This window comes from Merops nubicus, unplaced genomic scaffold, assembly GCF_000691845.1.
Source record: "Merops nubicus isolate BGI_N331 unplaced genomic scaffold, ASM69184v1 scaffold656, whole genome shotgun sequence".
Lineage (NCBI taxonomy): Eukaryota > Metazoa > Chordata > Aves > Coraciiformes > Meropidae > Merops > Merops nubicus.
Window position 1 is genome coordinate 1 of NW_008616710.1, and position 56,518 is coordinate 56,518.

The following is a 56,518-nucleotide window of genomic DNA, read 5'->3' on the forward strand; positions in this document are numbered from 1 at the left end:
CCACCCCCGGGGCCACCCCCTCCAGCAGCGGGAGAGGAACCTCAAGGTGTCAGCCTGGGCTTCGTCTGGTGCCAGGTAACGAGCCCACACCCCATCCCCCAGCCTTGCCCCTGGGCTCCTCACTGCAAAGTTCTTCCTTCCCCCCCATCCCCAGCTCAGCCCTGACCTTCACCAACCATCTGTAGCATCTCCAGGGGGGCACTGGCTGGAGTGAGAGCTACTGCCGACCTCTGCTGCTCTCCCACCCAGCTCCCCTGCTCCCTGCTGGCGATGCCGTGGAGCCCTGGACTAGCCAGGTGGTCCCTGGACTAGCCAGTTGGTCCTTCTCTTTGGCAAACCCCGGGTGACAACGCTCAGAGCTCAGTGGCAGAGGGACAGCAGCTGCCAGGCTGGGTCCCCGGCAGGGACAGGGATTGCACGGGGTTAAACGGATCCGTGCGACTGCTGGTGACTAAATTGGAGGAGGAGATGAAAAGCTTCCTTGCCATTGACTCTTTAGATCTACCTAATGACCCTCTTAAAGCTGTCGGGAACCTCCAGCCTCTGTTTCCTCAGCTGGAGAGCAGGTAGGATGTTAGGTAGCTCCATCAGCAGCAGGTTCAGATGGAAATCCTTGGCTTGTCTCCTCTGCAACTTCCCATTATTCCTTTTTTGTTTCTTCTTTTTTTTTTTTCTCATTTTTAGATCTCCACTATGGACAATGAGTCGGTTTAGAGGTCAGAACTAGCTGAAAACTAACCTGAGGCATTAGAATCATAGAATCATTTTGGTTGGAAGAGACCTTTCAGATCATCAAGCATCCCCCAGCAGTGCCAGGTCCCCACTGCCCCGTGTCCCTCACCCCACATCTCCACGGCTTGGAAACCCCTCCAGGGGTGGGGACTCCACCACTGCCCTGGGCAGCCTGGCACAGCCCTGGGCAACACTTTTGGGGAAGATCTTTTTCCTGATGTCCAACTTAAACCCTTGGGGGTGCAACTCGAAGCCATTTCTTCTTGTCCTATCCCTTGTTCCTTGGGGGAATAGACAGACAGCTCACCCACTCCCCAAAAAACAATTAAAAAAAATTAAAAAGCAGGTAGATTTTCAGCCAGCTCCCAGATCCAGCTCAGCCTGTGGACACATGGTGGTGAACACAGCACCAAGCACCAGGTGCCACGTCCCCTGGCAGCTCATCCTTCCATTCACCCACCCACAAAGCTGCAGCCCAGAGCAGAGTGGTCTTCTACACCCTCCCAAAGACCTTGGTGGTAGAAACTGAGCTTCAGGCAGTGCACCACGTTCTCTTTCAAAGGAATGAAAGGTTTGGAGCCTGGCTGGGTTTGCTGTCGAGGAGAAGGTGGCACCTTTGCAGCACCACCAGGTTGTGGAGGCTGCAGGGAGAGGAACATCTCATTTCACCCCTCTGCCCTAGTGAGAACCACATTGCTCCAGTTATACATCCACATCTGCTCTGGTTTCCCCTCTGCTGCTTTTCTTCTGAGGGCAGGCAAGGTCTAGCTTCAGGTGGAAGGTTGGGCTGGCTCCAAGAGGTTTGTGTTGAGCCTGATTTTTGATGTTAGGCTACGTCAGTCTGCTTTGGAATGAACTTCAGGGCAGTTTCCAATGCACCATCAGGAAGAGTTTAATATCTGGCTTTTGGTATGTCCATCGTGGCCGAAATGACTGGAGCTTCTGGCAATCTGGCCACGACTCTCTTAAGAACAGGCATTGCTGGAGTTTTTTCTGGCCAAACAACACCAGAAAACAATCCACCAGCTAGAGGCATCAATTACAGAGGCAAAAAGGGCCTGGCCAAATTCCTCTAAATGTTCTTGACTGTTGGGACAGCCCAGCCCTGTCTGAAATTCAAGCCTGGCTCCATCCTTACCACCTTCCCTGCCCCAGGAAGGGGCTCGTCAGCCTATAGATTTTGAATAAAAGCCAGTGGTTTCAGCCCAGCTCAAATAGCAGCACTCTCAGCTCTGCTGGGAGCCCCACAGCAGGATGAAGAGGGGACAGTTGTTTATCAAACTCTCTCATTTTATTTTTGCCTACCCAGTGTTAGAAGCTGCTTGAATATCAGCCCCTCTCCAAGAGACATCCGTGCTTCTTCTTCTTCTGGCAGCGTTTGGCTCAGAGTCCATTAGGACAATTTGCTCATCAGCACCATTTTGCCCTTGTTTTTTCAAGAAAAAAAGGTCTCCATCCTCACAGCTCCACTTCCCAGGGCCACCACACAAGGAGAACACACTGAAAATAGGACAAGTAGTATTAAAAAAACACCTTTTGATAACGGCCAGACATCTAAAGCTTTTTCTATTTTATTTTATTTTTGGGTGGTCTTATTTATTAGACATCTGGCTGGGTGTGTCTGGCTAGCTAAGCAGAAAAAGGTGAAATTATCCACCCAAGTCCAGAATTTGCCCCATTTCTGCCCAAAAATTAGTGCTAGAATAGATAGAGCTTGTCGTTCAGCATGAAAATCATTGTCATTTGATGTCTGTGAAAACACAGGGCTGAAAATATAAACTGTTGCTGTGCTTCCAAATATAAAACTGGGGAAGGAAAATCACAGGCTGAGGGGATGTGAAAGGGACGTGACTGAATCTTTAAGAGGTGGAAAGTGCTGGGTAAGGTATTTGTAAATGATTTGATACAGAAGAAACATTATCTGAGGAAACCTTAGAAAGCGATTAGAATAATGCAATCTTCAGTCTTTGCTTCTGGGCTTTTCAAAAGGGAAAACCAGATGTTGCAGTGATAAAAATGGTGGAAAACTTTCATTTTTTCATTGAAAAAAAATATTTCCCTTTTTCAACCCCAAATTTCACTCGTCTTCTTTGCAAATAAACCCCCAAATCAGCCTTTCTGTCCCATCTTCAGTGATTTTTTTTCCTTTCAAAAAGCAATCTTTAAAAGATGTCCTTTGCCAGGGGCTCTTCCCCGTTGCTCCAGTGAGGAGAAGCTGCCCTGGTTTGGCCAGGATGGGGTTAATGGGCACAAGGGGACACAGGGGGACAAACAACCCATCAGCCAATGGCATAGTTGGTAGGTCATGCCCTCTATGTAAGGGGAGGGGCTCCTCCCATCCTATTTTCAGCGGGTGGCGTTGGGTGGTGGCTGGAGCAGGGAACGCTGCGTCTCTGGTAAGAGCTTTATTATCACTTCCTGCAGATATCATTTCACTGGCAGTGTTCTTGCTGTTTCTCCTCTCTGTTGCTTTATCAAGCTGCCCTTTTCTCAACCCTTTTTGTTTTCCCTTCCTCCCAATTCTCCTCTAACACGTGGCAGGGGATGGGGAGAGCAGTGGGCAGGGGTTGCTGGATTTTAGCCCCCAGTTGGGGCTAGACCATGACAAAAGCACTCTCTGCTGCAGAAACAGGACTCTTTGCATTTAACTGCACTCCTCAGGGCTGTATTTTTAGGAGGGTGCTTGTGTGGAATTCTGCATCTTATTAGCAGGAGCTGTTTCTATTGGATGAGGGCAGGGGGATTGGTGCTGAGCTGGGGGGAGCTGGCTGAGCCTGCTGCTCCAGCCAGATGGAGTTCACACCCACTACAATTATGTTTGCAACACATGATTCTCTCAAGGTGCCTGTGGCTGTTTCAAAGAGTAGGATGGTTTCAGGAAAGCAGGCTCAGAAGAAAGCAGGACCAACCCTCAGCACCTTCACCGTGGACATTGGCCTTCAGGAAACATAAAATCAAAGGCCAGTCTGTGTGTTTTTCCTCACAGGCTGGAGGAAAGTGTAGAGATGTGGAAAGTGGCTGTGGAAAAGCTGGTGCTGGTGGATTCCTGGCAGCCAAGTTCACTCTCATCACACAACACAGAACCATAGAACAGCCCAGGTTGCAAAAGACCTCCAGAGATCATCTGGTCCAACTTTTTTTTGGTGGAAAAGGGAGCCTAGATGGGATTATTTAGCACCCTCTCTAGTTGTGCCTTGGAAGCCTCCAGTGCTGGGCATCCACCACATCCCTGGGGGGGTTGTTCCCAATGAGTGTTTCTCTAGGTGATATCCACACCATGTAGAGTTTCAAGGATTGTGAGGAGCTTTATTTATCATGCCACAGATCTGACATCCTTAACAGACACCCTGGTCCAGCCACCAACCATCCTGAGAGGATGGGAGCAACCCTGAATGCTCTCCCATGGGATTTGGAGAACTCCAGTTTCTCTGGTTGCCAGTCACCAAATTCTGGATCATGGTTCAGAACCAAGCTCTGAATCTGGAATACCACCACCCTTGCCAGAACACAACCAGGCTGCAGAAAACCTTGATCAATAACTAGTCCTAAAAGCTGCTGAAGGAAACACGGGAACGTTTCCTGCTTCCATGGGCATCAGCAGCACAACTGGGACTGCCCACAGTGATCTTCTGAATCATGTATTTCTGCCATTGATTTGCAGAGTATCTACTGCCACAGCAGCTATTAACCTTCAGCTACAGTAGGAATAACTGAAATGCCATTCTGGGTTTTCTTTATAACAGCCAGTATGATTTGTTCTAGGAAAAAAACCCCCATAAATATATATTTAAAGAACCAGCCCCATCAGATTTCCACCTATCGTGCGAAGATACTGCTTGGACACCTCAAATCTTTCTTCATCAATCCTTAGTTAGGAAAACCAAAGTTTCCAGGGACCTTGGGGATTTAGAGTATTTAGGGAGCAGGAAAATGATGTGTTAATTAATTGTGGGCTGATGAGAATGTTGTCAGGACAGATGTTCTGCCAGTCACACATGCATTGCAAGAGCTTCGAGTGAGATCTCACTTCCCTAGGAAGGATGAAACCTGGGAGGAAGAATGTGTACAAAGGTGAGAAGGGCTCCACGAGAGGAAGAGCAGGATGGAATCTGTACATGCATCTGCAATCTGGTCTGCAGAGGTGCTGAGGACCTGCAACTTCTCCATCCCTCTCCTCCACTCTTAGATTTATAAACATATTTATGATGCTGCACACTGAGAGAAGTCCCATAAATCTGAGTAAAAAGCTTCTTCTTGATGTGACCTGGGAACTATCCTTCTTTACAACCTCCATTTGGGCTGCGTTTGTCTTGCCTGGGCCACAATTAGCATAATTAACTCGGGCATCATTGTGATGTGTCAGCTGCCATGGGGGTGATTGCAGCTGGAAAAGCCAAGAGCAACCCCCCAGCTGCTGCTCATGGGTGCATGGTGCCACTATAAAGAGCCTGAAGCCTCCTGGAGGACTTGTCTTGCTCCTCAGCATGATCTATCAGGGCAACAGAGAGGCTGGAAAGTGGTGTGGAGAGATGGGAACTAAGATGTTTCAAGCATCACTTATCCATTGCCATGACCCAACACACCCAGGATCTAAAGCCAACTTTGTGAGCATCAAAAGGCCTTTGCCTAGTGATGCCAAAGGAATTAAATCTCTCTCTCGTGGTGTTCTTTGCCTGTGCCACCCCTGATCATTCTTGCCTTTGGGTTTTCTAATGGTTTGTTCTGCTAGACCCTAATTTGGGACTGAAATTTGGCTTTGGAGAAGGAGCAGGCACTGAAGGCTGGCTGGTGGTGCAGTTTGGCTGTCCTGTCACTAGAGTGAGACATGCTCACAAGCATCCTGGGCTCCTCTTCTGGGAGGTGCTGAGCAGGCCCCTGGGGTGCTGGGTGCTGGTGCTGGCACCGAGTGGGCACCGTGCCCCCTGGTGGACGTGGCATCCTCAGCAGGCTGAGCCTCAGGAGCTCCAAGTTGCTCCATTCTACTGCAAACTCTTTTTTTTCTGGGTTTTGTTTCATAATTGCCACGGAATAGCTACAGTGGGAGAGGGGGTGGGAGGGAGGGACCCTAAAAATCCTCTATCAGGATAACGATTGCTGATTTCTGGGCATGTGGGTCTCTGATCTGGAGCCCAGCAGAGTCCACCAGCCTCTTTCTGTTGACTTCCAAAAGACTTTGAGTCAGAGCATCACACACATAGAGCAAGACCAAGCAGCACCACAGGCATTGCAGAGATTGCTCAGGGAGGCAGGGAGGAGAGAAAACTTCTCCCTGAAGGGTAAAAAGACAGCAGCAGTCCTGAAATAAAACGACTCATTAAAGAAACTGCCCTCTCATCCCCCCCTGTGACATGCCCACCTGAAGACTCGTGATTTATGACAACGTATTTCAGAGCATCAGGTAAGGATGGAGTGTGTGAGGGGTTTTTTTTTTCCCCTCTTCTTTCTTTTTCTCAGGGCAGAGTGTGCTGCCCTGCCAGCCAGTGGCCTGTGCAGGTCCAGAAGGAGGGAGCGAGCTGCTAAAAGGTAGTGATTGCAGCACTGATCTCTTGCAGGCTCTGCAGTGTGAGGAGGTGGTTCTGAATCACAATGAACTTAATTGAACAAGAAATGGCATTGATTTTTCCTTTCCAGCCCTCCCCACTGCTCAAGGCAACAACGTGCTGAACCCTCCGCTCATGCCAAGCAGCACAACTGCACACAGGCACTCAAAGGGAGATTTTGGGACGTTTTTGTCCTATACTTAGCATGTCTTTCTTTTTAAATAGGGTAAAAACAAAGCTCTCCAGGCGTTGAGTTTGTCAGCGGGGAAAAGCATTGCTGTGCAGCAGGAGTTTCAGGAGCATAAAGAAGCAGGTTATGGGAGAAACCATCGCTTACTTCATACTCCCCTGGCCTGGAAATGATATTGTTCCTGAGTCTGGTTGAAAGAACCAGGCTGGCACACTTGCCAAGCTGCTGAAGGGCTCCTAAAAGGGGGAAAAAAAAATAAATGACAAAAGTATCTGGGAAATTCTCTAGCAAATTCATGCTAGCAGTGCCCAGACCTCAGCTCTGGTGTCATAACTGGCTTCCCTACAATGCACAGCTTGTGGGGGATTCTTCAGCTGAGCTTGCCAGGATGGCTCAGGGAAATTGGGGTGCATGGCACCAGGTAGAGCAGTGGATGCCATATATATCACCATAAGATCAGCTTCTACCCTTAATAGATGTCTTCCCCCAGTAGCAGGTACTGGGCATCACATCATTTTGATCTTGCATTGCCAGCAAGAACCTTCCTCTTCACCATGTGCCTGCAGAATTCTTTTTTCTAAAAAAAATCAGCCTTTATTCACCCTCCTGGAGAGGAGAGTGTATCCTCACAGGCAGCAGGGCCATGAACAGACCCACCACTCTTTCATCTCTTGTGGCTTTTCCAGTGTATGCTCTGGTTTGGCTCTCATCAAATGTAGGAAGCAGTGAAGCTCATGGTCAGGTCTTTGGAATGGAGGTTGCAGAAAACTCCCATTCAAGAAATGCAGATTTCCTTGTCCACATCATATTCTGGGTTTGATGGCATCCATGAGGCAGAAAAAGCTCTCATATCATTCTACAGCCCCCATCCTTCCTGAAGCTCTGATGGAAGAGATATCCCATAATCAATGAATCAGTGAAGGGCTGCAGGGCAGCAATAGGGAACCCAACACTGGGGGAATGCAATGAGTGCCTGCTCCACTTTGGAAGCCTTGGAGTAGGGCAGATGTTCCTGGAGGCAGGAGTACATCACAGGGTGACTGAGCCACGAATGTGGGGCAGGCAAGGGAGCCAAGAGTTTCTCCTGCCTGCCTCCTGCCACTTGATATTCCCATCACTTTCTGAGGAGTGCTTAAATGGACAGGGAGCCTCTCTCAGGTTTCATGGAAGTCCTGCCATTGACTTCAATAAGAGCAGAATCAGACTCTTCTAGAATCAATATAACTCACAAAAGCCCTGAATGTTCTACAAGGACTAAGGCAGCGTGTTGTGGTGCTATATGACACACATAATGAAGTTATTGGCATCCAAGCACTCTGACTAATGGGGGGAAAAATGCACCCAGGAGTTGCTGTTACCAAAAGCAGGGGTTGAGCTGAAATGAAACTCAAGGAAATGGCAACTTTTGGGGTTGGCATCCTTCTGACCTCCTTGGGCAAACCTTCAACACCCCTCTCCTGCTAATTGTCCATGCTTTGCAAAGTCACCTCTGAGCTCGGCAGGGAAAACCATGGATTCCACCTCCACCAAGGAACAAGAAGCTGGTTTTGACACTGAAAGGGCACAGGTTATATTCCTGAACTTCTGAGAAAGGAAAGCCCCTAACCAGCTGAGCAGGCTGAAGATGCCAGCCAGGACCAGAGGCACCAGGGCAACACCAACAAAGTACTGGGAAGTACTGGGTGGGACTGAGCTCCTCCTCTCTTGAAGACAAAAGCAGAGCCATTTGCCACAGCTCACACCAGTGGTTGTGGCTGGGTGTGTCTTTTGTCAGCAAGACCTTCAGGCCAGGAGGTGAAGGATACTGCAGGTCCTCCAGCCTAGTCCCACGGTTAATGCCCTTGTTGCCCAGTGATGAAAAGGGGAAAACATAAGAAAAAACTTCTCTGAGAGTGCCCAAACCTGCCCAGAGAGGTTGTGGAGTCTCCTTCTCTGGAGAGATTCCAAACCCCCCTGGATGTAGGGTTTCTGAGCAACCTGCTCTTGATGATCCTGCTTTAGCCAGGGTGGTGGTGATGGTTGGATGAGATGATCTCCAGAGGCCCATGCTGGGATTCTGTGAAGCTGCTGAGAGACTGGAGGTTGGATGTAGATATCTGGGGAACGTCTTGCATCAGTCAGCACTGAGGGTGTTGGAGGATAGAGCCACTGTGTGCATCCCAAAAATGAACCAGCTCTTAAATCTACGACAGCTGTATTGGGTTTGGATTCTGCCAGTCTTCAAAAGAAGGTCCCAAAAGAGGAAAAATACAAGTATCAGGAAAAAAAAAAAAGCAATTCTAGCAGTCTGATAGCCTTTAAATACACACAGTGAGATGATGAGGTAGAGAGCTTAAACCCCAAAGTATTTCTCCTATCAAGAAGCCTCCAGTGATTCCTCTGTGAAGCTTATGCCTATTTTTACATGCTAAGCCTCATTTTCCCAACTTTCTGCAAAAAAAATGCAGCCTTCTCCTCCCAATTCTTCCATTACTTTCTCGGGGTGGAGGAAGATTTTTGTGTGTGTGAAGTTTGAGGTTAATCTGACAAGGAGTCTTCGAGGTATGAGCCTGAGAATTGAGAGCAGGGTTTCCTGTGGGGACAGGGGTTTTCAGGGGGTTTAAAAGTTTCATTTTAAAGCATCCTGTCTCCAGCCTGAGGTATGAGAGGACAATGTTTAATCTGAAGAATTCTGCAGTGTGATGGTTCTAACACAACCTAAGCTCTTCTTTAACCACCTTTACAAGCAAAGCAGGCTGGGAAACCTTCCTCTGTCTGTGCTAGGATTTTAGGAATGAACAGAAAACCTTAGGCACACGAGGGGAAGCTGTGGAAACAGCTTCAGAACTCCTAGAAGATCCCTATTTATTTCTTTCTAGTTGGTTACTAGTTAAAAAGGCTGCAAGATATGGCTGCTTTTTGTAGGTGTGGTGGTGCAGCCTGTGTCAGATGCAGCCAGGACCTCTGCTGAAGGGACTATGGAGGAAATTATAGACTGGAATCATGCTAGTTGGAAGAGACCTTCAAGATTGAGTCCAGCCATTCCCCCAGCACTGCCAGGTCACCACTAAACCATGTTCCTCAGCACCCCATCTGCACAACTTGTTTCTCCAAGGTTGGGGACTCCACCACTGCCCTGGGTAGGCTGTTCCAGTGCCATTGTCTCATCTCTGCAGGTGATGAAGGAAACTCCTTCCCATCAAACCTGTGAGGAAGAGGAGATGCACCTTCTGCACCTTGGGATGTGGCTGAGAAGGGGAGTTGAGCTTCTCTGCTCCTTTAGACACATCCATGTGCATGCTGGAGTTCCTACTTCAAGAAGATGATTTAATTCTATAATATACATAACAAATCACACAGTTTATCACTTATATTATCTAAATAATTTAGTTATAAACTTCACTGAGTGCTGTAGCTGTGGATGCAGGCACAGTGCTGGGCAGGAGACCACTTGGCACTACTATTATCAGCATCACATTGTGGCTTGTTTCATCTTGGTGCCTCCCTGGGTGACCAGAGCTCCAGTGGGATTGGGGTTTGACATTGAAATTTGGGCTCACAAGCTCTGTGGCAGGAGGTTTGCAGGTGCTGCCCAAGCAGAGAAGTCCCAGATGAAATGAAAACCTTTCCTTGCTGTTCACCTGTTGTCTAACTGGCAACTTCCAAAAGTGACCAATTGATTAGTCCAGATTTTGTTTGGTGTGTGTGGGGGTTGTTTGTTTGCTCTTAAGATCTTGAAAGAAGAATTTCTTTAGATTTATCACTTCTGTGATAACTCATCACCTGTCTGATCATACTCATCAAGCCACACCACTGCCACCAGGGTGCTAAATTGCTTTTTCTCATTGCTCACCCTGGTAGGTAGGAAAGAGGGAAATGATGTTTCTGGTTTTCTCCTCTTTGACTTGTATTTTTAAAACTTTTTCCCACTCAAATTTACTTTACAATAGTGTGTTTTGCTTCCTTACCCCCTTTCTCTCCTGTGTTTTTCTTCTAGCACTTAGGATATTTTCTTCCTTTCCATTTCTTATTTTCTTATTGCTTCTGTTCATAGACATCTACTTAAATCCACTTCATAAAGTGAATTTTCACCAGCCACAGTGTCCAGTCTGCATTTTGGGGGGTGGTCCAGCTTGTTTCAACTGCTTCTTAAAGGTGGAGCTGAAACTGCTCAACTAAACCCCATGTGACTTCCAGGCCAAGAGATTCCCACCTCCCATCAACCACACCAATACTTTAAAAAGGAGTAGGCTTGAAAATTGGGGCAGTTTGGCATAAATTGTGGAAATTTATGATTGATTTGTTTTTTAACACTGGTTTTTAAGGAGCCATCTTCAGCTTCCCTCACTGTATGATGCTTCTTTACTTCATAATAAGTCAAAGAACATAATGAGCTCCACAAAGTGCTTCAGGGTGGAGGTATCATAGATGCAAAGTTCCCATAGATGCAAAGATTTAGAAGACAGCAGTGTAACAAACCTCAAAAACAGTTTGATAAACTCAAGAAAATTCTGAGAGAATGATGGCCCTTGCCACAAGAGACCCAAAAAAACCCTCCTCAACCCAACAAACCCAACCCAAACATCTCTCCTGTGTATCCTGTTCCAGGTCCTTGGTTGCAGAGGATTGCTAGGCACAAAACTATTACCCTGAAATTGCATCCTGAGAAAGTGGCTGAACTTGGAAAGCTGGAGAGAAGAATTCCACCATGGAGCTGCAGAAGTGGTAGGAGACCTAAAATTGTTCATTATTCTTTCAGGTCTGGGGAAAATCAGGCAGAAGTCAAGAATTTATTTTGGAATGCATGCTGGATATTTCAAACCCTAAGTGGTATTTGCACCAGCTGAATTGTTCACATGCTGGGTTTTTTTTCTTGAAGGGAAGAGAATTGTTTAAAGTCGTGGCAGATGGGGGTGAATTTTTCCTTATTTGAAGGGAGATTTAAATGAACATGGTCAAAGTAATCTGGTAAACATAGGGGAAAGCTATCAGGAGATAAAAAAGTAATATTTGCAGGGAAGATCATAAAAGAAGAAGCTACTCCAGGCTGAATGATGCCTTTTGATGCACATGTGTTGATAAAGGAGTGTCTTGGGCTAAAGAAGGGATCAGGTTTGCACCTCGTGTAAAGGTTTGGGTTTACTGCTGCAATATTAAACAATCAACTTTGATTCAAGGTTTTATAGCCAGCGATTGTTGGATTAACAGCCACCATGAAAGAACTTTTCAGCTTCTTATTAAAGATGCAGAGAGGGAGGGGAAGGTGGTTAAAGCACTTGAAATACAAGGCTATAAATTTTATTGTATCAACATCTTTTTTCCTATTCCCTCACCAATTAGAGGGGAAAAATTATGTTGGTGATTTTAGGGGTGGTCTTGCAGTGCTTTGGGAGAGAGGAATAATTTGGGATCCTTCCTAATCTGGGGAAGTGGCTCATTATTCTGATTACTCTTTAAAAGAGACAACATGCACACCACATACAAAGTGAGGAAAACCAGAGTAAATCCCATCACAGAGGGGACAGTCCCATTATTAAAGTATTATTCTTTAACATATACAAGTTTTAGTATCTTGTTCAAATTTTAGTTATTTGATTGAAATGATCTTCCATATGGAATTTGATTTCATTGCAGGGGGAAAAAAATATACACTTTAAAATCAATTATTAATTGATCAGATAGAAAAAAATATTAAGAATTGCCAACTCATAATTTCTTTTTAAGTTTAATTTTTATTATCCTAGACCTCAGGATTCTTATGGGCCAGAGAAGTGATATTGAGGTTTGTTTATTTTTTAAATGGTTTACATCTAAAAAAAAAGAAAAGTGAATAAATTAATGAAGATTTTTCCTATTTATTTTCACTGATTTTATTTCCATTTTATAATATCAACACAGAAAATGTTTCAAGCCCTGTGATGTCTCCCATGATCATTTTCAGTGTGCTTGTTTTAAAAGATTAGGTAGGTACAAGCTGGTCAGAAAGAAATTTGGCTGGTCACTGGAAAAACAACACTAATCATCATAAGATAATCTATTCTTTTACCCCTATTTATTCTCTCAGAATTAGTTCTAGAGCTCAGAGCTGTTCTATGGCCAAAGTTCTCTTGGCTTTAAGCAACAAAATCAATGACCCCAATTTATGATTGATCCATCTGATTAATGAAAGGTGTGATACAAGAGCAGACTGTGATACTCAAGGATTTTCTTTCAGTCCTAAGAAGATGTAAAATAAATGGGAGTGTTCTTTTTTTGTCCAATTTCCACCAATAATTATAATCTTCAAATCCCACTTTAGTGCATTTTGTCTCCACTGATTTTTTTTTATTTTTAAAACATTGTCACAGATCAGACTCAAGTGAACTTTAATTGCTTTGAGAACTGGCTTCTTCATGAGCTTGCACCCACACAGAGCTTCACTGGGGACAGGGTTAGACACAGCCACACATTAAAGCCCAGGCTAAAACCAAAGGCAAAGCATTTTAAGAGGACTTATGCCACTTAAGATGACTTATGCCACTGCAGCTTCCCCTCTTCAGTGATAAAGTTCTTCTTTTCTGCACATAATCTTGATGTCTGCCCTCCACGACCTGAATTCATCCTCTTTCTACATAACTGAATGCACACAAGCTGCCTGTGAAACACAACCTTGAAGGAGCTGCCATTTCCAACTCAAAAATTCCCCTCCAAAAAAAATGTAAAGCAGTTTAATTACTGAATCTTGGTGCAATTCAGCTTCGTTGAGAAATGAAGTCTAGTTCTCTTCCCACGGGCGTGACTCCTTGTTCCCTCAAGGAGTGTGGTAATGTCTTTCTGTGGTCCTCAGGCTTGATTAGAAATCAATTTTCTTTATCCTAATTCTATGTAAAATCCTGCTGTGTGCTAGCTGCAGCCACCCCTTTGAGCCCAAACAGCTCCTTGTGTTGACTCTTCTTAGGTAAACTTTACCTCATAAGCATTGTGTCATTACTCAATGTGATCAAAAGCTATTCTAAGGGGTCTGTATAATTAAAGTCATTAATTTAACTAATTGCCTTTTTTTTTAATAAGGAAAACAGCTATACAGAATAAAGCAGTGCTCTTGTCTTAATTTTCTATCTTATTTCTATAAAAATTCAGCCTTCCACACGTGGACCTTTCTCTCAGTGAGAAATAAATAGAATATATAGAATATACAGATTAAAGACATTGAACAGGTCCTAGAAATTCTTCAGGACAGATAATGAAGGGCTGGGTCTGTTTTTCTACCAAAATAATTTGCCCAATACACTTAAATCACTGCTTTGGGTCTAAAAAGCTGGTGGATTTGCTTTACTAGGTCTGTGCTAGATTGTGGTCCTTTCAGATTATCACACATAGTCTCATACACAAATATTTGGGATTTTGACACTTGACAGGAGGGAATAACAGAGGTGGAATTGTTTTATGAAGGAAAAACATTCACTTGGCTTTCATTATTCCCCCTACCTGTTGCCCCAAATGGCTCAAATCCAAATGTTTTGACACCGAACCCCATGACTGTAAAATTCAGTGTATTTTTGAGCTGTTCAGGAACAGGATATTCCTCACAGACTGCAAACTGGCACATTTTTCTTGAAGCCAGTTGTGCTGTGTTGACTTCACACTAAATGAATAGCTGGTGCATTGTAGTCCAAGTCTTCATCCAATTCTCATTAAAATTAAAGTACACTCTTACCAGCTTCCTAGAGAGTTCAATCAGACTCAGGGAAACAATGGACAAAACTCTAATTTCTGTGATTTTTTTTGTTTAATATCATACCCAAGAAAACTATTTATGCAAAAGTCCTGGGCTTAAAATAACAACCAGATCTGGTGACTTCAAACAACCTTAATTCCCCCACCTTGATGGGCCCAGAACCAATGCAAAGAACTCTATAAAATATTTAAATATTAGGTTTGAGGCCACTAATACTCCATGGCATTCCTCAGCTCCAACCAGCTGACCAGAGGGAAAAATTTAGTGGTCCTGGTGTCTGACAGGATAAGAAAACTCTTCAAAAAATTGGTCCTTTCCTCTCCTCAACAAGCCACAAGGGATGAAAGGAACGTGCTGCATGATTCTAGTTCAGTGAGAAGAGGGGAAAAAGAAATGTGACCATGAGTCATGTTGTCCAAAGCACCAGAATTCAATAAATAAATCCATTTTCTTTCCTTTTATTTGTTTTTTTGTTGTGCTGGCCAACCTTTTATCTGCTAAGGTCTACATGAGATGTGTGTCTCCACGAGTGCCACCCTCCAGAGGCAAGAGAGCAGAAGACGACCAGGAACTCATGGGCAACCTCTTTCTCTTGTGGATTAGGTCTCAGGCTCTTTTTCTCAGAGCTTCTAACCCAGTAAACCAGGGGAATGACAGGCAGTGCACTTATAAAGCTGTTCTCCTCCAGGGCTCACCCTTCCCAGACTCTCTCTCAAGTCCTTGGACTGCTCGCTTGCAGATTTACAGTGCCCTCAATCAGTCCTACAAATAAAACCAAGGAAGAGGAGTTGCTGGTTAAGAGGAGGCTCAGAATTAGAAACCCTGGCACAGAGAGACCAGCAAAACCTTGGCAACCCTGCTAATAAACCTCTGACCTGACAGGCTCCACGAGCTGGGGAGCTCTTGCAGCTTTTCAGCAAGGATTGATTCTCATGTCAACGTGGAAGGATTCTTGGGGATGTTATTTTTAGATTAATGTTGTTTTTAGGGAGCTAGAGTGAAAATGGAACCTGAGGAAGAGGGGAGGGATGGGACATGAGTAGTTCTAAATGCTTCTTTCTCTCCTGTGCTCCCTAATCTGGGTTACAACGTGGGGATGGTGCCTTGCAACACCTCTCCTCTCCCAGCAAGACCTCAGGGACCACAGCGTGGCAGCTGGGTGCTGACCAAAAGTCCTGAGGGAGGTCCCAAAAGGGTCCCAACCCCAGGACCCTGCTGTCTCAGAAGGGGATGGGAGATAGCATGTGGTTGTTGGCAGGCAGGGAACAGTGAACTGAGTGTGCAACCTGCTCTAGGTGACCCTGGGGAGCAGCAGAAGCCAGCAGGACCTTGCTCTTGATCAATGTGATTTCCACAGGGGGCAAGCAGCACATGATGCTACCTGGCCAGACACTGGCAGAGTCCTCTTCAGAACCTTCTCCACTCTGCACCAGGGCTAGGAACACCTATGCTACTGCCTGCCTCTGAGGTGCCAACTCCATCCCTGCTGAGGGTTTTCCCTTCTCTGCCCCCTCTCTTCTCTCATGGCAGAATCTCCTGTCCCTGCCTCACCAATCTCACTGGATTCAGCAGCTTCCCTCACTGAAATCCTCTTTCTATGAGAAAAAAAAATACCAATTCTCTTTCAGATCCTTCATTGTCTGTGGCAGGAGGAGTAGCAGCTCTTGAGAAGAACCATTTACCTGGCAGCATCCCTTTAAACCCATGACTCATCATCACAAGTGCATTTCTGACTCTCTTCCCATTCATGTCTCCAGGACCAATAGCTCAGTTCATGAAAATTTTAGGCAGCTGCTTTTCTGGTGTTACAAACTCTGTGGTAGTGAGGATGGCTTTGCTGTGAATGAAGAGTGCTGGGGAAGAAGTCCCTGCACTTTCTCCAGCTCCTCACCAGAACTGGTGAGATTCAACATCTGAAGTGGAGCAGTGATGGAGGAGCTGCTGCTTCACAAGCTTCCCAACCATAGCCTCAGAAACCAAACCACCTGGATTTCTGGGCTCTGCCTTAGAGAGGAAATCTGAACTGAGGTGCAGGTTAGTTAAAACACAAGGTCTCCTCTTACATTATTCCACTGATTATTGTAATTATGCCCTTTCAGGACTTTTTTTCAGCTACACTATATCCAATTATAGCTGCTTTAAATACCTTTGCACTGTTCCTCATGTGGTGCTGGAGAAAGGAGGTAGGAGATGTATTCTATTTAGCATCCTGCCCTTCCAGTAAAAGCTTTTTATGGCTCAGAGGGTTGGCATTATTAACATTCTTTGTTTCACTGATGAAACTATCTTTCTGAGCACCATGCCAAGCCTGTACTTATCTGTGTCCCTGCAGTGTCCAGTTCTAAGGGATGAGACGTAGGCTCTCCATACTCTTGGTCCATTTTTTTTTGTGGTGGAATTTATACATTGAATTTCCATGCACTTCACCTGCAACAGAGCAGGTGAAAACGTGGCAGCACTGAAGGTCCAAGCAGCAGTGAAGTTGGCTTTGGTGGGAAAAGGATTTCTCCTGGAGGATCTCCTTGTGTTGAGCAGTGTTGCTTAGAGGAGCTAAACCTCCTGGGCTCCCTGTGCAAGGGAGCAGCTTTCCCACTCTGGATTTCTCTCCTCCTGGCTTCTTTTCCTCCTCTACAGCTTTACACTTTTGTTTTGTTTTGTTGGCTTATTGTTTTGGATTTTTTGCTTGCCCAATCTTGGAGACAAACTGCATCTAGGCTTTGATTTGCCTGGCTATGTATCCCCCTTTCCTCCATGCAGAGGGTAAGTGCAATGCTGATGTGGGGCTTAATTCCACCACCTTCAATGGATTTAAACAATGCATTGACCACTTTTTTTTGTGGGAAATGACCTCAGATTGGGACAACCTCCCCCGAGGCCATTCTCAGATGGAAGCCACACTGTTCTCTGTTCTAGAAACTGCTTTTCCACACCAAAGGATTTCTTTTCTTTCTCTTTTCCTTTCCTGCCCCCATCCAGCAGGCAAGGAGCAGAGTCATTATCAGAGCTGTCAAGCTTTCCTCCTAGGAGGCTTTGTCTCTTCAGGATACTCCTGGCATGACAAACACAGTTCACATGCATGTGATCACATCATCTGTAGACATCACCAAGTGCTCTCATGCTTTGCTGAGCTAGAACCAGGTGCATTTGTACAGCTGAAGCAACAAGAGGCCCTAGGAGTGTCACCTCTCCTCTGCTTGAGCACCTACAAGCTGATTCTGGGTGCTGCAAATTGCTCTCCCTTGCTCTGATCCATCATCCCCCTTAGAATGAGACCCTCTGCCCTGATTCTGCCAGTCTCTGGCAGCTCTGCCAGTCTCTCTGTATCAGCCCCATCAGCTTTGCTGCCCCTGAGCAGCTGCCTGGCCAGGCAGAGCTCCCACCACAGCACAGTTGGAGGTATTGATGGTTAAGGGGTAAAGCACCTCTACTGTGTTGGCAGCCTGCTGGGTCAAGCCACTTGGTTTAAAAAGGAAAAGAAAGGGGAAGAGATTATTCCTATTATTTTTTTTTTCCCCAGTTCTCCCTGTGTGCTTTCAAATAGTGAAGGTCAAAGCTGAATGTCAGCATTTCCTGTGTGCATTATCAAGTGTCAGCAGGGAAGGGGACCCCAGGGGAGAGTCTGTTGATGCCCCATGCACCCTGCTGGTCCCACAGCTCAGCTCTCAGCAGTGCTAGATGATGTTATGAATTCCCCCAGGCTTCAAACTGCATTTGGGAGTATCAGCCTCACGGTCTGTGGTGTTATGAGTTAATATCTCCTGGTCTCTGAGTCACTGTTGATGGGTGTTCAGATGTTTGGAGCCTCAGCCTCTGGCATGTGTGAATGTTTTCCAGCAACCTTAATGAGCTTTGCAACCAATTGTTGTGGACTGGAGCACACCCAGAGCCAAGCAGAGCAAAGTGGAGCAAGGCAGGATGCTGCCATAATCCAGGCATCCCAACAGCCCAATTCTGACCTGCTGACCACAGCCCTTCTAGAGTCAAACACTTCAAATTACCTGTACTTTGGCTTTGTTTTGTGTCAAAATCATAGAATGGTTTGGGTTGGAAGGGACCTTAGAGATCATCTAGTTCCAAACCTGCTGCCATGGGCAGGGACACCTCCCACTGGACCAGGATGCTCCAAGCTCCATCCAACCTGGTCTTGAACCCCTCCAAGGATGCAGCACCCCCAGCTTCCCTGGGCAACCTGGGCCAGGGTCTCACCATCCTCAGAGTGAAGAATTTCTCCCTTACATCTCAAGAAGATCTCCCCTTTTGCAGTTTGAAGCCATTAACCATTGCCCTATCACTACAAGCCCTTGCAAGAAGCCCCTCCCCAGCTTTCTTGTAGCTCCCCCTTCAGATACTGGCAGGCTGGTGGAAATACATGTAAAATACTCATTTCTAGACCAAACCAGAAAAAACAAAGTCCTACAAAATCTATTTTTGTAATATGTCTGGAAAACACTGACTTGAGTTAGGACTTCCTACATCACACTGACAGAAAATTTCAGTAAATCAGGAGGGGAGATATGATGCTAAAATGTTCTCAATTTCCAGAATAAGTATTTTTTAACAAGAAAATGACCAGAATCATGAGAAATTTTGATGTCTGTGCTGACACAGACCTACTAGACTCTGGAGTTGCTCCTCTTATAGTAGATCCTGGATGTAAATCATGTTGCAAGACTCATTAGTGTTCCTGCTGCTTGGTTGCTAGCTGAGACACCCGTTCTGATTTCAGGGATTTTTGACACTTAGCAACAAACTAAGATTTGTGAGCAGGTGGCTGAGCCAAAATAGTAGCAGAGTTAACAGTTTGATGAAATAATAACAAGGAATTGCTGGTCAGAATATGGTTTCTTTCTTGATTTATTAAAACAGCCTTGGGAAAAAAAAAAAAATAACCCAAGAAAAAATCCTCTCCTTTGTGAAGGCTCCACTCCCACGAGCCACCTGCTCCAAACCCACCCTGCTCCAGGTGTGTTCTTTGCAGGCATGGAGCAGTTCCCACGCCCAGACTGTCCAACCAGCAGATCCATTCACCTAGGCTGGCCAAAACCATCAGACTATGGGTCTTGTTTGCCCAGGAGATCTTTAACAGCTCAGTTCTAGGTACTTCCAGCAGCTTCTTGCAGCTGCAGCTTGAAAGCCTCTCTCCTTTCCAGAGCCTGAAGAACTGGAAGGTGCCTCAGCTGGGCTGTAGGACAGTCTGTCCCAGCTCTGCTGTGGCATTTCCCTGTCCCTCACCCTCACTCAGGCTATATAGCAATGCTGATACATCTAGAGGCATAAAATCATAGAATGGTTTGGGTTGGAAGGGACCTTTCGAGGTCATCTAGGGCACCCCCCCTGCAATGAGCAGGGACATCTGCAGCTAGAGCAGGGTGCTCAGAGCCTTGGCCAACCTGACCTTCAGTCAGTGAAACCTTCAGGGATGGGGCATCAAGCACCTCTCTGGGCAACATGTTCTAGTGTTTCACCACCAAGGGTGGTGGACGTCCACCTTTCTTTCAATGATCTCAATGATAGGTTGGACTGAGGACCTCCTCTCACTGCTTTCCAGCCTTTCCTAACCATCCCCTGCCTGGTTGCTCATATAAAACAACTTCCCAGGCAGTGGAGAGAGCATAAAGCTGTCACTCTGTTGAGCAGTGCCTACAACCTTTCCTTTTCCAAGAGAGGAGACCACTGCTCCTGACAGCAAGACCCTCTCCATGTGCCAGTGAGATGAAGACAAAGGAAAAGCCTGAAGGTCTGAGGAGATCCCACCTCTCCACTTGAGACAACGTGACCTTGACTGGGCTCTCCAGTCACCTGCAATGCTGCATGTTTCTAGTCTGCTGATTAAACCCAGACACAGCCTGAAAACTCCTCCCTCATGGCCTGTGGCCACCCAGACTTCTAAGATGTGGCCACTGTGACCAACTAGCTGTAGTTGAAAGAGCAGCAGGGCTCTTGGCAAGGAGAAAGGTCCCACCTTGGCCTTGAGGCTGGATGGAGGTCCAGGGATGTCCTGCCCAGCTCAGCTCTGTGATTTCATTGTGAGACCATGAGCAAACCTCTTCTGGAGCTCTTGTGTTCTGCAAAATGGGGCTAGAAATAGACATTTCTCTCATGCGTGAGACTTGCCATCTGTCTGGGAACCTTGCTGGCAGGTTCACCAGCTGAAAGAGAGAGTGTTAGAGGCTTTGCAGGGGAGAATGAGGAGGTGTGTGGGGTGGGAGGGGCAGGTTGGGGGGGTAACTTTGCAAAGGCTCCTGCAGCAGTCGTGCCAGCAGCAGAGGAGGCTGGAGGCAGAGCCCTGGGGGAGGTCACTGCAGCTATTTCCAGCTTGCTGGGCTGGATTTGAGGCTCCACGCTCAGGACCAGAGGTCAGTGGGTGGTACTTTGTAGCTAAAGTAATTTTCAGAAGGCAGAGGAGCATTCTCTGGAAAAAGAAGCTTTCTTGCAGCATCTCAGGTTGAACTTGCAAAACTGGCTTGTTACTTCTGAAAATCCTGACAGTTTACAGCTCACTGTGTATGAAGAACTAAGTTTTATTAACATTTCCAGAAGAAATCAATGAAGATATTGGAGAGAATGATGATCCCAGTGAGGAAATAAGCTGTAGGAGAAGAGGAATGGTTAACAGGCAAGGAGCTTTCCCTAGAAAAATACCATTGCTGTTATTGGGAAAGGATGAGGAGAAGTGATACATCTAAAACTCCTGATGGGAGTGAATTGTCTGGCTTAGGGGAGAAGGTAAAGCAGAATTGTTTGCTAAAAAGTTATTTTTAAGATGTAAGCAGGTCGTTAAAACACAGGCAGGCATTGTGCACTAGCACAGGGGATCCAGCAAACGAGCACCAACCCCAGAGGGTTGATAATTCTCAGGCAAAGGGTGAAGAGCATCCCTGGGGCTGGCTGGGGAGATTGGCCAGGGACCTCTGCGACCACTGCACTGCAGGGAGAGAGGAAGAACCATCAGCAAAGCCCGTGGTGTAGATTGTTGTGGCCTCAGGGCCACACTGAAGAGGCAGACTAAGGATGGAAGGAGCTGTGGAAAATATCACGATGGAGAAAGAAGCAGCTGGTGTCTTTGCAGCAGTAAGGAGCTGAAGTGTTGCAGAGAAGTGTCTTCACCTGGTCCATTAGCTCCATGGCTTTTTGGTCGTCCAGCTAAGAAAAGGCTGAACAAACTAAATGATGTTTCCCAGAAAAAAAAAGCCCAATGTCTTAGAAGAACATCTTGATGCTTCAATAGAAAGGCAGCGATATCACACTTAATATTTTACTTATACTCCTGACCCTCCAGACTGAATTCTGGGGTTTTTTTGGTGGTGGTTGGTTTTCTCCTCCTCAAAATGATGGCTTTCCCCATTTGCCTAACCTCACACCTTTGGTTGTCCCCACAGTTGGGTGGAAGTTAATTTGCACTTTGATGATGACACTTCCCAGTGCTGAGCGTCTCTGAACACAGAGGTATTTTTTCTTCCTTGGGCAGCAGTGATGCTGCTGAGGCCAGCAGAGCTTTGGGAATGGGTTTTATGAGTTAGAGACTCTTCCAGAGGCAGCTGATTCGAGCACAAAGTATTGTTTTATAATGTAAAAACTGTGGCTACCTTACTTTGAAAGGCAGGAAATAATCCACTCCCGTGTTGCAGTGGGGTTTATAATGGCCCTGTGCAAAGCTGAGCTCTGTCTTCCCATAAACCAAACTGTTTAGGCAGCAGAGGCTTTGGAACATCATCTTTATAACAGTGCCTAAATTAGCTCAAGTTTTTTTACTTTAGAAAAGACAACAAACCCAACCAAGTTTTAAGCAAAGAGCAGGGGAAACTTTTACAGCTGCAGAGGGGGTTTGGAGCTGGTGCACATCAGGGAAGCACGTTGCATGGGGTTAAAAGGAGACCAGCTCCCAAAATGTGCCTCTTGTACAATCCCAAGATCAGTGTGAAGATGCCTCCAGGGAGCAAACTAAATCACCCTCTGGAGAACACCAGCAAGTCCTGCTGATAAGAAACCAGACCTGGAGGAGGTGGGATTTTTTGTTTTGCTGAAGTTGGACTATCAAGAGTTCATGTCATTACTTCTGAAGGTGCATTTTTGACTGGTTTATAATGGATGTGAATACTTTTCTACCAGTAGACCTCCACAAAGGGAATACTGAAGGCCTCAGAGCTCTCAAATCACGTTGACCAGGCAGATGATCTTTGCACTTTGATGAGCTCTTTGCACAGATGCTGAGCTCTTGCCCATCCCTCTCATCTTCTGTCCAGGGACACACATTTGAAAGAAGAGCTTACCATGCTTTGGTACACATCAGCGTTGTGGTCTTGGTGTGCACTTTTAGCTCTTTGGTCTGAGGGAGGGGGTTGAAGGGGGTGCCAAAGGTTCTCCAAGTGCTCCTAGCCCTTCAGAGAGGGGCAAGTCCAACATAAACCCTCCAAAACACAGAGTAGCTGTTGGGTGCCTGGCACCAGCTGCTTCACTCTGCAGATCTGCTCCTATTACACTTCCAAATGCAAATAGAGCTGAAGAATATTAAAACTGAGTTACAGCTCACCAGATTTACCCTTTATTCCATGAGATTTTGGCTGTTCAGTTGGCTGAAGTTCACAGCAGCATTTAACTGTTATTCTAAACAGGGAATTTATGGTCAGATAAAACAACCTGAAGGACAGCAAGTAACCACAGTGAGACTGGGACATATTTACTCTGAAATAGAGCAGAAAGCAGATAGCATTGCAGAACATCTCAAAACTCTATGAACCTACAGAGTGATGGAAAAAAAATGGACCTTTTTAGCAGAGAGAATCACACTTCAGAAGTGGGATGTGGGTAAAAGTTTCATTAGGAGCACACTGGGCACTCTGAGATGTTGAAGCAACTTCCAGGGGGATTCTGAGGATTCTCTTTGCTGGCACTGTGATGTGCTCTGGAAATTGCCACCTTCACCAAGCAGTCACTTGGTAAAACAGAAGGAAAAAATGAAGGCAAATAATTAAATGGAGCCTGTAATTATTTTTTTGTTGGTTTGTTTAAATAAAGATAAGGTTTTCTCTTTAGCACCCAAAAAAAAAGGCATCTCTAGCATGGCTCAGAAGTGACCTGTTTAACTTCTACTATTAAGATGCAACAAGTGATGTCTGTGGTGCTGCTGGATCCAAAGACAGGACACAAGACACAAGTGCAGCCACACATGCTTTAATTTAAATCCTTCTTCCACTGGAGTGGAAGATGAGTAAGGAACCACCAGCCTGGAGACAGAGAAAGAATAAGAAGATCCCAGCCCCAAATATGACCCATTGGACCAAATCATTGTGTGAGGAAAAGGAACTTAGATTGTAAAGGTGTAAGTGCTCCAAAATGTCTTTCTCCAGGGTCCCTCTCTGGGGGCACCAGCTCGAGCTGTTTTTCCACTGGATCACCTCAATAAATCCTTTTTATAAGATTTGATGCCCCAGATTCTGCTGTGGGAAACCCAGGGTGAAGAAACTTCTCTCACAGTCATGTAACAGGGCTTCATTCTGCAGGGGTTGTGATTCCTGGGGAAGTTTCAGGTGTGATTTCATCTAAACTCATCCCTGGCTTCAGTGCAGGAAAGGCAGAAAAGGGTGAAGAGAGAACACACACAGGAGATGTGGCCAGGAAATGCAGGTTTGCTGGGATAAACTCTGAGTAAGGGCATAAAAAGCTCTTGATTTTCATCAAGCAGAGGAGAGGAACAGTCTATCAGCAGCAAACCAGGGGGGATGAGGCCATGAAATACAGGAGGGAGTATGTGTGGGTGTCTTCACACACAAAAAAGTGGGAGAAGCAGCACAGGGACACAAGGAGCTGGGAATATTCCTCAGATAACACACCCTGAGAGATGCTTCCAGCAAAGTGAGCTCTTCATGAGCTGGGAAATTATAACAAGGTAAGATAAAGCAGTGCAGTCCCACTAGCTGGAAATACCCATTTTTATTGCAGCCTGGACCATCTACCACAGGGTTGTGTAACTCAATCTAAGAATTTATAAGGCTGGGTTCTTATTTTTTCCCCTTTCCAGTGAAATATCAGGCCTTAATTAAAACTGAAGTTCAGGCTACATTGGTGAGTGAAGCTTCTCAGGCTTCCTTGCAGCATTAACACAAAAGAATAGGAATAATATGCCTAGAATTGCCTTTAATTACATTTATCCCATTTCAAATCATTCACTATCCAGCCACTTTTTGATGCTCTCCCCAATCTTCCCCCTTAATTCGCTTTATTGAATTTTATTCAGCACAAGGATGACCCAACTAACAACAAGCAGATTTCAACTTCTTCCCCCCTCCCAGCCTTTAGCAAAGGGATATTTTGAGACGTGAGAGATGAAGGCAGCCCCTTGGTTCATGGTTTCTGAATCTGGATGTTCAGCTCCCCATACACGTGCCTCAGAGCATCACAATTCAGGCTTGCAATCAGCTTTCGTAGCCCTGGGAGTCTTGGGATGCATTTTAACTCCCAAACCAAGGTGGAGTTTGCTGGGATCTGCCTGTGAGGGAAAAAAGAAAGCAACAGGATTGTGGTCAGCCAGCCAGTGCTCCCAGCCTGACCCCCAGCTGCAGAAACCAAAGGGGGAGGTCTCAATTTTTTCATGTTTCCCTCATTCTCATAAGTGTCCTATAAATTATTCCCTCCATCATCTACTCCTCTCAACACTGACTCTGTCAAAACCTTTCCTCCAGGATAACTTCAAATTTCCAAAGGGAATCCATTCTCTTCCACCTCAAGCACTTACAGAATGATCTTCTTTAGAGCTAAGGGATTTTTTTCTACTCTGTAATTCCACATTACCTGTTTAGTATGCCCTGAAGGCTGTTGGTGATTCCTGAAATGGTTGAATGAGTCCTTGTGACGCAGTGTCCAGGGCATTCCCACACAAACCCTCTGCCAGCTCCTCCCCTGAACCACCCTCCCACAGACACAACATCAGCAGATCTCCTCACTGGCCACTCCAGATGTTCTTCATGCCCATGCCAGTAGGTCCAAGTGTCCCTGGTTGTCCTGCTGTTGGCAATTACTCTTCTACATCATGTATGACTCTTGATAACTCACCCCATCAAGCAACTGTATTCTGTGCTGCTCTTGATTTTCCATTTTTGTTACAATTAAGATGCTCAGAGAGCCTCAAGTGTTGGGTTTCTGTGTTTATTTTTCAGTGCTTTGACTATGTTCTGTATGCAGATTTTGGAGGCTGGTGTTTGGGGGATGTCAGGCTACAGCAGCTCCAAAAGAACCACTGGAGCAGGGAGTGTAGTGGGGGGATATTTATAACAAGAAAAGTTCTTTTCCTCAGCATTAAGGGAGAGGATGATGAATTTAGCCAGTGTTTTCTGCAAACACCTGAATAAAGTGAGAGTAAAGCAAGCCCAAGCTTTAGTCACTGTTTCTAATTCTCATCTGGCTGGGTTTGACTCTCAGATGCCACGTCCCAGGGTCAGGATAGAAATATCTGCCCTCTTTATCTTTGGTCTTAATGAGAGATATTCAGTTCCCTTCAGGTGGCCTGCCCACTAAAAGGGCAGCATGATAAAGCAGTGGCTTCAATTGCTGCACAAAGTTAAATACCTCTTTAGATGGAGAGTTTATGTGCAAGGGATTATCCTTCTGGAAAGTGAAGAAGACACAGCAAGGTTCAGTCTATATTCTGGATCACTGGGAGGCCAGATTCTCTGAGAATGAAGGTTTCCAGATCACATCTTCACAGCACTACCATCTCTGATTTATATTGCTGTCATTTCTGGGTGTATACATATATATATATATAAAAATGTATATATTTGTGTGCAGAGGAAGAAAACAGTTGTGCTGGGAAACCAAATCCACCTTTTCCTATTTGTCTACTCTCCTCCTTCTCAACCAACTTGCTTCTTTGTACAAATGCTAATGCTAGCTGAGCTTTAACATGTAGAAAGTGACTTGCCTGCTAGTGGGAATGCATGCTTAGCTAAAATCCCTTCACCACTATCAATCACTGCCTGGTTAATTCTCATTTGTCAAGCAAAGACTGTGCCCCATGTAGGAACTGCTGCTGCCAAGGCCTTTTCCATAAGTCCTCATCTCTCTGAAGCTAATATCTATCTATCTATCTATCTATCTATCTATCTATCTATCTATCTATCATCTACTTGTCTATCATCTATCCATCCATCCATCTCTGGTGGACAGGGAAGCAGTGGAAGGGTGGGGAAAGCCTGGGAGAGGTTTGCTTCTCTTTGCACACAGAGTGAAGCCACTCTAATCTGATTTTCCTGGGAGAGAATTCAGTGATGAATGGTCGTGTGTAATATGCTGAGCCATCACCTCACCCCAGCCATTTATCACTCTGAATGCATGGAGGCAAATGTGATTATTATTTAAATAAACTACAACTGGCCCCTGCTCTGTCCTTTGCGTGGGTAACCTGCAGCCTCCATTCATCTCACAGGAGTTAAACCTCACAATGACTAAGCTGCTCCCTTTCCATTTTCAGTGATGCCAAGGGAGAAGAGGAAAACAGGGGGACTGGAAGGAAAATTATGTCAGTTCATGAGTCATTTATCTCCTGAATTCCTATGCCTTTGATGCACCCGCCACCTCCCGCATCCTTGAAGGTGAGAGCAGCCCTCAGCAGCTCCTGGATGAGAAGGATGAAGAAGAGGGGAGGATGGCAGGGCTGGGCAGCCTGGCAGGCTGTGCTGCAGCTTGTGGAAGTGGTGTGGCCCGTGCTGAGTCACGTTCAGCAGCTCCTGCAGCTCACCACAGGCACAGAGCCAGCGCAGGGTGATGCCCTTCCACAGGCACTTTTCTGCCCAGCTCCACTCTGGAGACTGGCTTGGATGTTTTTTTAATCCCCAGGTGCAGCCAGGCTCAGACCTCCTCTGCTAGCTGCAGATAAAGCTGGCAATTTATGCAGCTGCTGAAGCACAGGTGATTTTTCAAACTCCTTTTCCATGCACTTGGGGACCATCAGCTGATAACTGACTGATAACGTTGCTTTGCCTGCCCAAGAATTTTCCAAGGATCTCAGTTCTGTATCCTGGAACTGGCTAATGCTGAGTTTATATCCTTGAACCCATGGAAAGAAGGTTTAGGAAACAATTTCCTCAGTGTGGAAGTGCTACTGCAGCATCATGAGGTGCAGCTCCAGGTATCAGGGAGGTGCTTTTCCTTCTCCTTAGGCTTGGGAGCAGCGGGTGTTGGGAATATATGCCAAGGGATCACACGTGCTGCAGCCAACCCAGTGGGTTCTGCTGCATCCCACACACCTTTTGTGCCTTGACATAAGCCTGCAAAGATCATCTGAGGTACCTGAATGTCTTCTATAATCGTGGATAACATGAGGGGAGCAAAACCCTGTTTGAAAACCAGCCCAGGGCTTGATTTGCACACCCTGGGTGCTTGGCAGTAACCGCTTGATGGGGAGGATAAATCTGACTTTCTGGGAGAGCAGCTCCTAGGTGTTATTGTCAAGTGCTAAAAAGAATGTCACACAGTGAAAAAGTAAACTCAGGCTGCATGAGCAACTACCCCCAGGCACTGCCCCTTCCTCCAGAGCTGGTCCTGAGCAGATGAAATGCTCTCAGAGGCTCTCTGGACAGCCTGACTTCTTTGGAGCATTGAGACCTACAGCTCCCCTGGGGGTTGGATTTGAAGGTAAGGAGAGTGGCTGAGTGGAATTACCCAGCCCAGCGTGAGTTAAGTGTCTCTTGTGAGCCTCCTGGAGATGAACTCCCAGCTAGTTGTGCTCTCCTCCCTACCTGAACTCCTTTTTCATGGTTCTCAGCACGCCGGGTCCCTCCAGGCGCAGCGTGACGTTCTCCAGGGCTTGTTTCAGAGGGTTGGTGAATTCCACAGTCACAGACATTTCTCTACCAGCCACCATCTCACCTTGGGTCTGCAAGACAAGGACAAGACAACGCTCTGCAAGCTGAGAAGAATAATCCACCCCGTGATGACATCTGTAGGGTTAAATGTGGGAGACTTTCTTGCAGCCTTTCAGGACTTAAAGAAGGTCTATCAGAAAGCTGGGGACAGACTTCTGAGCAGAGCCTGTTGTGAGAGGACAAGGGAGGATGGTTTGAAACTAAAAGGGGAGAGATTTAGACTGCATAGAAGGAATTTTTGATGCTGAGGGTGCTGAGCCCCTGGCCCAGGTTGCCCAGAGAGGTGGTCACTGCCCCATCCCTGGCACCATCCCAGGGGAGGTTGGACCAAGCTCTGAGCACCCTGCTCTAGCTGCAGATGTCCCTGCTCCCTGCAGGGGGGTTGGATGAGATGACCTTGAAATGTCCTTTCCAACCCAAACTAGGTTTGGAAAGACAGATATTGGAAGCAGAGTTTATTTTTGTTGTCTTCCTCCTTTCCAGAACACTCAGTAAACCAAAAAGCTTTTGGTTTGAAAATACCAATAATCTGATCAGACCCTGGTGACATTTCTGCAGCCCATGAAAGGGAGTGGATTATTTTTTTTTTTAACAAACTTCATTGTAGTTTTGACTTACAATTTTTGAAGAGCTTCTTCAGCAGGCTGCAGTCACCACAGAAATTATCATATGGAAACCTGAACGTTGGTTCAAATAATAAATATACAGGGGGGGAAAGGTCTATAAGGGAGATTTATTCCAAAATCTTGAATTTTAAGGGGGCTTTATTCATGTTTATATAAATCTTCCTAAAAAGGTGCTCTGATTGTTTTCTTTTTTCAGTATTAGGGAAAAAGCAGATCCAAAAGGCATCATGCAAAGCATGAAGGAGGCTCAGCACTTTTGAAACTGAGGCAGCTGATCTGGACACTCAGTTATGAACCAGGAACTCTGTACCTCAGCCCTGCCTTTGCCACATGACATAAGGTCCTTGTCCTGTCACAAATATGAAGCTTCTACAGTTTTGCAGGTATCATGCCACCACCTGCAGAAACCCCTGGACCTGCAGGAGGCTGAAAGCATGGTCCCAAAGGGATGCTGCCCATCCTAGTTTGGAGGAACTTTCCATAGCACCTGCAGGAGCTTCCTGAGCAAATTCACCTCAACAGGAGAGTCCTTTGTTCTTCAGCAAGAGGCTTCTGTGCTAGGTTGCTTTAAATAGAACAGACTTGTGAAGTAGTTAAAGACCTGAGTCACTCCAGTGAGTAACCTCTCTTATCCTTTGAGGTTTTCCAGCTTTCTCAGATCTTTTCCCCTCCTTCCTCTGCTAAGATCACTTCAGCTCTCTACTACTGTCAGTCTCAGGCTTTAATGTGCAATATATAACACATCTACACATCCTTGCACACTCCAGCTGCTGCTTCATAAGGCCTGTGTTACACTGAAGCTCTAATATGCACCCCCACACGTGCCCCCCAGTCCCAGAAGTTCATGTGACAGCCTTGTAGGGAGCAGCCCATATGCAAAATAAAATCATAGAATGGTGGCCTTTAAAATCATTATGTCCAACCCTTCCCCCAGCAGGGCCAGGTCCCCACTGCCCCGTGTCCCTCACACCACATCTCCACAGCTTGGAAACCCCTCCAGGGATGGGGACTCCACCACTGCCCTGGGCAGCCTGGCACAGCCCTGGGCAACACTTTTCAGTGAAGACATTTTTTCTCCTGTCCAACCTAAACCTCCCCTGGTGCAAAACTTGAGGCTGCTTCCTCTTGTCCTATTGCTTCTCCTATTGCTTGGGAGAAGAGACTGACCGCACCTCGCTAACAGCCTCCTTCCAGGGAGTTGTTGAGAGGGAGGGGCTCTCCCCTGAGCCTCCTTTCCACCAACCCCAGGTTTCTCAGCCACTCCTCACCAGACTTGTGGCTCTAGCCCCTTCCCCAGCTTTGCTGCACTTCTTTGTATGTGCTCCAGCACCTCAGTGTAATGAGGGGTGCAAAACTAACCACACTATTTGAGGTGAGTCTTCAACTTCCCTCCCCCCCAGCCTTGAGCTACCTTGATCCTCAGGGCTGGGATTTCCAGGACTGTTGCCTTCTGCAGGGCCAGGATCTTCCCTGTTTCATTGATCCGTGCTGTCACAAAGAAGTGAAAGGAGGCTTGGTCCAGCAGCTCACTCAGGTACTCACTTGATTTGATCACAACGTCGAAAGAGCTGGCTGAGAGGAGAAAGAGGAAAGGAAAAAGGTCTCTGAAGCAATCTAATCCCTAATTGCACCTCCCATCAGGGTCAGAACCTCTTACATCAGTGCCTTGGAAAAAAAAAGTAGCCCCCCACCAAAGAAAGAATGATTTTTTTTGTCCCCAAACAATCTTCCTTTCTTCACCTCACCATTCCCCCTCTTATCTTGCCCTCTTGCCTTTCAGGCTGTGAGCTCCCTGGGACAGGAGCTGGGTTGTCACCAGGTCCACGATCACTGCTGAAGGTTTCTTGACAAAATAAGTGAGAAGCAAGACTGGCAATAACTAGACACAGGCCATGACAGCCCAACCCAGCTCTGCGTGTCCCCCTGGACATATTTGTCCTGTCACTTTATTCCTCTTCCTGACAGAGAGATGCCCCCAGGGATGCCACCAGAGCAGCCACGGGTGGGCTGTGAGCCCATTCAGGCTACCTGGGAGACTTCCCTGCTCGCCAGGACACGTCTGGGCATCTGTCTTTGTCCTGCACTGGACCTGCTTGCAATATTCAGCAAGAAGGTCCTCCTGTCACCAGCCATGCCCTCCTGAGAGCTTTCACGTGCTCCCTGCCAATAATTATTGGAAGGAACAAGTCCCCTTAGGCTAGAGGGTTGAGATGTAGGGAATAATTAATTTGAACCATATTGAACTGCAATTCCCAGGCTAACAACGGGGTGAGGATGTGCTGCAGAGAAGCAGACCTGCTCTAACAAAGTGACCAGGCAGAATATATAGACCTGGAGCTCCTGCCTCTCTAAACATTCATTATAACCCTAGTAAACACATCAAGATCTCCCATCTGTTAACTCTGATTATTGCTGCTATCCATTATTTGTATTGTGTCTGTGACACACGCTGTCCACGCTGAGATAATTGAACTCACTTGGCTAAGTGACATTCACCCCTCTGCCACTCTTTTGATCCTCTCACATCAAACCCAGTTCCTTGATTTGGTTTCAAAGCTATTCCCTTGGTGCCCACCTGACCTGGATTTACCAGGCCAGCCTTAAATCCACTTGATGTGCTCCCTCTTCCTTCCTCCCTCCTTCTTACTCTCTATCTCCTGTAAGAGAATTTTCCACAATGCCCCAACCTGTATTTCTCATTTTTTTTAAAGTAAATGATTAAATTACTTAAAATTGAAGAGAAATTACTTTAGAGTGAAACAAAAGGCAGCTTTCCAGTTTAAATTTAATTAAAAAAATTAATAATAGGGTTTTTTTTATGCTCAGTTTCCAGTGCCACTTCTCACACCTGGGAAAGCCAAGGGAGACACAACACGGAGCTGCCTTACAGCCTTTCCAAAAAAGAAAACTAAATATAACCCAGGAGATGTGAGAGCACCTTTGAAGGCACTAGAAGGTTTAAACTATTCAAATCCTCAAAGATGTTTTCAACCCACACAATTCCTTTAATCATTATTCTGGAAAATCACGCAGTGGCTTCTTGTTTGAAAACTGAGTTGGATTCATCCTCGCAGCAGCACGGGCTGGAAAAATGCATTTGACACTTTTTTATTGTAGGTTTTTTTGTTACTTCCATGGATATAAAGATAGACACTTCTGAATGAAGCCTACAGCTTCTGCCTGGTTGCCTGGGAAGGTGCCTTCCCATCACCCCCCTGATATTACTCTCACGTGGTTGCAAAGGATGCTGTTGCCTCCCTTCACACCACCCATCTGCTCAGCATCTACCCCAAACCTGGTTCCACCTGCCCTCCTTTCCAAGGCAAGGGCAGAAGAATCCATGCTCAGGTCTTGTCTATCACCTTCAGAGATGGTGGAACCCGTGGAGGTTTTGTGTCCTGTTGTGGGACAAAGCACTCCACGAGTTGATGAGTGTAGCTCAGACACAAGGTGATTTCCACCTTGAAAGGTGATGATATCTTGAAACCTGTTTTCTGGTGGGTTTTTTTTGTACTTTTGCTACACATGCAAAAAAAAATCCACCTTCTGTTCTCTCAGGTGTCTCTCCCTAGTCCATGTTCTCTCAGGTGTCTCTCCCTAGTCCATGTTCACACCATCAGTCAATTCAGAGTCTCCAGCACGGTTTCAAGAAGCTTTTTGCAACCCATTTACTTAGAAAAAAAAAGAATTATGAGGCTCAGTGATGCTTAAACATCTATTCATTTGATTTCTTGCACAGAGGAGCTAGATGGGCCTCCAAGCTGTATTTTAGGTAATAACACCTCACACAGACCTTGGATGCAAGAAGTCCTGGAACCAAGCACAAATCCCAGCCAGAAAGTCAACCAGGTGTTTGCACACCTCCTACAAAACATTGAATCTTCCCCCACCAAAGAAGTGACACAGAATTCAGACCGTGGAACAGAAATTGAGTTTTCACTGTAGAACCAGGTGTTTGCACATCTCCTACAAAACGTTGAATCTTCCCCCATCAAAGAAGTGACACAGAATTCAGACTGTGGAACAGAAATTGAGTTTTCACTGTACCTAGCCACATCTCTGAAAGTTTTGGAGTATTTCAGATCAAATATTCAGTGGCTGATGCAAGCCACGATAAACCCTCACGCTGTGTTGTGACAGGCAGTGTTGGAACACCCCAGTCCCCATTTCCAGACCCCCAAGAAGGTGTTGGGGAGTCAGAAAGAACCAGCAAGCAGCTGTCAGGGCTTTGTTATAGACAGGAGATAGAGTTTTTATTGACTTTCACCTCTAGATCCCTATAAGCAGACTCCTACTTCATGGAGATGAATCAGCTCCAAATAAAAACGTGCAACCAGCCTGCTCCATAGTGCTTTGGGGTGCAGCAGCTCCTCAACACTCACTGTTTTCCAAATGGGGCTGCCAGGAACAGCTTTTCTCCTGAGAAAAGGGAGGCAGGATCTCCCCACTACAGTCCAGAGGAAAAGCAGATTCTGTGGCTGTGAAGATAACTCACCTTTGGGATACCACCCAACTGGCAACCCCTCCTCCTCCCTAGTGGCACCTTCTAGTTACACATCATTTGAGATCACTCAGTAAATATATATATCAATAAATACAAAATCCTGAACCAGCCAGTCCTCCAAAGCCAGGGGAGCAACAGAACCCACTCAGAGCTTGTCAGCTTCTACCAAGACAAGATACTCAGCTTTATGTCCAGGTAAACGACACCTTGGAGAACCAGAACTTCTCCTTCACTTGCTGAGATACCCCTAGGAGATTAAAGGCATGAAAAACAACACCTGGCAGCTTAATACCTGCACTCCTTTGCTTTCTTTTGTACTAATATACCCAACAGAGCCTCCTACCCCAATGCTACTAGAACTCTACCCATGGGAAGAGACGTTGGTGACGGTCAATGATACAGAGTTAAAAAAAAACCCCAACAGGTCTGCAAACAACTCTGAAGGTCTTACATGAAGAGGGCTCCAGTTTTGCACTGAAGGAGTGTTTCTTGAACTCCTTTTTGGTGACTCCTGTGTAGAACACAGTGTTGCCTGAGAGGTAGGTGGTCGCCGTGTAGTAGTTGCGGCTCCTGTTCCTGAAGGTTATGGTGACTTTGAAGTCACTGCCCAGGATTGCTTTTTGGGCCTGGAACTCCATGTCCACGTCCTTTTGGGGCTGATAAGTGGTGTCCTGGGGCATTTGCTTCTTGACACCATACATCAGAGCAGTTTCCAGAGCCAGCCTTTCCTCTGCTGAGCCTAGAGAGAAGCAAAAATCAGATTTAGGAAAGAAAGAGGGATGCTCCATCAGCCCATTCACTGACTGCAGGGTGCATCCTGCCAGGACCTGCCAGAAAGCTTGGGAGGGACTATTCACAAGGGTTTGGAGTGACAGGATGAGGGGAGATGGCTTTAAGCTAGAAAAGGGCAGATTTAGGTTAGACGTGAGGAATAAGTTCTTCGGTATGAGGGTGACAGATCCCTGTAATGCCCAGAGAGGTGGTGGAGGCCCCATCCCTGGGGACATTCAAGATCAGGCTGGATGAAGCTTTGAGTAGGTTGATTTAGCTGGAGATGTCCCTGCTTATGGCAGGGGAGTTGGACTAGGTGACCTTTGGAGGTCCCTTCCAGCCCAGACATTCTATGATTCTATGATCTTCCATAGTTTGTGGTAGCTGAAATGAATGGATGAGGACAACGAAACTTCCTGTGGCAAAGTTAATATTAGGAGAACTTCACTGCTTCCAAGGGAGCTGGTGTTAAAGATTCAGGCTGGATCAGATAAATTGATGGAGCTTCACTGACACAAGTAGAGCTATGCTGATTTACTCTGTGCAGACATCTGGCCTGAGCAGAGATGTCTACACAACTGTACAGGAAGCCTTGACTTGCTTTGAATGCTTTGAGTTGCTCCATGACTACCCTTTTTTTTCCACTACAGCTCCCTCAGTCCAAAGCATTTCTGAGTAGCAAAGTTTGGGCTCTCATCAAGACATCTCCAGTGTTTCTGGAGTGGAGTCAAAGAGCTCCAGAGGACACCTTGGCAGCTTTTCACGAAGCTCCCTCAGTGTCACAGGTTTGTCAATCCACCATCCAAGACGTGACTGGGGGAAATGCACGTCGGTGTGGGTCCCACCCCATTTCAAGTCACCTTCTTGGAACTTGTAATCCTCAGTAATCTCCATCATTCCATCCCCTCCAACTTCTTTGGTCACAATCAGCCGCCCGACATGGGTCGTGTCAATGTTTTCTATGGTTTGGGTTCCATTTTTCTCCCTTCTTATGTAAACAATGTCACCATTCACCTATAAAATTAAATGGAAAAGGTGGAAGTAGAGGGGAAGGGAATCCAATCTGCCCTCAAAACAATGACACATTGACTTGGAAGTCCCACTAATTACTTGCCTCGATGTCCCGTGTTTAAAATTAGTCATATGCTAAAATAAAGCTTGCCTATCAAAATATAATGATGAGATGTTTTTTTTTCTTTGATGTGGAATATACAGGAAGTAACTTCTCAATCCCCAGATTGCAGTGGAGCCCTGTCTTCTGCCTCACCTATGGTCCCACTGATGCACTCAGGGCACTAAAGGTTTGCAGCTATGTACCTCAGCATAGACAAAAGGAGCATCAAACTGGAAGCAAACGTGACCATGTTTGATGGCTTGAACTGAGGCTGGGCCACACCTGTACATACCTATGGGGAGAAGAGAGAGAAAATGAGAGAAGAAATTAATTTAAAAGCATATCAAAAGGCTGTATTTTCTCAGAGAAGAAGATTTCTCAGGGTTTGGTGCACTCTTTTAATAGTTTACTAAAACTCCTAAGAAGTGTGAAGCTTAATTTCTGTTATTTGCCCTCAAAACAACACAGACTCAAGACTGAAACAACTTAATTGTTCAGGATCTTAAAGACACCATAAAGTCTCAAGTGCCTGAAATACAGTTACAGGCAGTTTTGGTTAAAGCAGATAATTTTGGGAGGGCCCAGTTATATCACAGACTGAGAAAGAGCTCACTGCAAATTTGTTAAGAGTTTTTAAGAACTGGAAAATTCAGGCTGGGGAAGGAACAGCAGTGAGAAAAATCACTTCTCTCCTGCCTAAAGCCTGCTCAGGAAGTTTAGGAAGGACTGCAGACATAAAATGAAGGAGAATTAATTTGATCAGGCTCCTGTATAGATTCTATAAAATTTTAGAAGCCATCTTCTGGTGCCATTGGCTCAGCAATCATCAGCTCGTTGTTTGCCACAGGCATCAGAAAGAGATCTAAGGAGGACTTGAAATGATATTACCATCACTGGTTTCTTGAGGTGTCCCATCAACAACCTGCCATCCTCCAAAACCAACAGGAAGATCAGGTCTGGTCATCCAGGCTTCATTCCAGCAGTGATAATTCCTTCAAGAAGAGATGGGACCAGAACATTAAATTCTTGGAAAGAAGTACAGAGACCAAAACAAACCTGTGTATTTATGTCCTGCCACCACTTCAATAACAACATTTGCCAACTGAAGGTTGGAAAAAGTTCTTGTTCTGCTGTTTGGAGAATAGATTTTTAGGTCTAAAAGCTTGGTGCCCATCTTTTAAAACCTGAAGGTCACAATCCTTCATTGAAGTTTCTTGACTGCAAGTTGAAGAAGCTTTTTGATTCTTCTAATATGTTCTGGATGTAAATGTCTCAGCCTAGTGCTTGGAGGCTGTGAGGGTATATGAAGAGCTACACAAACTCAATCCCTTCCCAGCCAGACACCTCCTCTTTAGACTGCCTGCTAAAGCAAGCTTGGAATCTTCTTCAAGCCATTAAAGTGTGGTCTGCTTTAAAAATTGCTTTAAAAGCTTATTAAACTGAATCTTTGATGCCTCTCCTGAAGAAATTTTAGGATTAACCCCATAATGTACAGTGTGTAGCTTTGCTTTCATGGCTCAAAACAAACGTGCTTAGCTGCTTTCCACGCTGGCTGAGAAGAAGACCCTGCACATAGGCTTTAGAAGACCATCCTCATTGTGGATTCTTTATGAGGTTGTCCAAGGGTGCCATGCCAATGAGGAGGTCAGTTCTACAACACACAGCTTTCCATTAAACCCCCCCTAGTTTTGCCAAGTCTTGCTTTTAGGATGGGAGGTGAAAGGTGAATATCTGAGCATGGTTCAACCTGGGTGCTCAGGGTTGAAGTGCCTTCACTTGGCTGGATGCTCAAGAAAACTAAAAAAAACACTACAGCACCATCACAGTCTGCCCAGAATGCTTCAAAGATGAGCAGAAAAGAGAGATCTTGTACCTCCCTGTAGTGCTGCTGGCACTCAAGGGAGAGCACAAGCAAGAAAATAAGACAGCCCAGGAAGAGGCTCTTGCAGTAAAGCCAGCAAAGTGTTGGAATTCCTTTACTGCAAAAAAAAAAGAGAAAGAAACAGTAGAAAAAAGGGCAATTTCTCTTGCAAATGATACATATCCTAGAGCAGATATGAATAAAATTACATCTGTGTAGCTGCTGATACAGCCCCTAGTACACGCAACGATATTAGCAACCAAAATGGGGATTGTTAAACTCTGACCATTTCATTAATAATAGGTGAAAAACAGCCATGAAGCCGAGTTGGAAGGATCTGAGGCTTGTCTAACAAGACATTTCAAAGTGGAAATGAAAGCTTGGATCAGGGTAAAACTTGTCAGTTAGGAGAGTTAATGAAGCAGCACTACAGAAAAAAGGAATTATTCAAGGAAAATGCCGCACGCTCAGAGAATTTTTGATGCTGCTGAGAGGAGTCAGTGCTGAATCATGCTCTGCTGAGGGCTACCAGAGAATTGGGACACGCTTTGTGGTAGGTGGGTTTGTGAAAAGTGTTCTGGCAATGTGTGAGAGAGATAATCCCTGCCCTGGAGCCTTCCCTCGTTCACTTTGAACCAGACTCAGAGGTGTCGCTGGCTTTGTGCGCTGCAAAAGAAGAACCTGAAGAGCAGGCAGGGGGGAAGGATGAGGAAATAAGAGGGGGATGATAGCATGGGAAAGAGGGAATGTAGCTTTTTCTGTATTTTTGTCTTTATTAATCCTAGGGGAGAGGACTTTTCTTACTGGTGTAGTGTTGGGCTCAACAGGATGGCAACTTCCTCAGCTCTGCTGCCGTGCAAAGAGCAAACACACTTAAGGATGCTGAGTGTGAATGGACAGAAGGGCATCACTTGTAAAGCACATGAGCATGAAGGAAAGGAGGATGAGGGGAACATCACCTCTCTGAAACCCAGCAGAACCTTCTCTCTGGTGGAAGTGAGCACAGATGAGTTGCTGGCTCCCCAGCCATCCTTTGTGCAACTGATTCTGTAGTCCTTGTATTCTACAGCAAGCCCGAGTCATTAAAGAAAGCAAGAATGGCTGCCCAGATCAATGTAGTGACCATTAAATATTTACAGAGATAATTACAAATAGACTAAACAAAGCGATGGGGAAATTAATAAAAGATGACCAGGTGGGTTTTATGCCTGGAAGACAATTTAAGAAGGGTACTTCATATTGCTTATGAGACAGGCACACGCTGGAAACAGCTGCTGCCCTTTCATTAGCTGGTCAGCTCAGGCACTGAGGTCGAGGAAGGCAGTGATAATATTGAGAAATTAGAGAAAAAAATGAGCTGGAAGTGAGTGGGAGTCTCAGGAGGGTTTTCTCCACAAGCCTGGACATGGATGAACCCATCCCAGGGCTAGGTGACTTCAAGTGAGTCTCTGCTGAGGTACTGAGGTTGGGCTGCTTGGACCTCACAGTAGAAGTGAGTCTTGATTCCCATCCAAGAGAAATATTCTTTAAGTGTCTTTACATCATCATTAAGAAAGACAAGGAGAACAAAGTAAGGGGACAGAGACAGTACTGATGGCCCCAAATCCGGCCAGATTTATAAAAATAACTTTTTGCAAAGTCTGTGTAATTTTGTAGATGTGTTTTGTTGTTGTTGTCGTCGTTTCCTATCTTGAGGGAGAAGATGATCTTTAATAAAAATAGATAAATGTCAGATAACATTCACAGGGAGCCCCACGCTCAGAGATTGATTGGACTAAAAATCCTGGCTCCAAGTATCCCTGAAGTCTGAGAGTATTTAAAACCTGAAGACAGCTCAGCTCCAGCAGTACAAGGCAATAGAAATGATATATTAATAAAGAAAAAGAGCTTTGCTTCCACTTTTTTTTCAGGGGATTATAAATAAAAGTGAGAAATACATTTAAAAAATCATTATAAATACCTTGAGCTCGTCCTCTAAAAAAAAAAAAGAAATAAAAGAGACATTAAAAATAAAATCAAGGTTAAGACACAAGCCATTTAAAGTCAACATGAGGGCTACCATGGAGTGTTACAGAGCAACGAGGAGAAAGGACACAGAGGATAAATGAAAAGAGGTGTGTAAGATATTAAGTCATGCCCAAAGGGTTATGTGCACCATGTACTAATAAATGCACCAGGGGGATAAAAGGATGAACAAGGCAGTTCACAAAGCAATGAAGCCAAAGAAAAGCAAACGTGGGGTGGGAGGATGAATGCTCGTGTGAGGTGGTAAATAGATTTCAGTGGACCAAAGGTGATTTTGGATGATCTGGCCCTGTCCCAAAAGAATGGGAAAAAAACCAAACCAGGACTGAAGAAGTCTTGGGAAACAGCTGGGAAAAGGAGAGGTTGGGAAGGAAAAGGAAATGTCAAAAGTGGCTGAGAGGTTTCATAGGTTGGGTTAGGAGAGGGGGAGAAGTTTGGTGCTACAGAAAACCAGAAGGGATGGCTGATACACCAAGGGCTGGCAACAAGGAGAGGCTCAGAAAGCTGGGACTGTCCAGCCTGCAGGTGGGAAGGCTCAGTAGGACCTTATCCATGTGTATAAATGCTTGGATGGGGAGCTGGGGGAGGAAGACAGAGCCAGACTTTTCTCAGCAACCCCCAACAGCAGGACAAGCAGCAATGGGCACCAATGAAACAGTGGAAATTCTGTCTGAACATCAGGAAACACTTGTTTTACTGGGGGGATGGATGGTTGAGCACCAGCACAAGTTTTCCAGAGAGGTTGTGGACTGTCCACCCTTAAACATGTTCAAAACCCAACTGGACACAGCCCTGTGCAACCTGTTGTAACAGCCCCTGCTCTGAGCAAGGTGGTGGGATGACTTCCAGGGGTCCCTTCCAGTCTCTTCCTTCTGTGAGGCTGTGATCCAAGCTTCAGATGTAAATGAACCTCATTGTTTTCCTTAGATTCCCTCTTGGTACCAGATTGTGGACATCACCCTACGGGAGCTTACAGCAACAGGCTCAGTCCTTTCTTCCACCACAGAATGAGTTTATTATAATATTCATATAAAAACTCCCAGAGATGAAGCTACTAATGAAAGATGCTGCTGAGCAGCTCTGCTGATGAGTTGAAGGCATCGCTGACACAAATCAGGTCTATTAACACTGAATAGGACAAATATCTCCTGAATATAGGAAGGTAGAGGTCACATTGACTGCTTCACTCTAAGGAGGAGAGGCTCGAGGGCCAACAACCCACACATAATTTCTATGGAACAGGGCATATAATCAATAAAAGCTACACTTCTGTCAGACAGGAGACAGGAAGGCTTTGAGAAACAAGTTAGAGGGCTGTCTTCTCCAGAAAGAATACGTAGACTCCACTTCTTGTTCCTAGCAAGTTTTCTTTTTATAGGTCTGGTGATAGGAGTCTGGTAGGTTGTGTGGTACTTTGGCTTGTTTTCTTTTTTTCTGCTGAACTGGAGTTATTTTGGAAAGTATTTATTTGTGACAGGGACAGCACGTACACAAGGTAACACCAGGCCACGAATATGGGAGCTGGGTGGAAGCAGAACAAGCAGGATGTTTTTCCATAGCTATTGAGCCTGGCTCCAGACTGATGGAAGTGCCCATTCGACCTCTTTCCATTTTTAGAAATCTTATGTGGCCCTAAGGAGCACAAACTCATTCCAGTTCTCCTCCAGCGTGCTTGAATGTACACTCTATGGTAACATTAGCAGCAGAATCATAGAATAGATGTGGTTGGAAGGAACTTTGAACATCATTGAGTCCAACCATTAACCCAGCATTGCCAGATCACCATTAACCCATGTCCCTCAGCACCACATCTCCACAGCTTTTAGATACCTCCAGGGAAGGGGACTCCACCACTGCCCTGGGCAGCCAAGGACATGCCTGGACAACCCTTGTGGGGAAGAAATCTTTCCCAATCTCCAACCTAAACCTCCCTTGGCACAACTTGAGGCTGTTTCCACTTGTCCTACCATGGGATCCCCTAGAGTTTGTCTCTTTACATGAGAAGCCCTTTGTATTAGTCAGCCAACTAACAACCCTTTCATTCTGTTTTACATAAGCTGTCAGTGTTCTTTAATGCACAGAGAATGAAATAAACCACAGGCATGGCTGTCGTGGCCCTTAGGACTTATCTAGTTGACACTTTAAAGGTTCTCTTGCCAGCAGAACTCACCAGACAGAGTCCTTTGTAAGTTTGGTGTCCACTTGTCCTTCATCATCCAGAAAGAAGTCCAGCTGTAAATTGGCATTGTTGTCATGGGCAGAAGAATAGGTGGTAACAAGCCTGGCAGGTATCCCCAAGCACCTCAGAACTGTGGCAGAGAGAAAAGTGATGAGAAGGAGAAATATATAAGGACTGTGCTCATGGATGACAGGATGGGGGGAGAGAAGTTATTAACAGCTAGAATAAAATGGGAAATAAACTAGGATAAAATTATCCCCAAATAATTCCTCACATCTCTTTTTATACAACATACAGTAAATATTTTATTTGTTCCCCAAATGGTGAGCATTCAATATAGTCAATGATACAGTGGTTATAATCTAATTACCAATATAATCTGATTAATAATATAATAATGGATAATAATGTAATGAAATAGAATATTCTTATTCTTAATAATAATGTAATCTTAATGTAATATAATCTGATTACCAATAGTTTTAGAACAGTCTTGCTCAGTGACCTCACTGGAGCTTTTCAGGGCAAATCTGGGTGCAATGGGTCAACTGCATGACCAAATGTGGTATAAAGAAAAATAAGTCCTAAGAAATGCAAAATAAATGAAGTCTCCCAGAATTAGCAACCCAGGAGTATTGTGAGACTGTGATAAAGAGAAATTTAATGGAAAAATCTCTCATTTTGGTTGATTCAGAGCTTTCCTGGTTGACATCTCCCATCAGGATGGGGTCTACCCAAAAGGATTGGGGAAATATAAAAGCCCCTACCCCTGAATCTCACTCAGATCACCACAATGCAGCACTGATGACTTTTGTCCCCATTTGATAAGTGCTAAATTTGGGAAATAGCAGTGGAAACACTACATCTGTGTCTGAAGTGCAGTAGAGCATCATTAGGCTTCTGTGGTTGTGGTGCATCCTGGCTGATAAATTAGGCACAGAGCACAGCCCAGAGGGAAGAGTGGGGCTGCAGGGTGACAACATCCTCCCAGCTTCTCCAGATGAAATATTTTATCTCTCAGCCAAAGAAAAAGCTCCTGTTTTCCAATTTAGGAGCCAACGTGGTTCTGCAGAAAGCAAAGTTGGTTTGATTATTTTTTTGGTGGGTGGGTTTTTGCAGTTTTTGCCTTTTTTTTTCTTTTAAAGAGGAAACATCTTTATTAAAACCCCTATTTGAAAACAGTTCTGATGCTGCACTCTTGAACAGCCCTTGCTGCTGGGTTTTGTATATTCATGAGTGTCACTCCTGTGACTCCCAATAAAGTGCAAGGCTGCTGCACATTCATCCCAACTTCCTGGATGACAAATTACTTGGATGCAGCCAATACCATAGGTACCTATTGATTCAACTTAATTCAAGTGTCCTCCCAGGCTTCCAGCACGTGGAGCCATCAGGGCTCGTTGAAAATAATTTGTCTGACAATTTCAAGATTAATGAGCATTGCTCAGAATGTTTTAGCATTTTTTAAGGGGTGACTATCCAGGGTGTACAATACACTAACCTTGGAGAGCTGGACTGGTCACGATGATAAAATATTGGCAGCTAAGACTCCAAATCAGCTCAAAAGGAGCCTTTTAGCTGCACAAGGCTGTTTGGACCTCTGCTGTCCTCTCCCTGCAGTGGTCAGCAGCTGGATGTGTCAGAGCAGCCACTGGACAACGGTTTCATTTCGTACCACTCAACAAAGTTTCGACTTCAGCAATCCTCGCAGCAGTTCAAGGTGCCAGGTTTCTGACTGGAGTAACTTAGTCAGCAAACCGAGCCTGGTTTTGCCCCAGATAAAGATGTTTCTCCATCGAACACAGCGAGCTCCAGGGCTCTGCTGCATCGCCCCAGTTTCACAGGGGCCTGAAGGCAAAATGTTGCGTAGCGGTGATTCGGGGCCAGGTTGGGGGAAGGTGGAAGAAATGGGGGTGTGGCTGGCTGTGGTCTAGAGAAATCCAGATGAGGCAAGGGGCAGAGAAGACCAAGTGGCTTCTGGAAGCCACTGTGATGTATCGCATCCATAGGAAATATTTGCAAGAGGCTTTTCAAACCCATTGTGTTGTGCAGAGGCTGAGGAACATCCAGTACAGACCATGAGACCTCAGCCAGTGGGGGAAGTGGACAACTCTCAGGTCCTTTGGATCACAGAATCATAGAATGGGTTGGAAGGGACTTTTAAAGGTCATCAAGTCCAACCTTCCTGCTCACTAGCAGTGACACCTTCAACTAGATCAGGATACTCAGAGCCCTGTCCAACCTGACCTGGAATATTTCCAGGGGTGGATAGGGGTGATTGCTCATTATTCCAGGAATAAGGTTTAGAATTGAGCTGGCAGTGCTGGGTTAAGGGTTGGACTTGATGATCTCAAAGGTCTTTTCCAACCAAAACAATTCTATGACTCTACATATCCCCTGCTGGGTAATAGTTCCATGCAACATGTCTAGATAACAAGCCCCCTGCTCATCTCAGATGTCTGGACAGAAATGTGGACTGTGCCAAAAGCCTCATTTTCCAGCTCCCAAATTTACCCTCGTGAGTCCCTGAACACATTTTACTGAACCAATAAATAGTTAACAGCTTTGTGTGGCAGAGCAGCCAAGCTGCAGGAGATACTATTGAGAGACCACCTATTTTGGCCATGTATTTTTGAGTCTCTCTACTATTTACTCCTGCACACCACAGAACCAGGAAGTGTTTTAGCTGGTTTAACTTAGAAGCTCTCTCTGTTCTGTAAGAATCAGCGTGGAGCTTTTCACCCCAATACCTACATGTGTTGAAGACACCAGCGAAGACCCAACATTGGCCGTATCTCACAGGTTGTCTAGAACTGTAATACTCCAAGAGAATGTCCACACTTCCTGTCCAGGCTGAAGGTGCAACACCATAAGTGTAGGTATTGTCCCAGGAGCCAGCAACCACACCATCATCATCCCTGGAGTTGATCTGAAAGCAGAGGGAACGAGCCTTAGGGATGGGAGAGACTCAATAATGAAGATCTTTTTAACCCATCAGAAAACAATAGGGTGGGAGAGGCTGAATATAGCCAAGAAGACAGAAATCTTTAATTGTGAAGGTAGGAGATGAACAGAACAACCCTGCTAAGGGCCATAGATTTCCCATCATGGCACAATTTTGGATGAAGGTCAGACACTTACAATACTAGTGAAATTAATGAGTATCCACGTTGCCAGTTTAATGAATTTTAATGTTAATGTGTACTGCTATGTGTTTTTAATAAGCATGAGCAGTTATACACTCCTAAACAAGCTCCAGAAATACCAAGCTGGATTCTTTCCTAACATTCCTCTTTTTCTGTCCATATCAGCCCAGAGATTTGACTAAAATCTCTCCTGATTCACAGCAGGTTGAGAGGAGAACCAGCCCACTGTTATTTTTAGAGTAGAACCTAATTTCTCTGGTCCAGCAGACACGAAAACAAGGAGGAATTTGCTGTGTAAGTTTTCCCCTGGTAAGATGATCCAAAGCAAGGAGTTTTGCTGACTAATAGCTATCCTGATAGGCATTAACGAGCTATACATCTCCTCACTGCCATCTGAACCAAACCAGTTGAGGCTCTGCAAAAAGCTCATTTGCTCCGTACCTTTTAATTATGCTAATGTGGAACAGCTCCACGCCAGCCAAATAAATCACCATTCTCATTTTAAATGCTTTTGGCTGGATTAAGTCCTGGTTTATAATTAGAAAATCGACTTGCTGTGAACCCTAGGACTGGATCAAGATGAGAATTCAGAGTCATAACCAAAGGGTTAAGGGGTTGTGCCCAGCTCACTCTTGTGGGAGACGTGCCAAGGAAAGAGGCACTTCAAGGACAGGGCAGTGGGTTGGTCTCCAGGCTCTCCTTTGGCTGTGAGGAGCAGAAGAAGGGGGCAACTCCACCTGCTCTGCAATGTCAGGAGGCCTCAGAAGGATCCCAGCATGGGAGCACCTCCTCAGGAGAGCTCAGCTCTACCACCTTCCAATTTGAGCAAGAACAAGGGTAAGGAACACACGTGGGATTTCAGCAGCTCTTGGCCACTTCTTCCTGAGGTCTAGACTTCAGATGGCCAAAACTTCTACCCAACTATGGCCTAATCTTGTGGATTAGACCTAAAGTCCGTTGATTCCTAGATTTCCAATGGCAAACTTCTCCATCTCCCTAAATGATTGAATGGCTCAAAACCTAAGTAATATCCCAGCCCATTTTGGGTCCATAAACTTGTTTTATTCTCTTCTTAAGGTTTCCACAGTCCTTGCATGAGGGACACCACACCTACTAGCCCAGTGATGAAAGAACCACATTCAGTGCTTACTTCTATCTAGAAGTCTAAAGCCATGTCTGGGGTGAAAGAACTAATCAAAAGGTTAAAAGAGGAAGAGAAGTGGGGATGTTCCCAGTACATTTTGCTGAAGCTATTCTAATGAACATGATGCCATGAAAGATGCTCAGAATGTGGCACTGAGAGGCTGAAGATCCCATTTCAATGTCACCTAAGACAAAGAGCTCATTCTCTTAAAGCTTGGGCAGATGGTGCAACAAGAGGGTTAAAGGCTCATCCATCTCCAGCAGCCCATGTTTTGTGGACAGTCTACTTTAGTAGCTGAGTTGGGAGAATATCTAATGCCACTGGCTCAATGACCAGAGTGGGAATCAGAAGTCATCATTTTAGACCTCTATAAGGCAGAGGAGAGGACTCAGCCTCTGCCTTCCACACCCTCAATGAGTCTTCCACCTTGAACCTTAGGGATGGGACTGCTCTTGCACCCCCAGCATGACTCCTGGTGCCTAGCAGCTGGAAAGGAAGGAGTTATGGAAAGACTTCTCCTTATTCTTTGCTTCTGGTTGGTTTAGGTACTTCCACCCCAAATGTGGTAAGTTTTGTGGACCTCATGTTTAAGAAGACAGCTCTCACAGTGTTTTCTTCTGGGGCCAAGGTAGCACACATAAATATTCTCAACCTGACTAGGCCCTTTGGGGTTTACACATCAGACAGAGCAACACCCAGTGTCTTATGATGAGCCAACGTATTTCATCTTCAGTGGAACAAAATAAAACCCCAGAGATCAGAATGGACAATTGACCTGGCACCTGCTGGAGTGAGCACGCTGGGGCATGAGTTAAACCAGCCTGGCTTTGATTGATGGGTTGTTTCTGACACATATTAAGCATCCATTACATACCACTGCAGAGGCAACACGGCAGATTTTGATGGGATTTCCACGCCCAGAGAGCTCCAGCTCTGCCTTGTCCATCAGGAACAGACAGGCATCCAGAATGTTTTCTTCAAACTAGATAAAAGAAAATAAAAGGGGAAGCAGAGGGGAAACTGAGTCACTTTTTATTCTGGAAAGCAAAGTTATTTCTCATTGTTGTCATAATTGCTGACCAGCTTCTAAGTTAGTTGGCCAAGTCAAAGTTGTGTGTTTAAAAGTTCAAGTTCTCTCCTCGAATAATTGCCCATGTAGAGCAAAAAAAATATATAAGAGGCTGTGAGGGAAAAGAAAGTGTAATTTTCAATTCAATCTCAGTCCAGTTTCCAGAAGGTTGAAATGACAACACAGCCTTTCTGACAGGACATAAAATTTTAAGGGCTAACAAGTATATAATAGGAAGATATTATAATAATAACTACAAGAAGCAAGTCTGCTGGTGAAGGACTTCATGTCCTTCAGATTCCAGACCTGTTCAGGTCAGGACTTCCCTGACACAGCCAATGCAATGTTGGGAAGCTGAACAATAATGGGTTTGCCCAAGTTAATTTGAAGACACATTTTTAAATTATTTTAAGATCTGCTTTAAATTGGCAAGCCAAAAGCTGATGATAGAGATTAATCCTGCTCTACCCATCTTAGATATCAAAAATACCAAGTGACCTAGAGTAGTCTTTTACAAAAATAGAGTGAAAACCTGCAGTTTCTTCCATCCAGCATGAACAAGCAGAAGAATGAATTGAGGGCAGAGGTGCCTAAATAGACCAGAAACCATTTGTCACAGAAGTTGCCCTGCAATGTATTTCATTTTCTTGAAGAGAAACTGCACAGCAAAGGAAAACACGTCTGTCCCCTGGAAAGTGGTAGGAGACAGGGAAATGGAAATTAAGGAAAGGAAACTTTAATAAAACACATTTCTTGCAGACACAGAATCTTCTCTGGACAATCAAGGCTCTGAAAGAAACTCCACGGAGCTCGTCCTGGGTTAGGTTTTATGTTCTTTCATCCTTAATAATTTGATTCATGCTAATTTGATTTTTGCTCTCGTGCTGCTGCTAGCACTGGATTCATTTTGTGGCTCTCTCCAGCCTGGCCCAGGGCTCCTTGGAAGATAAGGGTGATCTGAGTTGTGCCTCCTGAAGGAAGTGAGCAATGCCCCAGACCAAGCTGCTGCTTTGGCTGCACAGGGAGAGGCAGAGGAGGAGGAGGAGGAGGTGTGAGGCCAGAGAGCTGGAAAGCAAGCCACAAAGGGTCAAGACTGCTGCTGATGCTGCAGGGGAGGTGGGAGGGAGGGAGGTGACATCCCAGGTGACAGCCAAGCTGTGGCATAAGCCAAGAAAGCTGAGGCACCATCACGTTTCACCAACTTCAGCCATTTCCTCCTTTTTTTCCCCAAGGAGAACCCTCAAAATAAACCATGTGAACCCTGAGCCCTCACAGCCACCCTTCCTACTTCAAGTTCTCCTTTCTTCTGCTCTGGCCCCATGGTTTATCATTTTCACCAGGATCAAAACCTGACTTGAAGTCATCAGCAGTGCTTAAGACTTGGCTTAAATCAATAAGAAGTTTACCCTGAAAATTAAATCTTTCTCAGCTACAGTTTATGAGGGGCTGTCAATCTTGCCAGCCTATAGAGAGAGAATAACGAGGAGAGGAATTGCTGTCAGGGTTGTTGCCTTCCACCTTAGCATTTACAAAATGACATGAATGCTTGTGAAATAATTGGATTAAGAGGAGAAGAGGTAGGACAAGCTGTAAAGTCTAGCTGCCTTTCACTGTTGCAGTAGTGTAGGATGCAGAACAGCTTTAACTCTAAAGCCAGTTTTGTCCTTCTTCACCATCCAGGGATTTAAAAACATGAAATCAAACTAAATCAGTTTCCTGCTCTCACTCCTGGTGTGAACTCTAGTGGGAAGAGGAGTAAAAACTTAGCACTTGTAAGGCTGGACAGCCCTGAAAAGTCAGAGGAACCAGAGCAGTAGGTGAGTGAACTTGGGCCAGGCACAGGCACTGGCTGCTCAACACAAGCTGAAATCAAAATGAGCCAAATTCAGGGGTAAGGAGCTGGGGAAGTTTGCAGGTGAGAAACAGGACATGAGAAAATACAAAAGACAAAGGGGTTTTGCCTGCACACAGGCGTGTGCTGTGTGCCAGAGCAATGCATTTAGTTGGGGCTGGCTTTCAGGGCATCATCCTTCACGCTGAGCTCTTCCTCACACATCATTTAAATCAAAGTAAGAGGCTCTGTAGCACCTTTTGCACGGGTGGAGTCAGGGCTGTTTTTCTCACAGCCCCTTGCAGGCAGGTGGGATTTTATTTCCTAGGGTCTGCTCTGACCCCAGAGCCAACACACCTCAGCTCATGGACGTGAGGCAGCTCATGGTGGCAAGAAGAACTCTGTGCCCACCTGCTTGCTCTCCTTTTCCTCACAAATCAACCAACATTAAATGATCAATATGGCATCCAGCTTCTGACATTTCTCAGCTAGAGAATTCCTGCATGCTTAGGTTTCTTCTAAAGCCAGATTCCCCTTGAATCCCCTGTGGGCTTTTCTGAATGAATGGCTATTTATGCTGTCTCAGAAGAAAGGAATCACAGCCACGTTCCAAGGAACACCTCCATCCTCATTCATTACAACCATATTTCAATGAGTCTGTTGGTTTTTTCTCTTCCTCAGTCCATTTTTCCTTGCCTTTCCTCCTCTCAAGCTGATGCTGCTCGTTAGACAGCAGCCGTGAGACTCATCTCCCACTAGTAACCCACTTTTGAGCTGTAAGTTCCTTTCTCATTTACAACCTGAGTTAAAGCTTCCAGCTGTCGTTGCTCAAAGCAATTTTTTTCAGCCTAAGAATATCACCACGCACAGGTCTATCTGTATTTTTGTATATGGCCATATAATTTTAGCACCTCTAGGGCTCCACGTGGCATTATGCTTTTTACTTACCCCTCTGCACAGGGCTATATATCATAAATATAAAATACATACTTGCATGATGGAGCCATGATACAGCCTTTGCTTCTAGTCCTTTTATTCACTCAGAGCATTGCTCTTAACACCCAGGATTGCTGAAACTGAGGGAGGTGCATGTTTTTAATGCTTGGGAATTGTCAGGGCAAGAGCAGGAACATCGTGTCCTCCATCTCACTGAAAATAAGGGAACCAGGAGAATGTTTCTCCGTTGCTTTGCAGTTTGAGATGTCTGTTACACCCCTGCAAAATGATCCATTCCATTAAAACTCTTGGCTTGGGCCCCTTTAGATGCATCTGCCACGGTTTTCACACAGGCAAGTGATAAAAAAAGGTGCAGCACAGTGTGGAAATCAGGTCCTCCAATTTCAGACAACAGAGGAATGAAAGTACATGACAAAGGGACACGGAGCAGCCCTAACCCCCCCAGACAGAGCTACCTCCTAGCAAAGCCAAATAAATAATGCAGTTTCTCCAGGGAGGCTGGTGCTCATGTCAGGAAGGTGCCAGATTTGCAGAATATAAGCACCTCAGGCCAAGCCACCACAGGCCATTAATTTAGCATCTTAGGACATAAATCCAGCAGCTGGCTTCAGCAGCACTGTCCACCTCCAGCCACTCCTTCCCCTCTCTCCCTCCCCCCTTGCATCTGTCATGGAGCGAATCCCAAATTTAGGAACTGAGCACGGCCAAAAAATAACCTGGAGGGGGAAAAAAAGAGTGAAAAAAATAAATCAAGGAGGTAGTTATTGAGCTAGAGCAGCTCTCCAGCCTGATTCAGTGCAGGAGAGCTTGCAGGGGGAAGGAAGGGCCAGGAGGGGGCATTTTTGGTCAACTTAAATGCACACCCAGCTTTGGCCTCAGGATCTGCACGTCTAGCAGAGGCACCATCAGTTGATGGAACTGCTTCCCCCATCTCTTCTTTAAGGGCTCTTCTTCTCTCAGCAGGGATGACAGTCAGACCCCACATACAACCACAGGAACGGTGCAGGGGCAGGAGCTCCCTGAGGCAGTGCTGCTGCAGGGAAAAAAAAGATGCAATTGCAGCCTGAAATAAGGAAAGAAGAGAGGTGGGAGTTCAGAGAGCTCTCCAGGGCAAGCATCGTGCTGGCAACCCATCCAGCCCAAGCTCTGAGCTTGCCTTGAGCTGAGGAGAAGCAAGAAGGCCCCTTCTGCTAAGCTGTGGCATGAGAACTGAGTGGATCCCTCATTGTTTTAAGGAAATAATTCAATACCTTCTTAATTGTGTTGCTGTGAAAATCCAGGAGGTGGAAGGAGCAGTCCAGTAACTGCCCTTCAAAGCCCCTCTGGGTGACAGCTAGGGTTAGTTTTCCACATTTGGGTTCTGCCTCCTCCCTGTTCTCAAACAACAGCTTAACTCTTTCATCCCCTAGGGATTTGCAGGCTGGTTAGTGCTACAAATTGAGGTAAAACAGGCAAGCAAATGATAGGAATCTGGTATTACTGCAGGCTCACCAAGCCCACACATCAGCTTGGCCAGAGGTGTTTCCCGCCAGCTGCAAGAGGCCACTGGAACTGATGGTGTCAAGTCCAGGGCAGCAAAGGGAGAAGTTTGTCACTGTAGCAAGGAAAACCCTGGGATTAAATCCCAGTTTGCCACAGAAACCCTGTGACAAGCTGATCCTCCCCTCACCTGAGCAGAGGAGAAGAATTTCCATCAAGTTGCTAGAAGTAAAAGGAAAAATCAAAAGGCAACACAACGTATTTCTGGGGGAAAAAAAATAATCTCTCCACTCTTACACCAAAGGGTTTGATCCTGAGGCAGCAATAACGTGGCAGCAGAAATGCTGCTGAGCTGTGGAAACCTCAGCCAAGGCTGATAAATGTCAACACTCAGCCTCTTAGCATCTGAAATACACTCCTAAAACAAGACTTTTAAATATTTGGTATTATACCATTGCTGGATTAGTTGTACACCCACTTCCTACAACTTTAAAATTCTGCCCCTTGCCTTTCTGAAGGAGAAACCAATAATGCACTCCAGAGCCCACAGTCTCCACCACAGCCTGCTGTCAACCCACTTGCTGAGAGCAGCCAGAGCAGGTTTGAAGAGCTCACCTGACCATAACTCCAGCTTCTCAACTTTATCTCGTTGATGTTTCCATGGAAAACAATCCCCACATCATTCAGGACATATTCTTCCCTTTCCTTCTCGTCGTCCAGATACACAGCATCCTCTGCAGCAAGTCCAAAAAGAAATGTTAACACAGTTGATTCATTTTCATATAGGACAGATAAAAAAATTAGGATATAATCCAGTCTTTGATGACAAGCACCACACAAAGCATCCCTTGCTTTACAAGGATAAGGAGGTGACCCCAGGTAGGAATAGGATACACAGCTTAAAAGATGCAAAACCACTGACAACTCTTGCCTGTTATTCTCAGGACCTGTGAAGTATGATGGAAATGTCACATCTGATGAAGAATTTTGTGATTACTGTGTGCTAATTTAAAAGCTGGAGGAGCAGCACGACGCAGCTCTGCGTCCGGACAAACAGATCAAAGAACAATTTCAAGCTGATTAATGTTAATGGAGAACAGCTCAAGTCAAGAGATCTAAAGAAAAATCTGTAGTGCATTTAAAAAAAAAAAAAGGAATACAGTTTTTATAGGGTATTAACAGAGTGTTTGATTGTTTTTGCTGTGTGTGAGATTGACTGGAGTATCCCTCCCCCATGACTGGCCAGCTAATAGAAGAAATTCAAGTGTCCAAGTGAAAACTGGGAGTAATTGGAACAGATTTTTATCAAAATATATACAAAAGGTATATCCTAGATTGGTTTTATATCAAAAATCAAGAGCATACGTGTGGACCCTCACAAATGACCCATTATTCACACCCAGCAAGACCCCTGAATGATGTGGAGCTCTTCAGATGTTCCCAGGGAAGTATGAAGCAGGTTGTGATTCTGTGATGCTACAAGAGCTGAGAACTTCTTTCCTGTGCCATTTTGAGGCTAAGAGATACAGCTCAACAATTAACAGTATGGGAATGAATTAATTGGAAGAAATCAGTAATGGGGTACCCTGAAAATGGAAGGAAAGCAACGACCTCTGATAGTTTGATATGGGCAAGTACAGAACAACCCCTCACCACTGCCACAGTGGATTTCCTCTTCATCCCACCACAAATCACAAGAGGATCATTTCACTCCCCAAAACCTATTGATTTGTTATATTTTGTTGAAATGCAAATCACATTTGTACTTCCTTGTACACCTTATCCTCCAGAGCTTTTTCCTATGCCTATAAATTTGCAATTTGGCTGAAAATAAGCTAAAATCTGAAAAAAAATAGCCCTGGTAGAACTCACCTTGGCTTTAGTTTGCTGAAGGGTTTTGTCAGCCTACACACCTGACCTGGCTGAAAGTTCTGTTTCCTCTGAAGCTGTATTTCTATCTCCATGTCTAGACCTCCAGAAGGGACTATGCACAGGTATGGAACACAATGGCCTCTGCACTGGTGTGGAAGGAACGATGGGGAAGCAGATGTTAGATGTGAGAAGCCTTCATTGTGTTGGAGAAGACCAGCCCTTGCCATTAGGCTGTTGACAGGGTTGGGGTTTGAATCAACACCCTGAGAAGCAGGAGGTTGATGAGGTTTTTCCCTAAGGTGGGCAGGTCTGAGACCCACTCTGGGATTTCCCAGGGGGGTGGTATTCACTTGGCTTCTAAAGGGCTGGGCCATGGAGAAGTTCCTAGCGTGGTCACCATCCATGACCCAGGCACAGAGCAGAAAATCACAGGTTTGTGTGGGAAAAAGAACATTAAAAGTGGAGTGTGAACCAAAAAGCTGAAGTCATTGATGCCAGCAGAGACTCTCATACTTATGAAAGTGTTTCTTGCATGAATTCTTTCTTCTCCCTTCATCCCTGGATGCGTTTAAAAGTCACATAGATACCGTGCTTAGGGACATGGTTTAGCAGTGGACTTGGTAGGGTTGGTTCTATGATTCTTTGAGGTCTAGATCCCAATTCTAAACCATTCCTGCACAACACCCCACCAGAAATATTGCAGATCATCTCAGCTGTTGTAGGAGGCTGGGTCTGCCTGGTTTGCTGGTGGAGTGATTTGACTCATCCTCTTGCTGAGCTTTGGACTTCATGAAGGCACTTGTGTAGAAATGGTCCAGAGGATGCATGGCAAGGAGGAGAACTCACACCTTCTTCTGTAGAGTTACACCTTCCTGACAGCTGCTGTTTGCTTTTAGGGCTTAAAAATCCCAATATTGATCTGGTTGCTATCAGTCGAGATGCTCCTGTTACCTCCAGCCCGCGTGATCTTTGCTAAATCAGATGAAAATTGATTAACTCCTCTGTCAATTATTTTGAAAATATTTGTATTTTTGGAGAAAGTCAAAAAAGGGCTTCTGTGCTTCCCAGACAAGGCAGCTGCTTTGATTTTTGACAGCTTTCACTACCCTCGAGACTGTTGAGGGGAAAATAGGAGGCATTTGTGACTACTTTGATGCTAAGCGTGCTCTACATAGTACAACTCCTAATTATTTGTGCAAGTGGAGCCTCACATCTGACAAACAGAAGAATTCCACTAAATCTGCTGGGTTTGTTTGTTCTTTTTCTCCAGCAGTTTAGGTTTTTGGGTTTATTTTTTTTTACTCGTTTCTTTTATCCTGGGAAATTACTAAGAGTGGAGCAACGTTACAAAGAAGCAAATTAGGCTCCTTGCTTCTCTGTTTGAAGATGGATGAGGTGAAAATACACTTCATGTGAAGACAGAGGAAAAAGATGAGGAGTTCAGAGCAGCCCCAAGTTTCCCTTCAACCCAGAGCTGCATGGGAATCATAGAATCATAGAATCATTTAGGTTGGAAGGGACCTCCAAGATCATCAAGTCCAACCGTTGAGCCATTAGGGCTCTAAAGTCCTCTGCTAAAACAGATCAGAATCTGTCAGGGTTGGAAGCCCAGGAATGCAAGGCTGGGCCTCCTTGGAGCCACAAAAATCCCTTGTTGGGAAGAAGACAGTGCTGTGGCAAACAGAGCTGCAAGTTTTAAATGTCACAGAAGCATGGAATCGTGGTGGTTGGAGGACACCTGTAAGATCATCACGTCCAACCATTCCCCCAGCGCTTCCAGGTCCCCACTGCCCCGTGTCCCTCACACCACCTCTCCACAGCTTAGCAACCCCTCCAGGGATGGGGACTCCACCACTGCCCTGGGCAGCCTGGCACAGCCCTGGACAACACTTTTAGGGAAGACAGTTTTCCTCATGTCCAACCTGCACCTCCTCTGATGCAAAACTTGAGGCCATTTCCCCTTGTGCTGTCCCTTGGGAGCAGAGCCTGACCCCCCCCCGGCTCCAGGCTCCTGTCAGGAGCTGTGCAGAGCCAGAAGGTCTCCCCTGAGCCTCCTTTGCTCCAGGCTCAGCACCCCCAGCTCCCTCAGCTGCTCCTCCCCACACTTGGGCTCCAGACCCTTCCCCAGCAGCTCCGTTGCCCTTCTCTGGCCACGCTCCAGCCCCTCAAGGTCCTTTGTGGGGTGAGGGGCCCAAAACTGACCCCAGGATTCAAGATGCACCTCCCCAGAGCTGGAGTCCACTCGACCCAGGACTAACATCAGTGTGCTGCCTTCCAACTGGTAGTGCTTGCCAACATTAATGTGGCAGGAAGATGAAGCTCTGCATGAATTTTACCCGTGTGGAATCTGTGATAGGAAAGATCAAATTTCAGATTTAGAAATGCTGAAAAAGGTTTAGAAACACAGGAAAAATTTATTGGGCCATATTTGGATGATCAGTACCACACGAGAGGAGTCCAAAGTCAACCACAAGCACCTAATCCTCACACTGTATTAGGACCTTCAAGCAGAAGAAGTGAGCAGCTGACTCAATGGAGCTGCAATGTATTTAACTGCTTAAATCCAATGCACTTTATAGTGGGGTTGGGTGAATGAAATGCACAGCTAAGCCCACAGGGTCTGAGCTTGCTCAGATACACTCTCCATCTCCACCTCTGAGAGAGCCACAGGTTGATATAAGGTGGTTTCCTGAGGAGCACAGAAAGCTGCTGGGACTCGGCACCTCCTTGGAAAGAGCTCACAGCACCCAGATCTAAGAGTTCTGCTGCCAGGTAGCCTGATTCTGCTAAGAGTTAACTTAAACTCCAAGAAGTTATCCTTGACTGCTTGCTGTTCATATCTTCTCTTTCAGAACTGAAGAAGATCTTTAAAATGTGCTTGGTGATCAGCCTCAAAGGTAACTAAGGGGCTTAAAACATATAAAGGCACCTGATGATTTGGGAAGCAAAGAACTCTGTGGCTTGGCTGGTAATGTATTCACACTCATTCTGAACCAGCAGAAGAAACCTCACATCCCTGGCTGGGAAGATGTGTCAAACCTGAACTACAGTGAGAGAAGGAGTAATAAGAAAGGGCACAAATGCTTCTGCCTGGAAGAAAAGCTCCTATAGACACATTGATGCTTCCCCAAAATGATGAGTCGGAAAGTTGTGTGAGATGCTGCCAGAGCCCATCCTCTGCTCCCTGTTATCACAACCCCCATTCAGTCCTGGCTTCTCTTCTCTCTTTTTTAATGAGGCTTTTCACTCAGACTTTTCTGCTCAGTTATTAACCCAGCAAACAAGTCTGGGAGGTTTTCAAACTGTTGTTTTCTCTGCGCTTTAACTGCCTGAGTTTTTATACCCTTTTGTCATTCAACTGAACAAGCTTTTCCAGGCAGGAGATAAAGCGTGGAGAAACAACCCCTGGGTTTCCAACACAAGGAAAAGTGAGGGAAAGGCAGATGTAGGAGCCAATTAGCCCAAGCTACCTAGGAGTAAAAGTAGGGGCAAGAAAGGAGAATGGATCCCAATCGAAATGAAGCATGCAGAAAATGAAAACTATGAGAGTCAGCGAGGAGCAGGACCTGAAGTCATTGAAGTCACTGAAGATGTCTGCAGGAGACAAAAAAGTGGAGCTCCAGGGGGTCCCTGAGTTGCCTCCCCTGGGTCTGGGGGCACACAGCTCATCCTTGCTCTCCCTTGGGGTGCATTTTGTGTACTAGGAATGCAGAAATTTATTCCTCCTGCTCATAAATAGCTCAGTCTTCCCAGGCTGATCACACCACCTTGTGCACAGCAAATCATCTTGAGTCCATTGACTTGAGAAGAGCTTTAATGGCATCAATCAACTCAAGATTTTGCCATGGCTGTGCGCATCCTGATGTGGGTTTTTTGGAGATTATTTTATGATTCTATGACCCGCTGATCATAGAATCATAGAA

General features: G+C 45.5%; 1 protein-coding gene across 1 annotated transcript; it reads right to left on the reverse strand.

Moving 5' to 3' along the window:
* Positions 1-24,499: 24,499 nt before the first annotated feature.
* On the reverse strand, positions 24,500-52,687 carry F13A1 (coagulation factor XIII, A1 polypeptide). The gene is made up of 12 exons (XM_008942894.1): positions 52,642-52,687; positions 51,339-51,457; positions 46,262-46,369; positions 43,852-44,026; positions 41,089-41,227; positions 35,921-36,024; positions 35,236-35,324; positions 34,779-34,932; positions 33,599-33,886; positions 30,055-30,215; positions 27,892-28,028; positions 24,500-24,644 (listed from the first exon to the last, which is right to left on the reverse strand). The coding sequence occupies exons 1-12, from the start codon at positions 52,685-52,687 to the stop codon at positions 24,500-24,502; spliced, it is 1,665 nt and encodes a 554-aa protein (XP_008941142.1).
* Positions 52,688-56,518: the final 3,831 nt, after the last annotated feature.

What these genes read in the sequence shown, in the direction of transcription:
- F13A1 (XM_008942894.1), bottom strand. Translation starts at nt 52,687, where the DNA reads ATGGAGATAGAAATACAGCTTCAGAGGAAACAGAACTTTCAGCCAG. An exon ending in AAAACTGGAGCCCTCTTCAT is followed by an intron (nt 30,216 to 33,598) that starts GTAAGACCTTCA and finishes TTCTCCTCTCAG; the next exon opens with CCAGCTCTTTCGACGTTGTG. An exon ending in ACCATGAAAAAGGAGTTCAG is followed by an intron (nt 24,645 to 27,891) that starts GTAGGGAGGAGA and finishes TTTCCCTCACAG; the next exon opens with GCAGATCCCAGCAAACTCCA.